The 72,089-nt window shown below is 39.1% G+C and overlaps 1 protein-coding gene across 1 annotated transcript; it reads left to right on the top strand.

Moving 5' to 3' along the window:
• The first annotated feature begins 25,003 nt into the window (after positions 1 to 25,003).
• Positions 25,004 to 62,382, top strand: slc2a12.L (solute carrier family 2 (facilitated glucose transporter), member 12 L homeolog). Its single transcript, NM_001096426.1, is given in 5 exon segments — positions 25,004 to 25,179; positions 43,859 to 45,199; positions 47,418 to 47,540; positions 51,721 to 51,853; positions 61,864 to 62,382. Coding segments are annotated over 5 exon segments (1,767 nt in total). The 5' UTR covers positions 25,004 to 25,094; the 3' UTR covers positions 61,949 to 62,382.
• The last annotated feature ends 9,707 nt before the right edge of the window (positions 62,383 to 72,089 follow it).

The raw sequence follows: 72,089 nt of genomic DNA, 5'->3' as shown, positions 1-72,089 counted from the left end.
ATTTGTAAAGCGCTGTTAAGGAGCCGCAGCACTGTACAGTGCATAAAAGTACAGTATATATATAAAAGTATACATGGGGGAGACAAATCACATAAGCAAAGAGCTTAAGTGCTATGTGGTAAGAGACATTGTGGGAAGGAGGTCCCTGCCCCGTAGGGCTTACTACCAGAGTAACTACCCTAGGCATCTGTTGGATTCACTACTGAAGTCTAAAATACTTAAAGGAAAACTATACTTTAATATCCCACATAATTTGATATAAACTATATGTTGCTCAAGTATTCATTTTGGGGGTATAGTTTTCATTTTGGGGGTATAGCGACTAAACAAGGGCTGCCCCCCGGTGTCGTATGATTCATGGTGCACACAAACATACCAAAAAACCATACTTGTTAAGTCACATGAGCCAATTAACAGACAGAGTTCTGTCTTTTGCTTCTACACTTCTTCCTGTTACAGTTAGAGTTGTACTTCTGGTCATGTGATCTCTAAAGCAGCACAGAGACCATCACAAAATGGTGTTCAAGGCAAAAGATGTAAAAGGTCAATATTTACTTAAATATGTATTCCAATTTAATAAGATTCTTTAATATGCCACTTAATTTGATATAAACTATATGTTGCTCAAGTATTCATTTTGGGGGTATAGTTTTCATTTTGGGGGTATAGCGATGAGTGCAAAAGGTGGAATTACCAAAACCAATTAGGACCGCTCCGAACTCACCACCCTTTGGCTGCTCCTCCTGATACCTCGGGTGCTCAGTCCGCAGCGTCCCCATTGCCACCATTTACTAAACGAACAGAAGGACGGCACTCCGGGTAAAAGCAGGTATTTATTGCAAGGTTCTGCAGAGGTACGTGGCGTTACACATTTCGGGAGTACACTCCCTTAATCATAGGCTTACAAAATGAATCCTATATGTGGATTATATACCATTGGTCTATAGCGACCCCTATTGGTCATCATCATTACTACTGCTAAAACATTCTTTATTTGTTCCAATAAAAGTAGAAATTCACTGTTAAAATGAAAACATAAAAACATATAAACATACGGAGGGGGTATGTGCCTTGGATATTCTGTATAGATAATTAATGAAGTATTGACTTCAATATTATTTCAAATACTTTATATTATATTTTTTATTTCCTATTTGTTATTCTCAGTGTATGGATCTCGTCTCATTGTTATTACTACCATGTATAAAATAACCTCGTTCCAGGGGATAGTAGTATTTTCTATGTAAGATCTCACTTAAACGTGGATGGATAGACCCTGTATAAATATGTCAAATCACAGAATATGTGTGGATACGCTCAAGCATCCGGATGAACTATCCTATGCTCATTTTTATATCTAATCCTTGTATGTTAAAATTATATAGCGCACATTTGACATTTATCAATATAAGTATGCAATATAATATCTTGTATTAAGGCCCTTTGGTGTTCTCGTTTCAAGCTTCAGGATCCAAAATGCCTCTCTTAAATTTATCGAATGTAGTGGGTCACCTCCTCTAAGGGCTGTCTTGACCTGTTCGATAACTTTGAAGGCCAGATCTTGGGTACCCTTCAAAGAACATAGGGCAAAGTGTTTGCCCACAGGGGACCCCTCGTCTTTTTTATCAATTGCCCTAATGTGCTCTCTAACTCTTTCTTTAAGGCAACGTGTTGTGCGTCCCACATATTGTTTTCCACAACATTTGCATTCCAATAAATAAATTACTCTATTGGTATTGCAATTGTAAAAGCCATAGTTTTGGAATGTTCTACCCGTAGCATTGGACTTTAAATCAGGCCCTGTGGAAATAACCGTGCACGTCTTGCACAGTATTATCCCACATCTATAAGTTCCTTTGATCGAAAGCCAGGTGCCACTAGGATTACTTCTGCCTTTAGTAACTAGGCTAGGTGCTAGAATCCTTCCTAACGTAGGGGCCTTTTTTGAGACGCATCTGATGTCTGTTAGCTTCAGTGTCTCAGCTAGCCTAACGTCATTATATAGGACTGGGAGGTGTTTCCTAATACTACAGATCCTACTATATTCTTAATTATACTCAGTTGTAAAATGGATTTGATTTCTTTCCTTAGCAACCAATGCCTCCCCCTTAGAGTCAAGGAGTGGGCCAATACTATTTCTCTTGGGCAGTTTTCGTGCTTTATCATAAAATGTCCTTATGATCTCCTTGGAGTAGCCCCGCCTACGTAATCTTTCGCTCAATAATCTCGATTCTGACTACAGTTCCTTCTATATCAAACAAACTGACTGTAAGGGATGCTCCTTATGGTATGCTTAGGATGGCAACTACTGGCCTTTAATATGGTGTTACCTGCTGTTGGTTTCCTAAAAATGTTGGAGTCAATACTCCCCATCTGGCAATTGCCTCTTAAATTGAGATCCAAGAAATTGATCTCCAAGTGATTGTGCTCCAGTGAAAAAATTAAATTGTGCGTGTTTTTGTTTAAATAGTTATGAAATTCTTCAATCAACTCCTGTGGGCCTCCCCATATAAACAGGAGGTCATCTATATAGCGGCCATACCATGCTATGTAATGACAAAAGGGGTTCTCACTTCCATAGACACTGGACCACTCCCACCACCCAATGTAGAGGTTGGCGTAGGAAGGGGCAAAGGATGCCCCCATAGCAGTCCCCCGTCTCTGGAGGTAGAACCCCCATCAAAATAGAAAAAATTATGTGTTAACAAATATTCTAAAACTAAAATTGTGAAGTGAATGAAATCTCCTGTGTATTGTTGTGTATCTGTCAGAATTTCAGTGATGGCTGTTATGCCCAATTTGTGGGGTATCATAGAATACAATGACTTTACATCCATTGTGACCCTATATAGGTGTCCAACCATTTTACAGTGGATAATCTATCTAACAAATGACCTGAATCTCTAATGAAGGAATCCAATTGAGGTACCAATCTGAAAGGCCCTCATTAACAGACCTTATGCTGGCCACAATGGGCCTACCCTCGAGGATGATAGTGATTTATGTATTTTGGGGAGGTAGTGGAAGATCGGGACAATTGGCTGTGTTCTCACCAAATATTCTTTATCCCGAGGATCCACCACCCCCAACGACACCCCATAGGAGACCAATTGTTCAATAATCACCATATACTCACTTTGCGGATTAGATGGCCATTTTCAGTAGGTGTCGGGGTCATTAAATTGTCTTTCTGCTTCAGATGTATAATCTGTAGTGTTCATGACCACAACGCACCCTCCCTTATCCGCCTGTCTAATTGTAATGGCTGCATTGTCTCTCAGGGATTTTATGGCTATTCTTTCCTCACTGGAAATATTTTCTAAGGTTCTCTTGGGCCTATTCTGGCTCAACCTAGTTAAATCCCCTTCAACGAGGTCCTGAAAAGTGTCCATAGCGGGGTGCCAGGATTGCAGAGGGTAGAAGCTAGATGGCATTTTTTTGGACAACACAATATGACCTATAGTTTCACTTTGATTATGGGGCTCTGCTGTACTTTCCATTTGTAAATGACTTAGGTCTATTAGACAGCAATGTTCCTGAAAGGAATTAAGTGACCCCTCATGGTCCACCCCTGCAGGAACTCTGTAGTCCTCCCTTTGTTGGCTGTACTCACTGTCTGTCCCTATTCCACATGGCCCATAATGCCTACGTAGGGTTAATGTTCGTACAAACTTGTTAACATCTAATAGGGTGTTAAACAGGCTAAAGTGGTGTGTGGGTGCAAATGACAAACCATTGCTCAGGACTCTCACTTGGGATGGAGTTAGAGCCACTGAAGATATATTCACCACACTTAATGAGTCCTGTTCTTCTTTTTTGGATTTGTCCTCAACCGATAATGTCCCCCTCCGAAATCGTCCTCCTCCTCTTCTTCTTGTCTTCTTTCCGCCTGGTGATTTTTTCTGGACCATTCCTTCTTGTTCATTTTTTTGCGTTTCAGAAAAGTGTCCTGGCCATAGTAGTTTTTTGTCTTCCTTGATGTCTCCGATGTATCGAAATCTCCCAGATCGGCTTCAGTTGGATTAATCCTGGTGGTGCATAGGGAAATAGGTTCTGCGTCCTCAATACAAAAGGAAGTTTCCTCCCCTGAATCGCTAAAAGCGCTTGAAAAGGACACAGATTTGTTATGATTATATTTATTCTGCTTATTTCTCAAGATAGACTTAGGTTTATTCCACATATACATATCATTGTCATAGTCCCTTTTATCCCTTTTCAGTTTACGTTTCTTACGGGTACTAACTGTGGATTCCAGTTTTGATAGATGTTCCTGCAGTTTCATATCCAATCTAACAAAATCTGGAGATTTCTCTAGGGCTGTTAGGTGTGTTTGTGATTCTTTAATCCCTTCTCTGATATTAGAGAGTTCTTGTCGTTTATAATCAATTATAAGACCCATCAAATCCATGGAGCACTTCGACAATATATCATTCCATTTACTGGCAAAATCCTGATTCCCCCTAGCAAATATAGGGTATTTTTTCAATCTGTGTCCCCTTGGTACCCATTTTAGGGAAATATATTTCTCAAGGGTTAAAATATCCCAGCATGTTAATAGCTCATATGACATCTGTTTCTCCAGGGTTTTAAACAGATTAGACACCATATTAGTCCCTTCATCATCCACCTCCATGTCCCCTAACATGATTTCACATCTATTAAATCTATGCTCACGATCCTCCAATGTTTACAAAGCACATAGTCCAACAAATTCCCCAGAATCCGCAGTCCTGCATCCTGCCATTCTTGGGTTAAAGAGTCTGCTAAGTTTATTATGCAGGGAAACAATTGTATTTTAACCTGTACTCAGGGAGCAGCTATTCAAATTAATGGCTTGTTACAATGTATATGGAGCTTAATTATGTAGTACAATGTTGCCTGGATGTTACATTTGAACTTGTTGCTAAAGGGCTGTCAATGAAAGTCCTACATTCTCCAGGACAGGCAAATAATATGTTGTATAAGGTAGCAGGATATGTATAAAGTCCTGCTGATTAACTTATAAAATGCACCAAAATTTAAACAATAGAAATGGCACATTACCGGATTTGCTGAGTGAGATCTCTGTCTGTCAGACTCCAGGCCCTTGCAGCGTGTGCCTGTGGAAGTCCACGTGTATCAGGTCTGTGCGGCATTTAAAAACCCGGCTCACTGTTGGGGCTAAGTGCCGTGCTGCGGTTTCAGTGCTGCGGCCTCAGTAATTTGCAAAATAGCCGTGTGTCACATGCAGCAAGCGGTCGGCGATAGAAGGCCTCCCTCCACTCCATACACTGCTCTCCCTACAGACAAAACACGGATCCGTCGACCAGCACGCCGGCACTAGATCCCCGACCCCAATGCGACCGCCAACCATGTCGGATCTGTCAACACAGCTTCTCCACTTCCAGGATAGCAGCGGCTGCAGGTAATCAGCTGTATGTAGTTATATACTGAACTCCTGAAATAAAGAATGTTTTAGCAGTAGTAATGATGATGACCAATAAGGGTCGCTATAAACCAATGGTATATAATCCACATGTAGGATTCATTTTGTAAGCCTATGATTAAGGGAGTGTACTCCCGAAATGCATAAGGCCATGTACCTCTGCAGAACCTTGCAATAAATACCTGCTTTTACCCGGAGTGCCGTCCTTCTGTTCATTTAGCAAAAAGGGTGGAAGACTTGGAAATAATATACATAGTAAGTAAGGTTGAAAAAAGACACATGTCCATCGAGTTCAACCTTTTTTTTTCTTCTTTTTTTTATTAACTACCTATCTGCCAGTTGATCCAGAGGAAGGCAAAAAAAACCCATCTGAAGCCTCTCCAATTTGCCTTAGAGGGGGAAAAATTCCTTCCTGACTCCAAAATGGCAATCGGACTAGTCCCTGGATCAACTTGGACTATGAGCTATTTCCCATAACCCTGTATTCCCTTACTTGCTAAAAAGCCATCCAACCCCTTCTTAAAGCTATTTAATGTATCAGCCTGTACAACTGATTCAGGGAGAGAATTCCACATCTTCCGAATATTTCGGCGGAACCTCTTTTCTTCTAATCGGAATGGGTGACCTCGTGTCAGCTGGAAAGACCTACTGGTAAATAAAGCATTAGAGAGATTATTATATGATCCCCTTATATATTTATACATAGTCATCATATCACCCCTTAAGCGCCTCTTCTCCAGCGTGAACATCCCCAATTTGGCCAGTCTTTCCTCATAGCTAAGATTTTCAATACCTTTTACCAGCTTAGTTGCCCTTCTCTGTACCCTCTCTAATACAATAATGTCCTGTTTGAGTGATGGAGACCAAAACTGTACGGCATATTCTAGATGGGGCCTTACAAGTGCTCTATACAGTGGAAGAATGACCCCCTCCTCCCTTGACTCTATGCCCCTTTTAATACAGCTCAAGACCTTATTTGCCCTTGATGCTGCCGACTGGCATTGCTTGCTACAGCCAAGTTTATCATCTACAAGGACTCCAAGGTCCTTTTCCATAATGGATTTGCCTAGTGCAGTCCCATTAAGGGTATAAGTGGCTTGGATATTTTTACATCCCAGGTGCATGACTTTACATTTATCAACATTGAATCTCATTTGCCACTTAGCTGCCCAGATTGCCAGTTTGTCAAGATCATGTTGCAAGGATGCCGCATCCTGGATGGAATTAATTGGGCTGGATAATTTTGTGTCATCTGCAAACACTGATACATTACTTACAACACCCTCCCCTAAGTCATTAATGAACAAGTTAAATAAAAGTGGACCCAATACTGAGCCTGGGGAACCCCACTAAGAACCTTACTCCAAGTAGAGAATGTCCCATTAACAACCACCCTCTGTACCCGATCCTGTAGCCAGTTTCCTATCCACGTGCAAACCACTTCATTAAGCCCAACAGACCTTAGTTTAGAAAGCAGTCGTTTCTGGGGCACAGTATCAAACGCTTTGGCAAAATCCAAATAGATCACATCTACTGCCCCCCCACTATCCAGAATCTTACTTACCACATCATAAAATGCAATCAAATTCGTCTGACATGACTTATCCTTCATAACGCCATGCTGATTGTTACTCATAATGCCATTCATTAGGACAAAATTTTGAATGCGATCCCTTAACAAGCCTTCAAATAATTTGCCCACCACAGATGTCAAGCTTACTGGTCTATAATTGCCAGGCTGAGATCGTAATCCCTACATCAGCTTTTCTCCAATCCATAGGCACCATACCAGATGACAGTGAATCTGAGAAAATCAGAAATAAGGGCTGGTCTAAAACTGAACTAAGCTCTCTTAGAACCCAGGGGTGTATGCCATCAGGCCCTGGAGCCTTGTTTACATTAATTTGTATTAAAGCTTTTTGAATCATATCCTGAGTCAGCCACTGACTAGATTGAGCTGAACCATTCGTGCAGTTATAAAGTGAGCCTGTTAACCCAGACTCCTCTATTGTATACACTGAAGAAAAGAACTGATTTAACACATTTGCCTTATCTGTATCTGTTACAACCATACTGGTACCATTATGTAATGGAGCAACACTCTCAACCTGCATCTTTAACTATGCAAATAGTTAAAAAGGCTATCCTCACTAATTAATTAATAATACCAAGAAATAAGCCTTGGATCTTAGTCGGTAGGAAATCCTATTAGAGTCAAAAACAGAAGGTGTAAGTCCCAACAAAAGAAAAGAAAGTAAAAACGATATGTACTATGTGAGCCAATACGGAGCTCTGGATATATGTGGAAATGTGTGTTAAAACATTGGCCACTCTTCGCAAGTGATGATAGTATATACAAAAAATTACCAGTTAAACCCACAGGGAGCACACACAGGGAGCAAGGGGCAGACAGAGTATGGCACACGCAGGCAGAGTAGGACAGGCAGCGTATGGCACACACAGGGAGCATAGAGCAGGCAGAGTAAGGCACATACAGGGAGCATAGAGCAGACAGAGTAAGGCACATACCGGGAGCATAGAGCAGGCAGAGTTAGGCACATACAGGGAGCATAGAGCAGACAGAGTATGGCACATACACAGGGAGCATAGAGCAGGCAGAGTAAGGCACATACGGGGAGCATAGAGCAGGCAGAGTATGGCACACACACAGGGAGCATATGGCAGGCAGAACAGAGCAGGAGACAGGGAAACCTATCAGGACCACTCTAAGATGTTCTACATACAGTGACACAGTGCTGGTGCCCCTTCAGCAGTTTTTATGAGGTGTGAACAGGTGAACAACGTTAGCAGTTTCAGTCTGGGACTGAGGTATGAACAGTACAGGGCTTTAAACAATAGAGGTGTACAAGTGTGTGTGTGAACAATTCAGGGGTGATTACATGTGTTAACAATCCAGGGGATTACAGTCTGCATTTAAAGTGTAAACAATGCAGGGGCGTTTAGATGTATTCCCATAGAGCATGTACCCGTTAGAACAAGAGGGGGAGATATTGATAAGGCCCTTCTTAGGAGAGAGGCATACTGGATCCATGAGCTGGATTGCATGGCACCAAAAGGGTTAAATGGACAGTTGGTTCTAAACTGCTTTTTAACCCGAACCATGATTATGTGCAGAGACAGATTAAACAACCCTCAATGTTTTGAAACATAGAAGTTATAAATAGCAAATTAAGTTGCTGCTTGTTAACGATGAGATGTATATCTTTCATTATGGAAACTAAGTATCTGATCTGTATAAACTTGCTGGTTTGAAAGGGCCCTTACACACGGGCGGTTTTACCTGCGCTCCCCTGCATTGCACTTTCTTCCGTTCAGTCGCAGGGAAGTGAGGAGTAGACGCACTCAATTCTTGTCAAGGGAGCTGTACCCACACAGATGTATGTAAGCGCCAATCGCAGGTGGGACGCAGTTTGAGTACAGCCTCCTTCACAATAATTGCGTGCGTCTACTCCTGCACTTCCCTGCTGCTGAACAGAAGAAAGCACAACGCAGGGGAGGTAAACCACCCACGTGTAAGGGCCCTAAGAATGGACTTTTTTTGAATGGACACTTTTGTTTCACCAAAGTTGGATATGCTATTCACTTGCACAACAGCGACACCCTGTGGTGAGAAATATATTCTGCCTTTACGTTTATACAAAAGAAAAAAATACTGTTTGTTGTAAAGTTTTTTACTGCTTATGACATCATGTTTGGCGCCAATTCTAGGGGTAGTTACATATGCACTTATTCACTTGCAATTTGTCCTTGAGCAAGGCCCTAATGTGGGCCAAAACGTTGGATATGCATTAAAATAAAACACATTTAATTCACGATAAGATGGAGTGCGGGTCCTTCTATTAGATTGTATAATGAAACTTTGACCCTTGCACACGGAATCATCTTCAACCTGGTAAGAGTGCAGACACTGAACATAAAGTATATATATATATGTATGTATAAAACAAAGGAGAGTTGTGCTCACTACTAATTTTTAAACACATTAAGCAGGGGTGCAATGAGGTTGTGACCACAAAATTCATAGACAAATACAAGAAGTCCTCTGCACTCAACCCATTAACAATACCTTTAAAGCGATACTGACACATTCCTATAAAAATCATAGGAACGTGTCAGTATGAAATAAATGCTTCACACGGAATAATTCCCCGCAAAGCCCCCTGCAAAGCCGCCCCCAACCCGGTGAACCTGTGTGCAGCAGACCGGCTAACACTACTAATTGATCTTCCGATTTCCTGTAGTGACGTAGGGTTGGGAGCAGAGCGATTGATTCATAATTAGCCTATGGATGGATCGCACCACCCCCAGCCCAGTGTCACTGAAATGGCTCAGAAGATCATTTAGCAGTGTCGGAGGGTCGGTGAGTGCAGGTTTGCGGGGGCTGGGGGGGCTTTGAGGGGAAATATCCTGGATGCAGCATTTACTTTATATTGACACATTCCTATGATTTTTATAGGAATGTGTCATTATCGCTTTAAAGGAATTGTTCAGTGTAAAAATAAAAACTGGGTAAATAGATAGGCTGTGCAAAATAAAAAAATGTTTCTAATATAGTTAGTTTGCCAAAAATGTAATGTATAAAGGCTGGAGTGATTTGAGGTATAACATGTCAGTCAGAACACTACTTTTCAGGTTTACACTGACTGGTTACCAGGCAGTAACCAATCAGAGACTTGGGGGGGCACATGGGTCATATCTGTTGCTTTTGAATCTGAGCTGAACGCTGAGGATCAATTGCAAACTCACTGAACAGAAATGTACCGCGTGACTTTTGGCGCATGCGCAGTAGATCCGTACCGGCGAAATGGTCCTACTGCGCATGCGCCAAAATGCCGTTCAAAGCAGGAAGAAGATTGCGTGGAAGAAGATGTCGTCAGTGAACTCCCTGGACTGGACCTGCGCAGAAGGGTAAGTAACAAGTTAGGGGCATTTGCCCAGCGGGATGGGTAGGCCAGGGGGGGAGGAGGGAGGGTGGGCAACAAATGGGAGGGGGGGTGGGGGGGTTTGCTCCAACTAGGTTTCCTTCCCCTTTAAGCTACCAAAACCAGGGCTTGTTTGTCCATATATTGCAATATATTTAAGATAGCCAACTACATCAAAGTCATCCCTGGTATGGCCAGTCCTACACTCAACTTTAATCGGATTCATTAAGAATTCTATTAAGAATTGACAAAATTATTATTGTACTGCATGTATAACCGACATGATGTTTAGGTTCACACAAGAGAGAAAGGTCTGAATGGAGACCGAAACGGCACGTTAGATATACAAACAATAATCATTTTCCCGGGGTTGCTGGTCTCTTTTTGTATGTGTATATATACACAAATGCAAGGATTGACAGCACTCCAAGGAAAAACAGCAATGCAGTAGTTCAAAGGAAAGTGGAGATTTATTGGTGATCCAACGTTTCGGCTCCACACAGGGGCCTTCGTCAGGGAAACCTATCAGGACCACTCTAAAATGTACTACATACAGTGACACAGTGCTGGTGCCCCTTCAGCAGTTTGTATGAGGTGTGAAGAGCTGAACAACGTGGGCAGTTTCAGTCTGGGACTGAGGTATGAACAGTACAGGGCTTTGAACAAAAGAGGTGTTACACGTGTGTGAACAATTCAGGGGGGATAACATGTGTGAACAATACAGGGGATTACAGTCTGAATTTGAGGTGTAAACAATGCAGGGGCCAGTTAGTCTCAGTATTGATACCTTTTAAAGTTTATACATGGTAAGAGGACACAGCAGGCAGACTGCTGTTGGGTGTCACACAAGGAGGGGTCAGCCCACGGGCCGCAAATTGGACAGCCCTGATTTAGGGCGTTGTGTTGTCCATAGACAAGTATCTAGTAAAAATCCCACGCCAGGGCAAAGCAGTGAAATCAATGGTAGTGGCAAAAATTATCACAAAATTACTGTGGCCCCAGACTATATTGTACCTAAGTGTCAAAAGGAAAGAAGAAGAGAGGGAACAGCAAAATAGAAAATAGGTAGAGGTAGAAAACAAAAACAAAACCAGACAATCCGAAACAAAGACACCAGAACAAAGCAAGTTATGGCAAACAATCACCTAATGTGTAAAAGAGTTATTATAGATTGCCACTCCGATGTTCCCAAGGCTAAAAATATATAGTTTGTGCAGTGGACAGAAGTTGCCTCAAAACCTATATATATCCTGCTGGATACTGGGTGTGGTTCCCCACTGGAATGAGGGGGGGGGGCACGAGAGAATATCAGTGTATAATGTGAAGGGTAGCAGACATAACACCCATCTAAGTCTGTGTTTTTATATGTCTTAGCGAATTAAGGCACTTGCATATGTGTCGTAAGAATAGTGTGAACACAGGGCTGTCCATAATAGAGGAAGTCCATAAACTGTATGTGTTTCATTAAACACACTTTTTTTTTGTATAAGACAGGCTTGTCCAAAGTGCGGCCCGGAGGCCAATTGCGGCCCGTTTTCAAATTTACACCAGCCCTCAGCCTCCATCATGAAATTAATAATAATGAGGCCCCCCAGCAGAGTACAATCAGGAATCCCATAGCAGAAATATTAAGGCACTGTACTGCTGCCTATGTGCTGAAGGTGTTCGCAATAGACATGAACTGGCATGTAGAGACGCAATGTTTTCGCATACTTCTTTAGGGCTGAAGGTGTGAATAGACGTACTGATGTACCAGTACAGTAAACTAAAGAAGTATGGCATCACTGCGTGCCGTTACATGTCTATTTCTAACACCTTCAGCATACAGGCAGCAGTATAGACCAAGTGGCAGATCATTTCACTAATGTGCCCAAATATGACTGCTACGGTTACTCGATTCTTGTAATTTAATACTAATGGTTCAAAGAATGCCGGGCTGAATGGTTGGCCCCCACACATTTTCACCTCACCAAATCTGGCCCTCATTGCAAAAAGTTTGGGCACCCCTGGTATAAGACCTGCGGGTACAAACTCATTCCTACATCCATTTACTTTTGTGATACTGCATAGGCATTCCACCCAGGCATTCTTTACACTGCCATATGTGAGTGCCGGTATTTTATGGTTGTGTATATATATATATATATATATATATATATATATATATATATATATATATATAGTTATTTGCCAATATAAAAAATTTTGGTTGTCATTTTAGTAAGAGGATTTGCACAGCAAACATGTTTCTGCTTGTGGCCATAGTGATAGGCTTAACATCACCATGGTTAAATCAAATCATGCAGGCTCATGTTCACACTAAATTGGCACTCCCGGACACCACTAGTTGAGACATTGCTTTCTATTACTTTGTGTTGATAATTACATTGTTAATATATATATACAGCCAAGTGAAGCAGTTGTACATGTGATAAATATGTACAGTGGCTATGCATGCTCATCAATTGCTTCTTAAAAGTTTTGCTGCTTTCTGCTTCTCTTCAGATTGACCATGCAACCTGCTCCAACTTTTTTCTGTAAATCAGACATATTTAGCACTAGCCAAGTTATGAAGGTAATGGTTTTATAAATTGAGAGGTGTCCATACGTTAGCCATTTAAATGACCAAAGCAGGCAGATGCCATAGGTCTCATTTCAAAACTGGAAAGCAGTATGCACAAAACAAGTAGAATCCACCATTTTTTGGCACTTTGCATACTGCATTTCTGCTTAAAATAATTGCTGCAGGTCTTGAAGACTTGTGGCCGCCCACATAAATACAGCACTGTCTGCAATCAGAAGTACTCAGAGAGGCGGGGCAGGCATGTAGGCATCCTCCCTGCTGCCCCTACCCCTTACTTACAGGGATGATGTGCAAAGCACAGTGACAGAAGTGTCTTGTACATTAGTACTAACAGGGGGTGCTTTTTCTGCCCCTTCTGTGCTCATGAGACAAACAATGAACAATGCACTTACTGACATCAATAGCTTTTTAAACTTGACAGCTTTATCTGTAATCCTATTGGCTTGGCACAGTATGGTTGGTCAGTATGATCAATTTTGGCCAAACTGTCCAAATTAGGGTATCTATGGTCAACAATATTCCAAGACTCCTGCATGGACTAATGAACGATTCTATTAACTTGACACAGTGAGGAAAAAATACCAAGGTAAAGACAGTTGTAGAATGCTGTAAGCAAATAACATGCTGGTTGCTGCAGGTTACTGCACTGATGTAGTTTTGCCCAGTGTTGGTAAATGTGCCCATCTAGAGAGTTAAGGAATAACCCCTCCCTGCCAAGACTAGCCAAAGTCTTAAGAGTACAGGAGAATTAGCAAAATCACAACACTAGCAAGTACCAACTACTTTTAATTTCTGAACTATTCCAAGAATGTTAGAAAAGCCAGAGAATGATAATCTGCTTTGAGCAGCTGGATGTAAACATACTTAATATAGTGATGTTTGGCAAATTGTTTCCTCATTTCCTACATAAATTTAGCTAACAGTGACCAGAGAAACCCAGATTAACAGGATTTACCCTGTTTGAGCAAGTTATTTTATTCTACTTTACTGTATCCTGGTTCTTTGTGTGATCAGCCACCTGATGTGAAAATGATACATTCTCCCAGGCAGTTGAAAGCCAGAACACATCTCTGGATTTCTGGAAATGTAAACCTTAAAAAATGGCTCTTTTGTAATTTCCTTTTTTTTTTCATTTCAAAACTATAACGCTGTTTTTAAGCTACTAATATAATGAATTGCGTAACAACAGTGCCACCTGCTAGTCAGAACATGTCCAGAAGGCAGAAAGAGCTAATGGGGCAAATTCACTAACCGTTGAAAATTCCCAGCGCTGGCTTCGCGCACATCGCAACACTTCACCAGGCGTAAATTCGCCTGGACAACACTAATTCACGAAGATCCGAAGTTGCACACAGGGTAACAATCGCTGGCAAAATTACGCCAGCGAAATTACGATCAGCAGTTCGAAGTTAAGCTAGCGATGGCTAATTAGCATACGGCGTGCAGTTAAAGTACAATGGCCGTATATGCTGCAGCAAATACATTACACTACACAAGGCCAGGGAACCTTAATAAAATTATATAAAGTTGTTATAATGCCCTACACATGTGCCCACAGTATAGTTTAGGTGCCATATGTTAGCAAATATAGGGGGAAAGGAGGGTACCCCCAAAAAAAATTTACGATCTTTTTCACCCTTTAAATAGGAAAAAACATCAGCGTTTTTTGGGACTTAGAAAATCTTCAACTTTTTTTTGAGGAAGTCCTATCTACTCTATTGCACTTCGCCTGGTCTGAGGTGGCGAAGGCAAGTCTGGCGATAGAGGTAACGTTCATTAATATCAAAAACTTGAATTTGCGTAGTAACACTACTGAAAATTTGCCTGGCGTTAGAGGGCGAAGTTGCGCCAGAGTTTATCTCCTTGGCGAAATTATGCCAGCGAATTTATGCCAGCTACCATTAGTAAATTGGCGAAGTGCCGAAATTACGTCACACCGGCGAATTTTAGCCAAAGTTAGCCACTTCGCCCGTTTAGTAAATTTCCCCCAATGTTGCTTTGCTAGGTAGACAAAACTAACCAGCAGGTGGTGCTTTTGTTACAAAGTTCTTTAGATTCAGTCTAAAACAGCTTAATGAAACAGAAAACACAATAAACTAACAAAGTGCTTAGAAAGGCACTCTGAGCAATTTTACACAGATTTTTTTTACAAGGTTTACATTTCCTTTAATTAACGTTGTTTGATATAAGACTTTCCTGTTATATTTTAAGGAGAGTTGAGAAAGGATCCCAGTGGGGTCCGAAACTTTGCCTGCCTAACATTTTAGAGGGGTATATAAATTCTTCACCTTTGATGCAACCGCTAGTGTGCCGCTTAGGTTTTTCCTGTTATATTTTAAGGAAACCGAAAAAAATGGTGCCATTTATCTGCCTGGTTGAGCAAACTTGGTAATATCTAACACAGTGTCTTCATTCAGCATCTAACCTCTGCCCGCCTGTGTTGCCGCTAATATTTTTTAGATTACTGTATATGCAGAGACAAATCTCTTGTGTGTGCTTTTTAAAAGCTATGCAGTGAAGTGAGTGGGTCTGGGCAAGTAGTAAATCATGTGCACTCCAAATTGGTTTATGGGTACTCTTCTTTTAACTCCAGATCACAGCTTAGGGTGAACACACCGCCCATTATTTATTGATGGATTTTGCCCAGTGTGTTGCCCAATTAAAAAATGAGTGAGATGCAGAACAAGGATGCTGTTATGCCTGACAGGACGTTTGGCAATCTATGTCCCTTTTGGAGAGTATGAAAGTATAGTGGTGATTAGCAACAGTACCCTATCCTCTGTAAAACTATTTTTAGCTCTACAAAATCACTGTATTTATTTGTTTATAAAAGGGACCTATCATTAAAACAAAAATATTATATAAGCTTCATAACAGGGAAATACAAAACTTTCTATATATAATCTGTTACAAATTGTGTAACATTTTTAAAATACTCTCATGTAAAGTTGTACTGTGTTAGCCAGTAAAAATGTTACAGGGCAACCCTTTTGAAAAAAAAATAACAAAGTGGTATAAAGGTGATACCTTTATTGGCTAACTAATATAATCATAGCAAGCTTTCAGAACATTTTAGTCCCCTTTTCAAGTTGATTACAATGAAGCTGTGGTGTTCTCTGGTATATATCTGTATCCAAAATTCAGCTCATAGGCAAAATGACCAACAAAAGGAATATCAATCTGTGTATAAGGTGTCAAAGTAATTTACGAGGGGATCTGCAAGAGACAAGCAGATAAGGTGCAAGATAGTGTGGGTCAAAGAGGCTGAATATAAATAAGGGCTAAATTAATGAAGTTTGGAATAAAAGGAATTCAATATGACCTCTCAGTGCAGATCCACACATACAATCCACAACTAAGGACCCTCAGAAAAATCTACAGGGTACACGTCATAAGGACAAGAGGATCAAAAGCATATTGCCAGAACCACCACTCCCAGCCTCCCAACCTAAAAACACTAATAACAAGAAGTGCCTTATTGCACCCCACTAAAAATGGTACATACCCCTGTGGAAAACCTGCACACACAACCTGACTTCAGACAAAATTCCGGACACATAAGAGGAGTACAGCATCCATGGCCACTAGAACTGTTCTTCTTCTAATGTAGTGTACTTGATACAATGCACTAAATGCATAACAGGGGGACTGTATATAGAAGAGACTGTGCAAAGTCTGAGAAAGAGAAATACACAAAGGAGTACAAACTAATGGAATCTTTCAGTTCTTTGGAGAAGGGTCTAAACCTGGGCCTTGAATTTATGGCTAATTATGTGGACTTATGTGGAAAGGACTGGGCCAGGTCAGAAATACCAACATGCGTGGATCTGGACTGAGAGATCATATGGAATTCCTTTTATTCAACACACTCCATTAATTCAGGCCTAATTTATATTCAGCCTCTTTGACCGATCCTATCTTGTACCTTATCTGCTTGTCTCTTGCAGATCCCCTCATAAATGACTTTGACACCTTACACACAGATTGATATTCTGTTTGTTGGTCATTTGTCCTGTGAGCTGAATGTAGGATATATACAGTATACCAGAGAACACCTCAGATTCATTGTAATCAGTTTGAAAAAGGAACTAAAATGTTCTGAAAGCTTGCTATGATTATATTATTTAGCCAATAATGGTATCACCTTTGTTATTTTTTATTTCAAAAGGGTTGCCCTGTAAAGTAATCTCATTACTTGTTATTCCCCTCTCAGCAATATTTTTCTATACATGCAGGCTTTGGCTAATCACACCCAGGGTGGATTCTTTATTTGTGTTTTTCTGCCAGCGGGGAACCCCCAGGACTGCCTTACAAAGCTCCCACTGACTTTAATAGGAGCCACGAGGAAGGGACGGTGTAAACAGTGTATAAAGTACTCACACTTTCACTTTCACATGCTTTCCATTGAAGTCAGTTTGAGCTGCAAAATGCTGTTACGGACGCTTCTCCACAAAGTGTCAAATTAGACTATGTGTTGAAGTTGCTTCTTTATATTGGGCTGTTAGCTCAAATACAAATACAATCAAGGTAGTTGTATTTTGATGACAGGGTTCTTTTGAGCAATATGCTTTCCTAGCATATCACACAACAGTATCTCTGAGATAAGTGCATATCTAATGCATGGAGCTAACATTTAGGGTAAGGACACATTGGACGATTTGTCGCCAACGTTTTAAAAAAGTAAATCGCGTCGACAAGACGATCATCTTTTTTGAACAGACGATTCACAGCGACTATTGGCACAGAGCGATTTGTATCCCATTACTCTGTGCGGTACGTGCTCCACCCAAACCGGAAACGGTTTGTGCTTCCCGCTGTAACCTGGTGTCTTTACGTTCTTGCGTTCTTGCGTCATTGCGTTCGCATTGTAATTTGAATACAATTGCTGCTACTTATCTGTATGTGTGTGCGTGTCTAGGAGATTTCAGTGCTTTTCTAAGTACATGCTATTTCTGATAAATCGCTCGGAAAAGGGTCTCAGTGCGTTTTGGAGCTACAGGCGATTCACAAACGCGCTGTGGGCACAGGAGCTGGCGTCTTTCATTTGGTTTTGTTCAGAGACAAAACGAGCGATATGTCTCCGCGATTTGCTTTTTAAAAACGTTGGCGACAAATCGTCCAGTGTGTCCTTACCCTTAGGCAAGTACACTTATCAAAAAGAAAGACTTACACTCGCACACCCTGGCCGTCCAGACTTCAGCGACTCCCAGGTGCTCGATGCTAGAGGGAATGGGCAACCTCAGAAACAACGTAGGAACAAGACACACCGGCACAGCATGGGTGAGTTCAGCAGGTTAAACCTTGCTCGTTTATTGCGGATGCAACGAGTACACTTATCAGACAGACTATTTACTAGTACAATAAAATGATAAGCAGAAGCAAAGATACGTTTACATTGTCTAATTTGCTCACCATACAAAAAAAACACTGAAACATGAGACACTTGCAAAATAGAAATGTCCTAACTGGACTGACCATTCCGAAACCTATTTACTGCTGAATATCTGCATAAAAAACATTATCTCCTGAAGTGTCTTGTTGTGCACCAGCATAACATTTGATTAATAATTGGTTAAAATTCTTTTCTAATTTGATGTGCAATTTTACTCACTTCTATCTGTCATTTGGGGGCTGATTTATTATCAGTTTATAGGTTAAAAATACAAAAAATGTGAATTCTTTATCTTGCACGTTTACATGTTTTTATTTTTACGTTGGTAAGCAAGGCCAGGTCAACAGAGCGTGAGAGGCAACTACCTTCTGTTAAAATATCTAATGATCTTTGCCAAGGTATTCCCAGGTGTTAAGCCCCAGCACACTTAAATAAAGCTAACTACTGGAGGCTGTGCTGAGTTTACCTATTCTGATGATTACCTTCATGAGAGACCAAGGTGCTATGGTAAATTACCGTGTCACACGTGCACCCACTTCACTCTATCCTCTTGTAATCAAACTCTAAAAAAAGGGATTGGCCATGTCCTAACACTGCTTTCCCATGGAATGTTGGTTCTTTAACCCAGGTTCCAAAAAAAAAACTTTAGAAAAACACTGCCAAAGTAGACCATAGGACACATATCCCCTAACCCTCTTTCATCAACAGGTACATCAAGCCTGCTTCTGCACAGCATCTGTAAAAGCATAAACAAAATAGCAGATACAGAAGGGCAGAGACCAGAACAGCCTTGATAAGTCTCACTCTTTCCACTGAGCAAAATTTCCAGTTCTTCCAGCTCTGAATGTTTTGCATCAACAGCATCCAACTTTCCTTTCCAATTAAGCCCAGTGCTGTCTTTACTCCCAAACTGCACTCCAAAGTCCAACCAAAGCTTAAAGGTATTCTGTCATAATTTTTATGATGTAGTTTTTATTTCCAAATTACACTGTTTACATTGCAAATAATTCAATCTACCATGTAAAATTTAATTCCTGAACCAGAAAGTGTATTTTTTTTAGTTGTAATATTGGTGTGTAGGCAGCCCTGCAGCCACATCCCGATCACTGGACCAGTGAGGTCCAGTGATCGGGATGTGGGCTCAGAGATGTTGATTCATAGTGTTTGTAGAGATTCCCGAGATCAAGATGAAACATGCAGATGGGAGTGGCGCCATTGAAATTTATTGACTCTCTACTATGTTTGAGCGATGAAATGCGAAGGCAGCTGACGTCATTCCCAAGCGTCCCGAAAGTGTAACATTGTGTGTGGAAGCAACGTGGGTCAGATCCAAGCCGCAATACCAATTCTAAATTTGGAAGTAGCATGGACATTCGAGGAAGAGAGGGGATTTGATGCGCCTGTTTTAAAACGTCACAAATGTGAGTGTGATCTGTGAAATTTTATATATGTGTAAGAAAAGGTTTTACACTATATATCTGCGCTCTACATCTCGAATAGTATGAAGCAACATCTAACAGTAGGTAAATCTAAAAACTACTGGACTTGCTGAGTAATCAATGAAGACGTTTCACTACTCATCCGAGCAGCTTCTTCAGTTCAACTGACTGGTGTGGGAAGTTCTTGGCATATAAACTCTTCCACCAATCCAATCACAATGGCACATTGTAACTCTTCAAAGAGGTGATATCTGAAGAAATTCACAGAGGTGTAAATTCTGTGTAGTTACTGTGATAGGATTATTCAATGTGTCATGCAACTCCTAGAAAGAGGTGTTACTTGTGAGAGTTGCATGAATGGGTGTGAAGTGTTCCGAAACCGCCGGGGTACAGATGTTAGAACAGCATTGTATGTTTTTTTCAAACCTAGCAACACACTGAGACAAAAACTGGTACACCCAAAGGATCCAAACCCTAAAGAAAAACAAAGCAATGTGGTATACGGAGTCCAGTGTAGCGAGGAGTGCACAGATCTATACATTGGGGAGACAAAACAACTGCTCACCAAGTGAATGGCTCAGCATAGGAGGGCGAACTCTACAGGGCAAGACTCAGCTGTCTTTCTACACCTAAAAGACAAGGGACACTCCTTTGAAGATAGCAAGGTCCAAATATTGGATAAAGAAGACCGCTGGTTTGAATTAGGCGTGAAAGAGGCGATTCATGTCAAGGTGGAGAAACCATCCCTGAACAGAGGCCGGGGCCTTTGACACCACCTGTATGCTACATATAATGCTGTTCTAACATCTGTACCCTGGCGGTTTCGGAACACTTCACACATCTATTCATGCAACTCTCACAAGTAACACCTCTTTCTAGGAGTTGCATGACACATTGGATAATCCTATCACAGTAACTACACAGAATCTACACCTCTGTGAATTTCTTCAAATAGCACCTCTTTGAAGAGTTACAATGTGCCATTGTGATTGGATTAGTGGAAGAGTTTATATGACGAGAACTTCCCACACCAGTCAGTTGAACTGAAGAAGCTGCTCGGATGAGTAGTGAAATGTCTTCATTGATTACTCAGCAAGTCCAGTTGTTTTTAGATTTACCTATACTAGATATACCATGAACTGGATGAATGAAAATCTTCATAGTCATACTAACAGTCCCATCTTGCTCTTTTTGATGAGTGCATTTTAAAGTTAAACGTTTATAAGTACCTACCTTAAAGCACACACGTGGTGAATGTAAGGAGTAACCCTATAGTAAGATTGATATCGAACAATCGATAATCTACTACACTTAGATTTCCCTTTATACTGCATTCTTGTTCCCCAAGCTTTTTTAGCGCTGACTCACATGGACTTTGATATTGCGAATTTCTACCTGAGGAGAAACGGGAATATTGAGTCTGAACAAAAGGGGAACCCCAGAAACTGTGGTTGTCAGTTTCCCTGGTGTCCCCAGTCATGTGACTTGTGCTCTGATAAAGTCACTCTTTACTGCTGTACTGCACCCCCTCTACCCCCCCCCCCAGCAGCCTAACAACAGAACAATGGAAGGTAACCAGATAGTAGCTCCCTAACACAAGATAACAGCTCCCTGGTAGATCTAAGAACAGAACTTAATATTAAAATCCATGTCCCACTGCAACACATTCAGTTACACTGAGTAGGAGAAACAACAGCCTGTCAGAAAGCAGTTCCATCCTAAAGCGCTGGCTCATTCTGAAAGCACATGACCAGGCAAAATGATTTGAGATGGCTGCCTTAAAGCACACACGTGAATGTAAGGAGTAACCTGACACCCTATAGTAAGATTGGGAAATTGTGGAACAACAACAATCGATAATCTACTACACTTAAATGTCCCTTTATGCTGCATTCTTGTTCCCAGTGCTTTTTTAGTGTTGACTCATATGGAGTGTGATATTGTGAATATGTCTAGCCCAAAAATTAATTAAATGAATTCAAAATTAAATATAAAAAAAATCTGCTGTTTTGAGAAACGGATTTCAAGCAGAATTCTGCTGGAGCAGCACTTTTTACTGATTCATTTTGAAAAATATTTTTTCCCATGACAGTATCCCTTTAAGAGTCAAGTGGGAAAGGAGCATATTTTCTGTAGAAAAGAAAATAGAAAAGAAAAACCTGCCTAGACTCATCCCCTTTGTTGCTCTTATATGTGGCCTGGGAAGAAACCAGGAGGATTGGGTGAACGCCAATCCAGTGCAGAACTCCAATGCTGAAAATACCAACAGAAAAGGAAAAAGTTCACACCCCTTCACATGAGTGTCTTCTGTGGTACAATAATCAGCCTTTAATTAAGGGTTCTATATTCAAAACTCACTAGGTTTTTGTACCACAACAGACACCCATGTTTTAACAAAAAAATAAAGGACTGCTTTGCATGGTTCAAAAATCTCCTGTACAATAGCTGCTCCACCCATTTGTTGTGCAAAATTGTTTACAAGACAATAAAGTGCCTGAGCAAAGGATTTATCGAAAATAGCACTTTTGTGAGTTAGTTTCCTATTCGTGCTCAAGAAGGCAGTCAGCCTTCAGCTCTGGACATGCTTGGGATCTGTCCCTTCGACAGCAACACCAAGGAGGACATTCTCATTTGCATCTTAAAGGATATTCTTGCATCAGAAAGTGTTGGAGCCCCTTCTGCTGGACCCAGTTTTCTCTAAAAACTATTTAAATACAAGTAATGCAAAGCTTCTCTAATGACCAGCTAAATAGGATTTGCTTCCCATTCTTGGAATATTAATTTTTTTTAGTTAAGAAGGTAATAATTAAACATTGTAAGGCTTATATTTTATCACAGATGGCTCTGCTGTGTGACTGCAGTGAGTGTTATTGGGTGTTGAACATACTTAAAGGGACCCTAATGATACTGAAATTGTACATAATTTACAGAATGCACAGGCAATGGCACATGGGGAGATTTCTGGTGCTTAAACATGGCAATTTTACGTCGGACAAGCTTCTTTGGCACCTGCTTGAAATGCAAGTGCCATTTGTAAATGTGCATTCCCATGCAACCTTCTAACAAGAGCTTTCAAAACCATAGCTGGCAGTGGTGTGTGGAGGATTTGGGATGCTTTGCCCTGGTTTCCTGAGCTGCTTAAAATTGTGAGCTTCAGAACTCCTTAAATTGTCTGGTCTTCCCTTGCCCTTAGGGTGAAAACCGACAACAGCTCGCTGAACCTGTGTTTAACACTATATACGATTCCTCCAATACAAGTATTATTAGTCAAACAAGTCAGTGTAATTATTTCATATATATATGTCACTAAACAAGTTAGTAATTGTATGTCTAAGTTTTATGTTTACTCCCTTTGCCCCATGTATGCATGATATTATCGACCGACCCGTTAGTGAAAACCTTCCCCATTCCAATTAGACCATCCATATGTTTAAGGATTGCAATAATAGATTATGTGAGGTACCATGGCACAATAACTTTGTCACCGTTTAAAAGTTTTAAGACTTTTCTATGAAGATTTTTCTTCATCCAGGTCATGATATACAGTATCTAGTAGAATTAAGCAACGCGACTTGACTTTCTGAGTTTTCTAAACATTTTCACCACCCAATGCTTTAGTCTTAGAGAAGTTACTTTACACTTTAATTTCACTAGATACTTTATTAGGCCGTATAATAAAAGATACAAAGCTCCCTAACAGAGTGAAACATGCAAATAATATTTATCAAAGTGGATCGACGAGCTAGTAATACTAATTTACTTATGCATGTGCAGAGTGCAAAGTGCAATTTTGAATGCAAGTAACCTTGTTACCCACAAGGTAACATTTCCCCCATAATTCCAAGATAATTATGCAGAGTGCTAACTGTAATAGTACCCAATGCTGCAAAACAAACACATTTATATGTGAGTGTGGTAGCAAATGCTTCTGACTTCAGATTTTCAGAGTGGGATTGTGTCACTTTCAGGTCAATAGATGCAGCAAACGTATGCCAAAAGAATACACACTAAAGTCATGTTAACACACAGTGCTGCCACACACATGCTCAACTGCGTTGGGAGAAACTCTTCGCAGGGCAGCAATTACACTTGGATTATGGGAAAACATACTGCGTTGTGGGTTACAAACATTGAACATTGCAAATTGCTCTTATGTAAGCAAATGAGCCTTAAAGCTACCCCCCTCCCTGGGGGTTGCTCCCTTGTGAGTATTTTAGCAGCCTGATAAGTAAAAATTATACTTTTAAAAATGATACATGATGCTAAAGTTATTAATAGGGGAGATAGAGAATACTGTATGTGAAGGCCACTCTCCCCCCCCCCCCATGCTTTGTTAACTGATTGAACTCAGAATACCCAACCAGACAGTATGCAAAAACATCTTTTTTTGCCTATATTTTATATTACATAGTGAACTAAATTAAGTGAGTAATTGTTTTTTTTTTACTTGAAGATAATTTGTAATATAACGTGTTTTAATAAACATAGTCTTTTTAATTATTAATAAAACATTTAGCTGTTTTTTATGTAAAAAAAACATTATTTTCGAACCATGACAGACACTTTAATGCTGTGCTTTCGCAGCCAATTCCTTGTTATCATTAGAGAACTTCTGCTGGGCTGAGCATACCAAAGCAGCCAATGAAAAAGCCTTATACAAAACAGGCACGTTATGGAAAAATAACCAGTGCATTTTTACTGGCTACAGCCTGTGGGGAAAAATTTATATTTCCATCTTCCCATTAACAATTTAGAGTATGGACAATCCTGAGAAAATAAAGATGATGGTTAATTTTTTGTATTAACTCAACACTTTATAAGTGTCAACAGTGCAACGTTTATACTTTTTATTTTGATCTGGCCTAACTGCACTGACCTGTTTACTAACACCCTAAAGCAAAAAGTCTGTTTAGGAGTCGTATCAGCTTTCCTCAGTGTTTTTCAGATTTGGGCAGGTGCACATCACCAAAAAAGTGTGGCTTTTGTCGCAAAAGAATGTGTAAGAGAAAGCGATTGAAATGCCTAATGTTACAGGCTGTTGTGACGACAAAAAAAAAATCCTTTTAGAACATGCCCCTCCCCTGTCAGTGCTGATAGGTTGCTATGAATAGTTAGCTGCAGACTGTCACTGAAGGGCAAAGTATTTGGAAATGGAAACAAAGTTGTTCACACTAGCACTTAACTGGCTGTAGCCCTGTAACAAACAATGCTGGAGGGATCCACTCCCTGACTGTCTCAGTAAAGAATAGTGCATCTTTCCCATAGACATACAGCTGTTTCCTTCTAGCCACCGGCACTGCTATCAAGGAGAATGCTTGCACACAGCACTGCACAGGACCTCATTCTGCAGCAGAGAAGCAGTGATGACCATCCCCAGACAAATCCAAGGCAAACAGGTAAAAGAAGGTGTGCTTTTTCACTCTGGGGTGGCAAGAGGTGCAAATGAAAGAGAGAGAATGAGCTGATAAATGATGGACATGGCATTTATTATTTGAAAACCTATTATCTAGAAAGCTCTAGAATACCAATTGCCATTTGCTATAGATTTCTGTAATAATTAGAAATTGCATTGCACTAAACACTTTCCATTTTACCTTTCACCTGTCTTTTGTTATGTTATAGAATGTGCCATTCTCTGCAACTTCATTCAATCACCTTTGTTTGTTTGACCCCAGCTGCTAAAACCTTTTGCTCTGTGAGGTACTTCTTATTACTTATCGTTCAATTCAGGCCTTCTGATTGTCTCTCAGTCAAACTGCTGCATGGTTGCTAGGGTAAATTGGACAACCAAATAACTTCTAACCAGAGCACTGCTAAAACACACACACACAAAAACATTTCTGTGTAATGTGCAATGCTGATGGAGCAAATACACTATACAGGTATGGGATCTGTTATCCAGAATGCTCGGGACCTGGGGTTTTCCTGGATAATAGATCTTTCCATAATTAAATAATAGATGCAAATAATTGAAACATTAAATAAACCCAATAGACTTGTTTTGCCTCCAATTATGATTAATTATATTTCAGTTTGGATCAATAACAAGGTACTGTTGTATTATTAGAGAAAAATGGAGTCTATGTTGGAGCTTTCTGGCTAATGGGTTTCCAGATAATGCATCATATACCTGTATTCCACTTAAGAGTCTAGAAAAAAAACCTGTATATTCAACATTGTATTGTTTATAGTGTGGCTTCTAAATGTATAATTGTTTCATAAAATGGGACAAAATAATTCATACGTTGCTGTGTTGAGTGTTGGTTATCATCAAACAGATAAAATTCATCCCAAAAAGCATTGGGAGAAGTGTGTTTATATTTTTAGTTTTGATAGCATTTGTTCAGGGCAAGGAAAAAGATCCTATGTGCCAAATGTTTTCACTCAAATTAGTCTGCCACAGACGCACAAAAAAGACACAGCGTAACTTCACATTCTTTGTTTTTATAAAATATTGGTCTATTGACCCCACTCCACCCTGCATGTGAGTCAGAATGCTCATGGGTGGAGTAGAATAGGTTTGTGGCAAAGGGCTCAAAGAATTAAGGATATCCTATAACCACTCCGTTTTTGACTTTTCGGTAGTTCAGCAAAAAAAAGTTGCTTAGAAAATCATTATTAAAATGCAGAAATACACATATAATGCAACATCTGTGCAAATATTGATTGGACTAGCAAATGTTTACTGAAATGGTTAGTTAAGGCACACTTTGAAGACTCCCATAGATGCACCAATAATATTGTATGAAACAAATTTTCATACGATATTCGGTATGTGTAGAAGACTTGGATATCGGTTGGCTCGTCAATCGGACTGGCCAGAAAATTTTAATTGGGCGCCTTTGAAGGTACCCGAACATCAACCACTGTTAGTGCTGAATCTTCAGATACAGTTTAAATTCTACTGTGTCTATCTGTTTATCTGATGATTCAGCTCTAACACATCTGTAATGAAAACAAACAATGGTCACACAGGAAAGATTGTAATTGTTACACCTATGGCCACCTTAAGGCTTTAAGTATATTTGCAAATTGCACAACTAGATTGAGTTGCTGTTTGTTCCTTCTAAACAGGAGCTCAGATGTATGTAACTATCTTAGGAAAAGATGTGTGTAAATTTACCAAGCTAGCTTAAACTCACATTAAAAATTCTAATCTGCATGAGGTCTAAAGCCTTTATTGCAACATCTAATCAAACTAAATGTAGGCCATCAAGAAAAATTGTATTTATTTTTATTTAGGCTAAAATATGGTTTTTAACATGCAAAAGATTCAATATGGACTTGTGCTGGAATGGAATCCATTGTGAATCAGTTATACTTGTGTTCCATCTCAACATGAAGGACAATCTGAATTCAGACCAATAGATGTCTATTTTTATTGCCTTTTTTACAGATTGATTGGTGAAAGAAGATTCTTAAATCTTTTTTAACATACTGTGGGGGGAATGTAATAAAAGTTGGTAACAGAAAAATATTCGCAATTTTGAAAAGTTATGCCTCTTTGCGAACAAATTTGCTTTTGTGCGAATTTAATATAGCTTTAGCGACCTCTTCCGACAGTGGAAGAAGGTTTGCGAATTTTATAGTTAGCGCCAGTGCGCAGTGAATGTAATAAAACTTCTTCCTGAAAAAGTTGTTACGTTTGCTCAAAAAGATTACAACACCTTAAAGGTGTGTAATTAAATGTGCTATTAAAATTTGCAACGTAATAACAGTTTAAGGAAGAGTATCACATTGCAAAATGAGACTTTTGTTCTTATTTGTGCTAATTGTTTTGCTCTTTGCGACTTTTATTACATTCCCCCATGTATGTCCAAACATTTAATAACAAATGGGAATGTAGGGAAGGAGAGCAAACAGTAGGGATGAGGGGTAGTTATAAATCTTATTTCAATTTCCAAATTAGATATATATATTGGGTTTTTATATAATTATTGGCAACAAATCATAGACTCTAATGCCAACGACGACAACCTACTGAACTTGTCAAGCTTGTCATTCATGTCCCCACTAAGTATTTGTGTGGTATACAGACACCTGTTAGACAATCTAGTAGACCACATTTACCATTTTAGTTTTTCAATGACTTTAATAAATAATAATGGAGGCATATGTGTTATGCACTTTTTACCCTGCCCCACTATCAACAAATGAACCCTCTGACCTGACCGGTTACGGGTCAAGCTAAAGTATGTGAATGTGTGACGAGTGATTGCAATAGGGTCAACAATGTGTACAGTAAAATGTAACACAGACAAAAGGCAGAATGATTGGTTTACACACAGCTTGATCAGTTTGAGATTGATATGCAGTGGAAATTAATTTTATTTCTTCTTCTCGTGTTGTGCAATGGCATGTACCATCCCCAAAGCATATGTAGTACATTAGTAGTACATTAGTATGAGAAATTCCTAGAATTTCCCTTAATACAGCAACAAATCTACATCCTGCAGCAATGGGGCCTTGCTTGAAATTTAGAATTAAAGGTTCAAATGTAAAATTAGTTCAAAAGAGCACTGTCCAGATCATACAGCTTATATTCACTCTTACCATATTAAATAGGCACAGTAGAAAGTCATACTCATATACTATATGCAACAGAAAAGCTAGTATTGTGTTAAATGAATTCAGGCCCGGATTTGTTGAAAGGCCACCTAGGCCCGGGCCTAGGGGCGGCAGGATTTTAGGGGGGCGGCATGCTGCCCAACCACACCCACATTGGTTCAAACACACTGGGAATGTGCTGGAGATACAATAATTTTTTAAATTCCCATTGATGAAAATTTCCCCTCGAATAAAGGGGAGGGGACAGGGGGCGATGAACGGCAGTGGGCCTAGGGGCACCCATTATGTAAATCCGGCCCTGAATGAATTGTGTATTTCTTGATTAAACTACGACAGAGAATTTTCTTTCCCCTGTCAAACCCTGAAAAACTCTCATATGATTGCAATAAACATGCAGGAAGTTTTGGCTGACATAACAGTAATGTTGCAATGTTCCAATGTTATGTTGCTTGCACAGACATGATCTGAATAGAAGACTCATAAGGAGGAAGCCTTGGCAGTGCTTTAGAACAAGTTGGCACTTCATAAATACACATTGATAATAAAAATACCTGCAACCTCATCACAAACTTCTTTCAAATACTGCAAGGGTTTTAGGAAAACAAGTGCTATGGACTGGTGTAGTCAAAATTTAACTCTTTGGCCACAAACAAAAAAGGGTTGTTTGGATCAAAAAAAGTAGCAGCAAATCTGATTAAAAAACACCTTGCCAACTGTTACAGATTGATTATGCTTTGGGGTTGTGTGGCAGACAGTGGCACAGAAAACATTGTACGTGTAGCCAACCAAGAAGCTGACGTTGAAAAGGGCATGACAATGATCCTAAATATACCTTAAAACCACTATGAGTCACTTGTTCTCACAGTTCCCAGACTTAAATATAATAGACCACTGCTGTCCAACTATGCTCCATGTGTGAGCCACCCTATGCTGCCTGTGTGTGACATACTCTTCCTTGCCAATGCTCATTGTATGTGCCATACTCTGCTACCCTATGCTGCCTGTGTGTGACATACTTTGCCTGCCCTACTCTGCCTGTGGGTGGGGAATCTAGTGGGGGTTTGTTAGCATTGGGAAATACTTGTTAGGGGTCAAGGTGTATAATCATGTGCTGGGGGTTGCTGTGTTATCCACAGGTGAGGATAAGGCATATGGATTTAAAGGAGAAGGAATAGTTAAAACGAAGTAAGCCTTATCAGAAAGGCCCACTTAATATACCAGAAAAACCCCTCAAAGTAGTGCTGCTCTGAGTCCTCTGTCAAAAAGAAACACAGCATTTCTTTCCTTCTATTGTGTACACATGGGCTTCTGTATCAGACTTCCTGCCTTCAGCTCCTCCTTGCCCCGGGCGTGAGCATGCTCAATTTGCTCATCTCCATCCCCCTCACCTCCCTGCTGTAGTCTGAGCCAGAGCTATGAGTGAGCAGGGAGCGACTCAGACAGGAAATGATGTCACACCAAGCTATTACTGCAGCTGCTATCCTAAAAAAAAGAAAGCTTCTTGAGATTTTTCTCAGGTATGGAAAACATTCTACAGAATAAATATAGCATTCTAGCTTACACTATTGCAGCCAATCTATTGGCAATAAAATGCCTCTGTAGCTTTCCTTCTCGTTTAAGGGTATGTCTCAGTGGGTAGATCTGAAACATGCAAGATGGCCCAAGAAGACCTTAGAAGTAGAAATTATGTGCAGAGAGGAGTGGACAAAGTCCCTAAAGCAAGAATTAAATGAGTGGATACAAAAGGTGTTTACAAGCTGTGATCAGTGCCAGAGGAGGTTTTACAAAACAATGGCCTTCAAGGTGTTGGCAGCTCCATGATTCACCTGCATAAATAAACACATTGCACATGATTCATCTGAACACACTGACAGGGCACAATGGTTCTTCTCACCAAAACTTGCAAATACGAGTGGCTTTAGACATAAGTATCTTTAATGAATCGCACATAATGACTACAAAAGGCACATGACCACAACAGTGGTTGCACTTATTAAATGAGACCATGTACTTTTTTCAAAGGAGGAGGCAGCAGCACCAATGTATCACAAGCCTCACTGAAACTTTTTTATTACAATAAGTAATGTACCCCGTTGTAAAATATGACAATATATGGAGTCACCTTAGATGTTCCATAATCTGTATAAAAATATGGTTTTGGAACTCCTCAGTGACTTATAATGTGCTTATACTTTACAATAGGGGGTACATTGTTCACAATATAATATAAACAAGACTGAGGTGTACAGGGACCACTTAGGGCTGCCCCTTAAGGTCCCACCTTCCCACCTGTGGAAGCCACCACTCCCTCTGTGTGCCACCCCACCACATACCCCTGCAAGTGAAAACTTGTGCTGCAAACCATTCCTCTCATGCTTGGTGGGCCTAGGCTACTTGTTTCTACAGTTGCTCCTTGCACTTACGCATTTTGGTGTAAAGTACCAATGTGCCCCACCATTCTGTTCTGATGAATCTCTTACAGTGTGTCTATTGAAGTAGGAGAGCCCTTGAATTACCACCGCCGGCACACCAAGCAAATCATCATCTTTCCTCAGCCTACATTTTATATACAGGTAGAGGAAAGCAGATCTGCTGTCATCCACTCCTCCCATTGATAGCAATTGCCTAGTCTGAATGGAGCTACACTAACTGGATTCCAGAGTGGAAAATGTGAACGTTTGCATTTTCACTCTAAAATCTGCTCAGTTTAGCCATGGCTGTCAATACATTTGTTTACAAATTGTAGCACTGGAATGTCAAACATTTAGGATTGCACTAAAGTGAAGAGGTTACAAATGCATGCTGACTAGCAGGTTCCCTAAAAAAAGTTTTTCCTAACCTGGTCTTTAGGACATCACAGTTCTACCTGTATTTATTATAAATCCTTCGCCTAACCTGGTGTGAAGATAATCTGCTCTGTTCCACTCCAGGGGTATTTCTAAAGGGCCAATATATTCCACAGATCTGCTGAACAGATCTGGAAAGTTGACTGTGGATGCCAGTAATAATAAAGAACTGCAATGCTATTGCTTAACTATCACACGCTCACAGCATGCTGTAAAGGGCCTGGATTTTAGAACAGGATGAACCCTGTTAGAAACAAGGATATTGTAATCAGGTGTTTTTTTTTCTGGCAAGGACTTTTAGAACTTTCTTGTTTGGGAATACTTCCAAAAATAAATAATTCAAATAAGAGTTTTAGATGTGGAAGACACATCTATTTTGTGTTACAAGTGACATGTAAATTCCTGAAGGAAGGTGTTATAGCAGTTTATACTAAAATTGTGATTTTAATAGTAAATTGGCAACTCCATGCCTTCCTTAAACATCCCACGCCAAGTGTTAAATTTATCAACATTTTGAGAAGGCTTTTTTTCCACAAAAACGCAATTGAGAATATATTTGGGTTTGATTTTTTCAAACTTGAATCTTTAAAATTTATCAAATGAATAAATCATGAAAATTTGTATTAGAAACCTTTCCACTTAAAACCTTTTGAGATCCGATATAAGTTAAAAGCAAATGTATCTGAAGGATTCAGACAAAATTGTAGAACATCATTTAAATACATTGGTTGTGTGTTTAACCCAATTTTTTTCTTAAATATACTAGCAAAAAAATAAATCAATAAAAGAGCATTTCATTACAGAAAAGAAGTCACACGTCTTGTTGCAATTTTTTTCAGCTGCAAAGCGCAAACTGGAAAGTTGATAGATGGGCCTCTAAGATTGAGGCAGAATGTATAATATGAGGTTTAAGAGGTGTATTGTTCAAAAGCAATACTGAGAACTAGTTTCCACTTCACTGCCGGGTGTTAAAGAGGGTGTAAAACCAAAATAAACTATAATCTAGACATTTTCCAATGTACATTAATTTGAGAGTTCCAGTTATTTTATTATTATTTGGAGATGGAATTGATAATGAAAGCAGTATCTGTATGTTGGTTGCTGTTCTCTATACTCACTGCTGGTTCAGAGTATTGAAACAATGTAGCAGAAGCCAGCTCTTGCCCACAATGTCTTCTATGCTTCTTCATAGGTCTGGCTTCGAAGCTGGTTTCTACTAACAGACAGAATCATAAGTGCAGAGTACAGCAAGGAAAACTGCTTTAAATTGCAATTTCATTTACAATTAATGTGACTGAAAATGTATGACAAAGGTATTTTGAAAAAAAAAATCAAAAATATCAAAATTCCTCAATTTTAATTTTTTTTAAATTGAAGTTCTCATATTTTAGTATTCTCACAATACTCCTATATGCCACATGGGATAAAATATATTATCTTACTAGTACCACGCCAAGCAACCTCCTACTATTTGTACCTTGGATTCTGTAAGCCCAATTTAAACTTTTCATATTGCTAGACAATACCTGTAAGTAGTGGGGATAATAGATCTTCTGTTTACACTTCTTTGTCTCTAACAGATTAGAGTATAACCTATTTTTATATTGCAACATTTGTCCAAATGTACAATGTTGTTACGGGACACAACTCTTAAAGGGATACTGTTAAGGGAAAACATGTTTTTTTCAAAATGCATCAATCAGTTAATAGCAAACGTCTGCACTGAAATCCATTGTTCAAAAGAGTAAACTATTTTTTTATATTTCATTTTGAAATCTGACATTGTTATTATTATTATTATTAACATGTATTTATATAGCGCCAACATATTGCGTAGCACTGTAAAGTAAATGTGATTATACAACTACATCACATGAATTACATATATAGAATATATGGAGTAACAAACATCACAATCAATACAGGTACAAAGAGGTGAGGAAGGCCCTATGCATAGGCATAAAGTCTAAAGGGAAGGGAGTAATACACAAGGTGTGGGAGTGGGCAAGATCGAAGTAAGTGGGTGAGAAATGTGGTGTTGTATGTGGTGTTGCGTTTGGTAGTTAAGCAGAGTGAGGGTAGGCTTCTCGAAAGAAGTGCGTTTTCAGAGATTTTTTGAAAGCAGAAAGGTTGGGAGAAAGTCGGACAGACCGTGGGAGAGCGTTCGAGAGGAGGGGTGCAGCCCTTGCAAAGTCTTGAATGCGAGCATGTGAGGAGGTAATGAGAGAAGAGTTGAGTAGCAGGTCAGTAGAGGAGCGTAGTAAGCGAGTGGGTGAGTAAATAGAGATGAGTTCAGAGATGTAGGGTGGAGCAGAGTTGTGAAGTGATTTGAAAGTCAGTGTCATTAATTTGAATTTGATTCTGAAAGGTAACGGAAGCCAGTGCAGGGATTGACAGAATGGCGAGGCAGAGGAGGAGCGGTTGCTGAGGTGTATGAGCCTCGCAGCAATGTTTATTATGGACTGGAGAGGTGACAGTCTCTGGAGGGGGAGGCCAATTAAAAGAGAGTTACAGTAGTCTAGACGCGATATGATGAGAGAGTGAATAAGAATTTTGCCAGCGTCTTGGGTGATAAATGATCGTATTTTGGATATGTTCCTTAGGTGGAAGTGACATGATTTAATAAGTGACTGGATATGAGGAGTGAAAGACAGGGCAGAATCTAGGATAACCCCAAGGCACCGGGCCTGGGGAGAGGGGGCGATAGTGGAATTGTTAACTATGATGGATACTTCGGGGATGCTACTGGTGTTAGTTGGAGGAAAGAGAACCATTTCAGTTTTAGAGAGGTTTAATTTAAGGTAGCGTTGCGACATCCAGGTAGAGATAGCGGACAGGCAGGAGGAGACGTGAGTTAGGAGTTCTGGGTTGAGATCAGGAGATGAGAGATAGATCTGAGTATCGTCAGCATAGAGGTGGTAGTGGAAACCATACGAATTCATTAATTTGCCAAGGGAGGAAGTATAGAGGGAGAATAGTAATGGTCCCAGGACAGAGCCTTGAGGAACTCCAACAGAAAGAGGTAGGAGAGAAGATGATACTCCATTGTAGGAGACACTGAAGGAACGATTGGTGATGTAAGAAGAGAACCAGGACAGGGCTGTGTCACGAAGGCCAAACGACTGGAGGGACTGGAGGAGGAGAGGGTGATCTACAGTGTCAAATGCGGCTGAGAGATCAAGCATTATTAGTAGTGAGACATGGGGCTAGACATAGTTTCCAGTTTCCAAGGAACCCTCAGTCATGTGCCTTGTGCTCTGATAAACTTCAGTCACTCTTTACTGCTGTACTGCAAATTTGAGTGATATCATCCCATCCCTGTTACCCATTCCAGCAGCCTAACAACAGAACAATGGGAAGGTAACCACCCTAACACAAGATAACAGCTCCCTGGTAGAAATAAGAACAGCACTCAGTAGTAAACATCCAGGTCCCACTGTGACACCTTCACTTATATCGAGTAGGAGAAACAGCTGTTAGAAAGCAGTTCCATTGTGCAGCACTGGCTCTTTCTGAAAGCAAACTGAACAAATTGTTTAACCTGTATGTGCTACGTTTAGAAGCGTTTTATATGAGCTTACCGCTGAAAACGTTGGGCCCGGGTGCACACGCCCCAGACCTTCAGCAAGGGGAGTCAAACACCATAAACGTCAAAAGAGGCTGGCACAAGCCTGGACCCACGAAAAAGTAAAGCCAGAGTCAGGTTCTAAAAAAGTTAAAAAAGCTTACAATTATTTTCCATAATAAAGAACCAGGCCTGACACGTTTCGTGTCTGCCAAAGAAACTTACTCATAGGCTGAACATTGAACAATACATATACAGTATTTAAAAGAGAAATGGCCAATGGGAAATGAGTAGGCAGTGCTACCCTATGTGTCACTCAAAGAAGATATACAAATCCTAGGATGCAATGGAATGGACACACCTCCCAGTCCAGAACACTACATGGGTTATCTTAATTACAGAATACAGAGTATTAATTATATAATGTGAAATACAAAGTAAATTAATAAAAGGGAAAAGAGGAATGACTGCTATACATAGCAGGAAACATCAAAATCAAAGTTTAAACCAAGGGGCTGCCTTGTACCTAAGTGAAAGGTCCATTTGGTCTCAATTTTTAATAACTCTCAATATGTATATTCCCACCCCTTATATTTGAAACTGCTCTATCTATACCAGTAACTCTCAAAAAGGAGGATGTCCTATTATTACATTCATCAAAGTGTCTAGCCACTGGTGTTTGTGATTCCTTATTGTTAAGAATGTGTTCTTTAATTCTATCTTTTAAATGTCGACTTGTTTGGCCCACATATTGTTTCTAATAACAATTTCACTGTCATTTTCTAAGCTTTTTAGGGCCTGTTTTTCTTTATAGTTTAAATGATGTTTGTGTGTGTTTTTTCCTTGAGATTCTAAATTAGTATGTAATGCTATTACCGTATATACTCGAGTATAAGCCGACCCGAGTATAAGCCGAGGTACCTAATTTTACCTACGAAAACTGGGAAAACTTATTGATTCGAGTATAAGCCTAGACACAACTACAGCCCTGTCTCCCAGCAGCGCACATTCCGCCAAAGAGGACCCCCCAGCGATCAACCGGACTTCTTTGCAAAGTTGATGGTGACAGAGAATTGCCAAATGCATTACTGTGTGCATTGTCCCACTGTCCCACTACCTTGTGCAGAGGGCGCTGTGTGATATTCCAGTCACTGTTATTCTTTCATATAACCAACAGAGCGCGCTGTGTGATATTGCAGTCACTGTTATTCTCTCATATAACCAACAGAGGGCGCTGTGTGATATTGCAGTCACTGTTAATCTTTCATATAACCAACAGAGGGCGCACTGTTTTTCTTTCATATAACCAACAGAGGGTGCTGTGTGATATTGCAGTCACTGTTAATCTTTCATATAACCAACAGAGGGCGCACTGTTATTCTTTCATATAACCAACATATGGCGCTGTGTGATATTGCAGTCACTGTTATTCTTTTATATAACCAACAGAGGGCGCACTGTTATTCTTTCATATAACCAACAGAGGGTGCTGTGTGATATTTCTGTCACTGTTATTTTTTCATATAACCAACAGAGGGCGCACTGTTATTCTTTCATATAACCAACAGAGGGCGCTGTGTGATATTGCAGTCTCTCCCCAAGCGAACTGTTGGTATAGGAATGATTAAAAGTTACTGCAATCTCAGCTACTGCCCGCTGACTCGAGTATAAGCCGAGGTAGACTTTTTCAGCAAATTTTGGATGCTGAAAAACTCGGCTTATACTCGAGTTTCGACACTTTTTTGAAAAAGATTAACTACATGATGTGATTTGGATCTAAACCCCGTATTAGTTAATATGGCTCCAACCTTATTAAGTTCAGAGTTACTTTCTGAAAGCAAAATTACCAGGCAAAATGACTTGTGATGGCTGTCTACACTCCAATATTACAACTAAAAAAACACTTATTAGTTCAGGAATGAAATTTTATATGGTAGAGTGAAGTACTTCCAGTGAAAAGTGCAATTTAGAAATAAAAACTACGCCATAAAAAGCATGACAGAATCACTTTAAAGTAATCATACCCAAAATATAAATTATCTATATCTGAGAGACACAGGGGATGGGCATATTCTTCTTTCTCGGCATTTAAAGAAAAAAAATATATATATATAATATATATATATATATATATATATATAATTGTATGTGCATCTGTGTGCAAGCAGAAAAATGTCTATAGCTTTTAAAAATCAATTACATACAGTTCTTTCCTGTTGTATTCAAGGCATAAATAAAATCATCTCTTTAATTGACCCCAAAGATAATAATCAAAATATTTATATGCTGTATGTGTTAAGCACAAAGGAAATAACAAGGAATATGTTTACTAAGCAGTAGGTGAATGTTTTGTTGCATTTATCTGAGGTACAGGACCCCCAACAGAGAATTCTTGAGAGATCTCCTTCTATAAGCTTAGATATACAATTAGCACAAATGCATCTGTTAGAAAGACTGTGCCTTGACAACTGCTTCACCTGTTCCCACATGGTGGAATTTGTTAAATGTGCCATGCTGGGCGGTTATCTTGAGACCTGTTGAGCACCTGGTTTTTTAAATCAAACCACAGAAATCTGGTGCTTAAATTCCCTATTTATTTTCCATGCAGATATGCACTTGACTGTTCATGCCACAACCTGCACAGCTTGCGTTTGGTAAAATTCTTTTCAAATGTCAAAAATTAATGTCCCTGACTTACTACATTCAAAACTAAATATATACATATAATTACTATCCATATACAAAAGGAACCTCTAAACTACAAAGGGTTTATGTGTTAAAGGAGAACAAAAATGTTAATCAATGCGCAATACCAATTAGTTGGGCATCCCCAGTGATTATAATAGTTTACTTAAGGCCCAAGGGCCAGTGCAACGCCTCACTAATTACTATTCTAGTGAGCGTTTTCATCTTTCACAAGGATCCCCTGTGGCTGGTAAGGGCTATGTTCCTGCACAGTACAATCATAACTAGAATCAAAAGGCCCATATTCTGCTCTAGTGGATGTGCTCACAGCCCAGGGCCACAGTAAAGATCCCAGGCATTGGAAGAACATGGCCAAACCAGGGTCTCCTTTGAATATTTATATTGTCTGTTGGATTGTGGGAAACTCCACAGCAACTGTAAATATGTAAATATATAACAGTGGATTGCTGAGAAAATAGTGTGAGTCACAATACACAGAAAGATCTCCACCTCCAAATGATGGACAGGCAGAGTGTACGAATGATTAGAACTAGAGCTGTGCGTATACTGTATGGCCAGCTGTAGTGTATGAGGTCTTAATGTAATTAGAAACCACTTATCTGTTGATGCAAGGCTTAGCACAAGAACAACAAAACCAGATTGTCAAGGACTTTTAATATCTAAGTACAGGACTACTGATAAGGTTAATTGGTTTCTTACTCTGCTTAAATTACATATCCTATTGCTATTAGGTGAGCCAAGTAACTTTGTGAGGAGATATGATTTGCAAAGATCTTTAATTTCTGCAGATGTGGGATTTCAGCCAACACTATGGGGGTTATTTACTAAAACTTGAGTTTATCTCGACCAAACTCCCATCCACAAATTTAACTCATTTATCAATACTTCTTCTCGAAAAACTCAATTCAAAAATGGCACAACAAAATCGAGCGTCAATGCGAAACGTATGATTGCTGCTGCAAAAACTCGACTCGAGTCGAGATTTTTTATCAGATTTTTGGACAAAAACCCTGACTTTATTGGATTATCCAGCATAGATCCTGATGTCAAGAAACAACCTGAGAGACATCTACCATTGACTTCTATATTACCTAGACAGGTTTGCGATGGAGTATTTTCGGATTTAGCAAAAATGTAGTTTTCTTTTCCTGAAAAAAAATTAGTTTTCCCCTATAAAACGCTGACCAGATAAATTTGACATTTAATAAATGGGCCCCAAAGTACAAGTATAGGATCCTTTATCTGGAAACCACTTATCCAGATAGCTCCAAATTATGGAAAGGCCTTCTCACATATACTCCATCTTATCCATATAATCCAACTGTAATAATAATACAGTACTGTGTACTTGATCCAAACTAAGATATAATTAATCCTCATTGGAAGCAAAACCAGCCTATTGGGTTATTTTAATGCATACATGATTTTCTAGTAGAAATAAGGTATCAAGATCCAAATTACCAAAAGATCTGTTCTGTGTTTGATATAGTTGAATGCTCAGTGATAAACAGCTTTTCTGTTTGTCCCTTGTGCCAGCCCAGCATAAATACTCATGGTTTATTTAGCAGCCAGACTTACATAACTACTTTTCAGCTGACAATAGTGTTTCTCCAATGAATTACCATTGTGAATTTATAATTTGATGTGTACTCTCCAGACATGTCAGGTGTGAGAGTTTGATTTATATTTCCAGAAAAACCTGCGTTTTATATGACATGTACATGTCACTGTACACTTCACCTCACTCATTCGGTTTTGATTTGTGGTTACTGCAGATGTTCCCTCCCACAAGTCTAATTGTTTGTACTGAAACAGTGGTTCCTTAGCTACTTGGATATTGGAAAATGTGGTTATTGTATAATGATGAAAATAAGGGTAGCATAATTATCATATGATTTAAAAAACATATTTTGGCTACATAAATGGCACACTGCGCATATTTTGAGGAACAAAGCTATTTTATATAATCCACAACAAAATATATAGCTGTACCACGCTTTACCATGTTCCATATGTTCAGCACCGACTGTAGAGTAGAATTGCTGGTAGGGAATTTAAAAGAACAGTAACACCAAAAAATTAAAGTGTTTTAATGGAATTGCAATATAATGTACTGTTGTGCTGCACTAGTAAAAGCTGTGTGTTTTCTTCAGAGACACACCTGTAGTTTATATAAACAAGTTGCTGTGTGGTCATGGGGGCAGCCATTCAAGCACAGGACACACAGTACATCTGCTGTGTATCCTGTGCCTTTTCTCCTTTTCAACTTTGAATAGTTGCCCCCATGGCTACACAGCAGTTTGATTACATAAAGTATTTTAGAGTTTCTGAAGCAAACACACACGTTTTACCAGTGCAGCACAACAGTACATTATATTTTCATTACTTTAATACACTTTAATTTTTTGGTGTTACTGTTCCTTTAAGTCACTGTTGCTAGAGAAGCACACCATTCTTGGATCACCAGTGTATGTCTGAGTTTTTGAGAATTTACAATTTTGAAATGGTCACAGGGTATAATTCTAATAACTGTGACAGGACACAATGAAAGTAGGTCATGTTAAAAGTATCTTAAATTGAGTTTTTTAGCATGGCTAAAAGGGTGGTGGTCAAACGAGTGGGATGATCACTAGGGCTTCATTTGCATTTAAGGCATGCTGTATAGAAAACAACCATGCAGTAGATGTGCCCCAAACTCCTCTCTGTCCCAAATCCCAGTGTTTATGCCAGATAGAGAAAATTATTATGCATACAGTGTTCTAAAAAATCTAGCCACAACCGCTCTGTTAGACTCTGAAGTCACGAAAGGTCACGATGTGCCAGCCGAAATACAGGGAGCCTGAATTCATTCCATTGTGAAAATGAAAACAGCAAATATAATATTACTGGTATAGCTTTAAAGGTGTGGTTCACTTTCAAGTTAACTTTTAGTATATCATAGAGTGGTCAATTCTAAGCAATTTTCTTCATTATTTATTCTAATTGTTTGCCTTCTTCTTCTAACTCTTTTATGCTTTCAAATGAGGGTCACTGACCCCATCTAAGAAACCAAATGCTCTGTTAAGGCTACACATTTATTGTTATTGTTACTTTTTCTTACTTGTCTTTCTATTCAGGCCCTGTCCTATTCATATTTAAATCAATGCATGGTTGCTAGGGTTATTTGAACTCTAGCAACCAGATTACTGAAATTGCAAACTGTAGAGCTGCTGAATAAAAAGCTAAATAACTCAAGAACTACAAATAATAAAAAAAATGAAAACCAATTGCAAATTGTCTCAGAATATCATGTTTTACATTATTCTAAAAGTTAGTTTGAAGGTGAACAACCCCTTTTAATGTCTGGATAGAGCAGGCTTTCAGGGACATTTTCTAATAGCTATATTTTGTGCAGTTTCTGCTATAGAGATATTTGGTTTTCCTATCATCTTAAAGCTACTGTGCTTTTCTATTTTGATGGCTTCCTTTTTTTTGATAACACAATATTCGAGGGTTCTAAGGACAACATTATACATTTTGTCTATGAAACTGTTCTGGGTTATTTCTTATTATACACCTGAAGCCCAAGACTGAAGGCCAGTTAAGGTGATATGTGGGGTGAATATGTATTTGCTGCCACATATATTCTTGTAACTATGACTGAAAGACGTTTCAATATTTTCTTATATTTCATATATGTACCATTTTTTAAGGGCGACCCTTAAAAGGGCTCAAATTGAAAAGGTTTGACAACCACTGCCCTAAAAGCTAAGCAATAGATTTTATTTAAGGGTTGTGACCAGTGTCATAACAACTGAAAGAACCACATAAGAAAATGAAACTCATGGCTCATCCTTTTTGGTCTCCACCTAGTATAAAGCTTTGAACCCTAACTGGGGAGTAGAGAACATGCAAAAAAGGTAGAGTATAGTAACTTTTGTCACAGCACTCACAGTAGATTAGACAAGCCAGCATAGTGAGAGCAGCTTTTATTTCACTTAGGATAAGTAGTGTGGGGTAAAAACTCCCCAGGTGACACCTAAGTGTAGAAACCACAGTCTGGGTATCTTCTCCCCCGAGAGGCTTTCAATGGGGGGATCCATTTCACTGATGAGACTTTTCCTTCACAATATCTATCTCTTGTCGCTAATGGTGTATGATTCTTTGTAAAACTGCTTAACCCTCAGGTTACTGTGGGTTAATAAACCATCTGTTTGATTAAGAATGACTGGCGCCAAATTCTTTCATCATATCTGTTGAAGGTTACAGTTCAGTAGAATTAAACCTTTCCTCCAGCTCCTTGCAAGGTCCCAAATGATATCAAGGGGTGCAGTGTAACAGTGGTAACAGTGTTCTACTGATTAGCAGCTGCTGAAAAAGAAGGGAGATCATTTAAACTCCCTTTACATAGTGATCCTCTAAACACAGTTAATTTCCAATTTGCCTAGTCAATTAGCATTATAAATGTACATTAAAACCAGAACTAGTCTGCAGAATTGCTGATTTTCTAAAGTCTGTATTTTTAAGGGCTTTGTCACATATGTCTGCCTGCTAGCACCCCATGTGTAAGGTATCCACCTGACACTGTAAACATGGGGCAGATTTTTGGCCAGAAAATTCAGTCCATATTGGTATTTCTCTGCTGTTGAAGAAAATATTATGTCAAATAGCCTTTATAGAGAATGATCTTCTGTGGCGGCTAACAGAAACAGATTAGGTCTAAACCAAAATTACCTGCTAACAAGTGTGTAGGGGGTGTTTGTTAATAATTTATGGTAGAAATGCATAGAAAATTCAAGTTAAAGAACCTCCTTGCTTTTTCTGACTTCGTTTTATCCAAATTCTAGGATCCAATGATCATAAATGATCCCCTAAAATCAGGTATGCTCTGGACAACTGAATGCAACAAATTACGTTCAGAGATGATGCAACTTTTTTTTTTCTTTATCTCGATTTCGAATATGCAAAGAACTCACAATCCTGAAAATTAAAGGGCCAGATAAGTGATAAGTGTGCATGAAGAACAGAAAAGATGATGTGGTATCTGAAGGATACCGACTGTGGACTATATGAAATGCTGATATGTTGGGTGTTACCTGTTTTATTAAAACCTAAAAATACCAAACAATTCAGTAACTGCATGTACTCCTTGTACGCCAAAAGCAAACACCCTAACAACAACATCTACTTTCTCAGTGTAATTAAAAGTGTACCATGTGCACCAAGAGCATAATTAAAGGGTTTGTTCACTTTCCAAACACTTTGCATTTTTGCATTGCATCTTTACATTCTTCCTGTTTTTGCAAAATGTAATTTTAAAGATTAATAATGTACTTGTCTCTGTCAGTTTAGTAATCCAGGTGCAGATTCTGAATGGTTACAATTTGCTTCATTTAGGGGGTTGTTTATTAAGGTCTGAGTTGTGTTTTCCAAGAAAATTCAAGTTTTCTTTGGGTTAAAAAATGCTTACATTTACTTAGATTATGGAGCCCAACCTGCATTAAGGTTCTTACCATGTCAAGTCTATCCTCAAAATAAATATAAAAGCAAACAGCTAAAGTAGATATGGCTGGTTTATAGTAATCTAATATAGTAAACAACCTGTCTCAGCAAGTGAGAAAAACATTTCCTGGCTTGCACATTAACCATTTTACCATTTTTATTAAATACAAACTGTGTCTAATTCTCCAAATCCTCAGCCACATGATGTGAATTTTAGCTTAGAAGATGCAGGCCAGATTCTGGCTATTTGGACTTTTAGCCCTCCATATGCTATTGTGTGTTTTAAAGGCTTCTTTCCAGCATATTCACATTTAAGTGAGCTGTTATATTGCATGTATTGATTTTCTTCCTAGAAACACACACACATATATATATATATATATATACAGTATATATATATATATATATATATACACACATACATCCATCCAAAGAAGATTGCTGGTTATATATATCCTGAAGACGGCTCAAGCTATGGAGCCGAAACGTTGATAATAAATTTTGATATTTGATTTTTCACACTAAGTCCTGGTTGATGCGGTTTTTTGTCAGTGAACTATGTGATTGTTGTAAACCAGCACACGGGCATTGGATCGTTTGCCGTGTGCACCAGCTACACAGTATATATATATATATATATATATATATACTTAAAAACATGGAGGAACACACCCCAACTTGCCCGGGTGCTGGTAAATAAGGTATATAAAGTAACATAGTACCGCACTCAAAGTATATATATATATATGTTATATTATATATATATATATATATATATATAGCAAGTGAGGGACCTTTAACCTGTTTATAAGAATAAACGTATGATCTATGCACACAATAGACCTTACCCATATACTCTGACATTAAACTAAATATATTTATAAATGTATTTTATTTTATTTTTTTCAGGATGGGGGGCTTTTATTATTCTTTCATCAGTCATTGCTGCCATAAGTGGACTGCTTGTAGGCTATGAGCTGGGAATCATTTCCGGCGCCCTTCTTCAGCTCCAGAGTTTATTAGAACTGACCTGTCAACAGCAAGAAATAGTTGTGAGCGCATTATTGATTGGAGCACTTGTAGCATCCCTTGTTGGGGGATGCCTTATAGACTTGTATGGCCGGAGAACAACAATCATATTCACTTCCATTTTACTTGTCTTTGCAAATCTTCTCCCGGTTGTGGTTGTTTCCTATGGAAGCCTCATTGCTGGACGCATTTTCATTGGAGTCTCCATTTCTTTATCTGCCATTGCAACCTGTGTTTATATTGCAGAGCTTTCCCCCCAGGATAAAAGAGGTATGCTAGTGTCTTTAAATGAACTCATGATTGTTGTCGGCATCCTTTTAGCTTATATTTGCAATTATTTATTTGCATCTGTTAACAATGGCTGGAAATATATGTTTGGCCTGATAACTCCATTAGCAGCATTGCAAGCAGTTGCAATGTTTTTTCTCCCACGGAGCCCTCGATTTCTAATCATGAAAGGATATGACGATGCTGCTGGAAAAGTGCTTCAAAAATTAAGGGCAACTACAGACATAAACGAAGAACTAACTGCCATCAAGTCTTCCATAAAAGCTGAGTACCAGTACAAATTTTTGGACCTATTTTGTTCCAGAGACAATATGAGAGCTCGTCTGTTAATAGGCTTAACGCTAAGTTTTTTTGTCCAAATTACAGGGCAGCCAAACATTTTATTTTATGCATCTACTGTACTAAAATCAGTGGGATTTCAAAGCACAGAGGCTGCCAGCTTGGCATCCACTGGCATTGGTGTTGTCAAGGTTGTCAGCACAATACCAGCAATATTTTTGGTGGATAAAATTGGAAGCAAAACTTTTCTCTGTATTGGATCTGCAGTAATGGCTGTGTCATTAGTATCAGTTGGCTTAGTAAGCCTACAATTAGATGTGAACTATAACAATATTTGTAAAGTCCACACAGTGCAAAATCATTCACTTCAGGATTCCTTTATTTATGGGCCAGTGGCTTTAGGTAAACATAACGAGTCTCTGTTTGAAGAAACAGGCACATGGTTGGAATCAACCAAAGCATCTTACCTTAGCACATCACAAAATGGGACCAAGCTGTTGCATGTTTCTGCTCCGGAGGATAGTTCATTTGGATTCACGGTTAAAGAACCCAAGGTCAAGTCACAGTCTGATGAGATTCCTGAATATATGAAGTGGTTGTGCTTGTCAAGTCTACTTGCCTTTGTAGCTGCATTTTCTATAGGTCTTGGACCAAGTAAGTATTCTGTGCTTAGTCAAAATGTATAGCTCAATAATCTTAATCTTTTAATTTGTTTGCAGTAGGGATAAAATTGAAGCCATAATTATTTGGATTCAACCAAATAACTAATCCTCCACAATGGATTAAGACAAATCCCAAAAGATATCTGAACCCTAATTTGCATATTTAAATCTAAAAAAAAGAAAATTCATAAATGATCAAAAAATGAATTTGCGTAAAAGTAATTTGACTTTAGAGGTTTGGATTCAGTTTGTATGCTTGTCCTAAATAATAGTACGGACAGAGGAATACAGTCCAGTATAAAATTGTAAAATATGTCTGTTCACTCAGTAAGACATTACAGAGATAGAACTATTTATTTTTCATACTGGAACAATTTGTTTCAGCATTAAAAATATCCTTTCTCTTCCCATGTGATGTGCATCAGGAGCAAGGATATAAATGGGTCATAGTGTGGTGGCCCTTAAGTACCAGGACTGGGCTAGAATAGATAATGTTATATAATGTGCTACAAAATGTAGAATGGAGTAAATCAGGCAAGGAACAGTTAGACAGAAAGTTTTTGGATAAGAGATATCAGTGGGTATGGATGGTGGCTCTGAGGGAGGTGGGAGTCTGGGACACAGACACCGGTTAATAGGAGCTTGCTATAGGCTCTATGGGATAGAATAAGGGTATGGAATAATGTTTTAGCAGTTACTTGTAAAAGTAAGAGTTATATCTTGGCAATATTGCAAAGGAAAAGGCAGATTTGGCAGTGGCCTTGTAATTTCATAATTATGCAAAGCATTTGAGAGAAAGCAATAGCAATAAAACAGTAAGGTGTGATTAAAAGTGGAGAAGTAATTATTCCTGTGCTAGGTTACTACTTATTTTTAAAAATAAATTATGTCAACAATTATTATTTGATAGGTTTCCCTCACACCCATGAAGCATTAGTCTTGCACCACATTTGCTCCACCTTTCAACATTGTTTTTCTTACATACAGCTGGCCATTAGAAAAAACCTGAGGGTCAGGGGCAAGGGTACTTGGGAAAATTCAGATGAGTTCAATTCACATGTACATAGGTGTCTAGTCTAGAATGTTTTTATGTTACAGGTAAACTTTCTGTACAAAATGGATTTACAGTATGGATGTACAGTATTTTATGGAGCAATGGAAAGCCTTGGTATATAAATGCTCATAAAAGTTGAGGCATGGAAAGAGTCAAAGTTAGCTGTTTCTTGCCCTGTGGCACTCAGCATATCTGAATACATGATATCTTAAGTATTGGTCCCTTCTTGTAGTGTGCTAGCATGCATCAGAGCCTAATGTGCAGAAAAAGTGAAGAAACTGAGCAGCATATCAAACTACTAAAATCTATAGGGATTTACTTTACCTTTCTTTGTGGTTCTTGTTGCATGTAACATTGACAACTCTCAGCAAGTCTCACTAATGCAAGGAGTATTTATGGGCACAAGTACCTTTTATGAATGGCATGTGCATGCAAAGTTTTGACATTTTTCAGTTGCATTTGTTAATGAGTCCTTATCGCTTTTATATATATATTTGTCAGGTTAATAGATATAGGTATGGGAACTGTTATCCAGAATGCTTGAGAGCTGGTGTTTTCTGCATAACAGATTTCACATGACATAACAAATCTGTAATTTGCATCTTCATACTTTGTCTACTATAAAATCAGGTAAACATTAAATAAATCCAATAGGCTGGTTTTCCTTCCAGTGAGGGTTAACTATAGCTTGGATCAAGTACAAAGTACTGTTTTATTATTACAGACAAAGGGAATTGTTTTAAAAAATGTGGATTATTTGGATAAAATGGAGTCTATAGCAGAATTTGGAGATTTCTGGAAAACATGTTTCTGGATAATGGATCCTATACTGTACTAAAAAGTGCCATACAACTGATGCAAAATAACCTACTTGCAACAGTGTAATAGACTGGGCTAATGATTATGATAACATAAGTATATAATTATTAAAGACAACACTTTTCTGTGTCCCGACTTCTTGGTAGTACATGAATATTAATGTAAAGAATAGTGATAATTTGAAAAAAAAAACTAGCTTAAGTTTCATTAAGCATATAAATATAAATAAAATAATGGCTATATATTTAAAATATTATGAGAACATTGTGCTTTCAACATTGATTTGAGAACTGGAGCAGGGTGGCCAGTTATGAACCATTTTCTTTGTTTCCTACAGTGGCTTGGCTGGTGCAAAGTGAAATCTTCCCGGCAGGAATCAAAGGTCGAGCCTTTGCAATAACAAGCAGCATGAACTGGGGCATGAATCTTCTCATTTCCCTAACTTTTCTCACACTAACTGGTAAGGGCTCTCATTTTCCATACTTAAAAAGAACATTGTGTGATTTCTGCTCAGTTGTAAAAAACCAATTGTATGGTTCTAATTACGTGTTCCATTACTATGAAATATTGATGGTCTTAATGGACTTCTTTATTGTTTACTAAATAAAGTGCTGAAATCTATGAGCACTAATAAATATTGCATTGCTGCAATGCCCTATGTTATGCAATGAAGGCATTTTAATAGAAATTAACCCGTGGTGCCATTTCAATCTGCCTTCATATTGTATAACGATGGTAAGTGACCATTGGAGAACGTGCACTGTCAAAAGAAGACAATTAATTGTCGTGCGGACTACTTGCTTTCAAATCATGGCTTTATTACCAGATACGCTGGTTAGGGTTACTTACAATCATAGTGTGCGTGAAGAAAATAATATCTTAATACTCTTAGCAGGAATGCACAATGATTGTAGTTTTTAAATCAAACAACATGTGGGGCTAAAGCCCAAGGCTTATCTTACACTTGTTAGCTTTGGGAATCACTGCAAGAAGCACAGAGGCAAATATAAATGTTGCTCTTGGCCAGTAAAAATAAATTTGCCATTTTCATAGAGATTCTCCTAAGACAGGTTTTATGTAGTTTTAGTTTAAGTTTGAGGTCCAATATTTGTTCAACTTCCTCTTACCTGAAATGAATGATTCAGGTATGAAAATGCTTCTGTAATAATTAAGTATGGCAAATAAGATCTAATTTGCTTACTGAGTACACAAGGATTTCCTGTTAGGCGGGTTTGTATTATAAGGATACACACATTTTTAATAAATTCATCTGTGTTTTCTCAGGACCCAATATCCTTTTCCTTAAAAGAATAGATATTTGTACTATTTGTATTTTGTAGTAAAGTCTTTTCAACACCACGACCATTCACTAGAAGAATTTTGTAAACTAAAAACTTCCCTTTCTAGGTGTTAGGGAGGACACTAGCATAATTATTGAAAACATGTCCATCATACACCTATATGGTAATTATGTAATTATACATGAGTAGAAGTTGCTTTATTGCTTGTATCTGAAAAGCTCCTTAAACTTTAATGACAAAAACAAAACATTGATGTTCACTGGGTACTATTGTTGTGTAGGTATGATCGCCTTAATGCATATCATATCATTTGTATAACGGTTATGGAGAGAACAACACAGGCTGGCTAACTTACACAGTATATTTAAGGTTAGCAACTTCCAGTGGGCAAAGGTAAAGTTCAGCTCTTTGTACAAAGTTCTTTCCAAGAGGTATTGTTAATCCATATGTAGTTCTTACTTTTACAAATGGCCTGCTTCCACATAACTTGTCCCCATAGAATCCACATACAGGTGCCACATGCTTTAAATTTTGTCAGAATCCTCTCAATTGTGGCATCCACAGGGTGAATCTCATAGTAAGTAACATAGTAACATAGTAAGTAAGGTTGAAAAAAGACACACGTCCATCAAGTTCAACCTTCAATTTTTTTTAATCTGTCTTACTGCTAGTTGATCCAGAGGAAGGCAAAAAAAAAAACCATCTGAAGCCTCTACAATTTACCTCAAAAAAATTTCTTCCTGACTCCAAAATGACAATCGGACTAATCCCTGGATCAACTTGTACTATGAGCTATCTCCCATAACCCTGTATTCCCTCACTTGCTAAAAAGCCATCCAACTCTTTCTTAAAGCTATCTAATGTATCAGCCTGTACAAATGATTCAGGGAGAGAATTCCACATCTTCACAGCTCTCACTGTAAAAAACCCCTTCCGAATATTTAGGCGGAAACTCTTTTCTTCTAATCGGAATGGGTGATCTCATGTCAGCTGGAAAGACCTACTGGTAAATAAAGCATTAGAGAGATTATTATATGATCCCCTTATATATTTATACATAGTTATCATATCTCCCCTTAAGCGCCTCTTCTCCAGCGTGAACATTCCCAATTTGGCCAGTCTTTCCTCATAGCTAAGATTTTCCATACCTTTTACCTGCTTAGTTGCCCTTCTCTGTACCCTCTCTAATACAATAATGTCCTGTTTGAGTGACGGAGACCAAAACTGTACGGCATATTCTAGATCGGGCCTTACAAGTGCTCTATACAGTGGAAGAATGACCCCCTCCTCCAGTGACTCTATGCCCCGTTTAATACAGCTCAAGACCTTATTTGCCCTTGATGCTGCTGACTGGCATTGCTTGCTACAGCCAAATTTATCATCTATCAATTTCCATAATGGATTTGCCTAGTGCAGTCCCATTAAGGATATAAGTGGCTTGGATATTTTTACATCCCAGTTGCATGACTTTACATTTATCAACATTGAATCTTTTTTGCCACTTAGCTGCCCAGATTGCCAGTTTGTCAAGATCGTGCTGCATGGATGCCACATCTTGGATGGAATTAATTGGGCTGGAATGAACAAGTTAAATAAAAGTGGACCCAATACCGAGCCCTGAGGGACCCCACTAAATACCTTACTCCAAGTAGAGAATGTACCATTAACAACCACCCTCTATACCCGAGCCAGTTTCCTATCCATGTGCAAACGACTTCATTAAGCCCAACAGACCTTAGTTTAGAAAGCAGTTTGTGGGGCACAGTATCAAACACTTTGGCAAAATGCAAATAGATCACATCTACTGCCCCCCACTGTCCAGAATCTTACTTACCTCATCATAAAAAGCAATCAAATTTGTCTGACATGACCTATCCTTCATAAAGCCATGCTGATTGCTGCTCATAATGCCATTCACTAGGACACAATTTTGAATGTGATCCCTTAACAAGCCTTCAAATAATTTGCCCGCCACAGATGTCAAACTTACTGGCCTATAATTGCCAGGCTGAGATTTGTAATCCCTTTTTAAATATTGGAATAACTTCAACTTTTCTCCAATCCATAGGCACCATACCAGATGAAATTGAATCAGACTTAGGGCTGGTCTAAAACTGAACTAAGCTCTCTTAGAACCCAGGGGGTGTATGCCATCAGGCACTGGAGCCTTGTTTACATAATTTTTTATTAAAGATTTATGAATCATATCCTGAGTCAGCCACTGACTAGATTGAGCTGAGCCATTAGAGTAGCTATGAAGTGAGCCTGGGAACTCAGACTCCTCTATTGTATACACTAAAGAAAAGAACTGATGACATTTGCCTTTTCTGTATCTGTTACAACCATACTGGTACCATTATTTAATGGAGCAACACTCTCACGCTGCATCTTTTTACTATTAATATATTTAAAAAAAAATTTAGGGTTAGTTTTCACCTCCACCGCAATTATCTCTTCATTTCCTTTGCCTTCTGGATTGCTGATTTACAACATTTATTACAGTAAAGGCAGCTTTGAGATGTGGAACCAATGCATTGGTCACCTCCTTGCATCTTGCAGCCTGGCAGCATATCCACCATTCTGCTTTGTGTTGGAGCTCCATGCCTTTCTTTTTGGCCAAGTTTAGCACAGGCAATTTCCTCCCCTTTAAAAAATGTCTAGCCTTCTCCTGCTTCCTAGGCCACTTTATAAACTCTCAGGCTTAAATCTCAAGGCCCCCCCAAGTCCTACTCTTCTCCTATTTATCCTCTGCAGCTCCCAGCAACTCAGAATCATTTCTAACCCCAGTTATTTTCTAATGATATCACTGATGGGTTAGAGCACCAAGCAGGGCTAAGTAGCAGTAGGAGATGGCATAACCAGTGCATAGTTAAAGGGTAAATACTTTCTGCCCCTAAATAGGCATGGCTAATTTGTTGCAGAATGTTATTGTAAAGGAATTTTGGCAGCAACATGTTTGTAAGGTTTATTGCTAGGAGGAGCAAGGAAGCTGGGCTATTTATACGGCTTTTGTGCCAGCAACACGAGGAAGTAATTATTTCAAGTCTGTATTCAGAACTATTAATTGTGATATAATATATAATAAACTACAAAATGTTTCAATATTTCATGTTATAAAATCAAACACATTCTAAGCATAGTGTATCAAAATAACTTTGGAATTTAATCTCTAGCTACCAATTTGCATTATATATTGTATATTATATGAGAGTAATAAGGAATAAGCAATAAGTCTTCATAAAACTGCTTAAGAAGTGCCTACAGTGTTTTCTCAAGGTCTTCGTGCAAGTAGAATATTATCATGTACTGACATTGTAATAATGTTTGCTTTGTAAACAGAGATGATTGGGCTGCCTTGGATGCTTTTTGGCTACGCGTTGATGAGTATTGCATCACTGGTGTTTGTTATAATGTTTGTTCCAAACACTAAGGGACGCCCTCTAGAAGAAATATCAAAGGAATTAGCAAATAGGTAGGTCCTTTTTTTTTAATGAACACTATCACATAAATTAATTCAATGTAATGCATTGTTTCTACAATGTTAATCAATATTTTGTTGTTATGTGCACTAATAAAAGCAGTATAAAATGTGATTTAAGGTATTGTCCTTGTTGCCATGCTCTCAGTAACCACTAGTTTCTCAGTGCTACTGTCTTTATCCACCCTTCTTTCCACCCTCTATCCACCCTTTCTTTCAACCCCTGTATTTGGTTTTATGCATTGACCTGAATGTTTAAATATTGTAATGTATGAAAGATTTATAACAAACGAAGAGGATATGAAAACCGCTCAGACTCGCCGCAGATTAGGTAAATTCAAAAGCCGGCAATATAATATGTACGTCCGGGTGCAGGAACTTCGGCGTCCCACGCCATATACAAACAGGAATATGGAAGAAGGTAGATTCCGCACACCAGATCATCAGTAAAAAATCACCATCTTTATTCAACCATGTTAAAACACACGCTGCTTGACGCGTTTCGGGCTCAGCTGCCCTTAATCATAAGCATAAGAAAAGGTAGCAAGGGTAACAGTTTAAATAGCTAATCGCTATAGTGACCTCCAATGGTCAGGAACAGGTATTAGGTTACAAAAATTTCATTGGTTACAAAAATTTAAAATGTATCTATCGTAATATATAAAGATACAAGTCAATTACAATTAAGACCAAAAAAATATATTATATATAAAGTTGTCACAAATCAATTTAGACAATTGGTACATTATGAATAGCTACTTAGTTCATTCAAATGAAATGTGAAATATCAAATCTAGTGTTTAACCCATCTGGATTGCGTGTGTGTAGAGTTAGAATCCAAAAAGCTTCACGATTATTTAAAGAAAGGAGTGGATCACCTCCCCTTATGGGGGTAAATACTTTTTCAATTATTTTAACTCCTAAATCCTGAACGCCATGTTTGCTACAGGATTTGAAATGCTTGCCAATAGGGGATTTAATATCACCCTTTTCTATTGCAAGTAAATGTTCTCTTATTCTATCTTTAAGGGGACGAATTGTACGTCCAACATACTGTTTCATACAGCGTTTACATTCAAGTAGGTACACAACCCTGCTACTACAGCAATTATTATATGTACGGTTGTTGTATATTTTTCCTGTAACATTTGATTTAAAATCTGTACTAATCGAAATAACAGAACATGTTTTGCAGGGAAATTTCCCACATTTGTAAGTGCCCTTTGTCGCCAGCCAAGTGTTAGATGGAAAAGAACTTCGACTGGAAACCATGCTCGGCGAAAGTTTGGTTCCCAAAGTAGGAGACCGTCTTGAAATTGTTTTTAGTTCACTATCTTGCAAAATTTTTTTCATTATTGGATCATTATATAGAACTGGGATATGTTTACGTACTATTTTACAAATATCATTAAACTCCATACTATATTGTGTACTAAAATAGATAGTGGTCTTATCATTATTATTAGATGGCGTGGTATTTCTACCATCATGCCTTCTTTCTTTATTTTTATGTAAAAGATTGTGTCTCTCCCTAGTTCTAGCTCGTTGATAAGCCGATTCCACCAAATCCGGAGAGTAACCTCTGTCTATAAGTTTATTTTTTAAAGTGACAGATTGTTCATCATAAAACTCCAATGAAGAGCAGTTTCGTCTGAAACGCAAAAATTGACTAAATGGAATGCTTGTCTTAGTATGATGAGGGTGACAACTATCCGCCCTCAGAAGGGTATTACCCGCTGTAGGTTTGATGTAAACTTTAGAATCAATTTTGCCTGTATCAGGTGAGCCAATTAACAAAGTATCCAGAAATTCAATGTCAGTGGGATTTTTGTTCAAAGTAAATGTCAAATTAAAGGAATTGGTATTCAGATAGTCCAAAAACATTATAAGTTCGGTAGGGGTTCCACGCCAAATAAATATTAGATCGTCTATATAGCGACCGTACCATACAATACAGTCGCTAAAAGGGTTACTATCTCCAAAGACGTTAATTTTTTCCCACCAACCCATGTAAAGATTAGCATAGGAAGGTGAGAAAGCAGCACCCATTGCTGCTCCACGTCTTTGGAGGTAGTATGATCCATCAAAGTAGAAATAATTATGAGTTAAGAGAAATTCTAAAACCAAATTCAAAAAAGTAATGCAATCCTGAGAATATAATTCCGAATTAATAAGCATATAATTGATGCATTCTAAATTCATTATTGGATCATTATATAGAACTGGGATATGTTTACGTACTATTTTACAAATATCATTAAACTCCATACTATATTGTGTACTAAAATAGATAGTGGTCTTATCATTATTATTAGATGGCGTGGTATTTCTACCATCATGCCTTCTTTCTTTATTTTTATGTAAAAGATTGTGTCTCTCCCTAGTTCTAGCTCGTTGATAAGCCGATTCCACCAAATCCGGAGAGTAACCTCTGTCTATAAGTTTATTTTTTAAAGTGACAGATTGTTCATCATAAAACTCCAATGAAGAGCAGTTTCGTCTGAAACGCAAAAATTGACTAAATGGAATGCTTGTCTTAGTATGATGAGGGTGACAACTATCCGCCCTCAGAAGGGTATTACCCGCTGTAGGTTTGATGTAAACTTTTTTTTACTGATGATCTGGTGTGCGGAATCTACCTTCTTCCATATTCCTATGAAAGATTTAGACTGAAGTTTCCTAAATTGTCAGGCTGGCCACACAAGGAGACCTAAGATAGAGTATGGAGGACCCAGTCTGAAAGTCAGTAACACTAACATTTGGCGATAAAAATATTTGTTGTTGGAAATTACTGGGAATATATATATATAGATAGATATTACCCGCTGTAGGTTTGATGTAAACTATTTTTTACTGATGATCTGGTGTGCGGAATCTACCTTCTTCCATATTCCTATGAAAGATTTAGACTGAAGTTTCCTAAATTTTCAGGCTGGCCACACAAGGAGACCTAAGATAGAGTATGGAGGACCCAGTCTGAAAGTCAGTAACACTAACATTTGGCGATAAAAATATTTGTTGTTGGAAATTACTGGGAATATATATATATAGATAGATAGATAGATAGATAGATAGATAGATGTAAAGGAGGGTTTAAACCATGGGAGAGCTGCCAACTTTTGACTTAAGGAGCAAAGAAAAGTAAGTACTCCTCAAGCAGTTGTGCTGGACAAATGCATTACCCATTCCTAAATATTTTTTTTAAAAATGTCATCTGGGCAATGGTCTGCTACTGCACAGACAGTTTAGCAGCTCAGGGGTGCTTCGCCAATGAGGCAAGTTGAGGCTGTCGCTGCTGCTTCTGGTACTTTAAGAGCGAATTTCCAGGAGAGGTGAGGCAGCAGCAACTGCAGCGGAGGGTCCTGGATCGCCCCTGTAGCATCTCACAAACTGGCTACATATTGGTTGAAGTTCCACCTAGCTGACAATTGGTAACATGAACAAAAACAGGTGATAGGTGACACTTTAAAGTAGCATGCCCAAACTGTAACATTATACTAATTAAATGATGTAAGGGTCAAGGGTTACAAACAAAATGCCTTTCCTGTGCTCTCTCTTGCCTTTTCATTTTTAAGAGACAAGCCAACATTTTGAATTATGGCATGGTAACATTTGCACAAGGATCCTATAATTCCCCAGTTACAGGACCAAAATTTGAAAAATGAGCTGGTGATAGTTTGTGAGAGGGAGATATAATGCCCCCCCCCCATTCACTTGTATAGGATTTTAGGTAATTTCTATAATAATATCAAAACACAGTGACCTTTATTTCACTGTGTTCTAAAAATCCCAATAGGCACATAAGCTGACACATTTGTTGGTGGTGAACTGTATTTTCTTTTTGATACCTATACCACCATGCATCTGTTCTGGAAAACCCTCAGTATCCTCATCAATATGTTCAAGGAGTCAAAAATTAACATTCTGCCTATTGAGCAGGCTGGCCCTAGTCAGAAAACTTGCAGCACAGCTTTGAAAAATCAGATCAGCATCACTGCACTAGATTAATTTCAACATTGCATCTATTGTATATGACGGGAGTTGAAGGCTGAGTCATTGCTAGATATGCTTTGGGAATTTGTTTGACTTGTAGAATGGAGGCATTGCAAACTGATATTTTTTAGATTATAGTGTACTCTGTGATGATACAGAATAAATCCTAAGGGACAAACTGTACCCAAAGGGTATAGTACTAACAACTTATAGAACTAATGGGGTTAGCCATAGCTTAAAAATTACTGTAGGTACCAGTGAAATGTTTAGTACATCAATTTACAGTATGTATATCTTCATCCATACATTTTACCTCATTTTCTACTATAGTTGAATTTTTAATTTAAACCAATAGTGTACTGGTTGGGATAATATGAGGTACAGTTTTGGCTGGCATCCCCACCTCTTGTACCTGCACCTCTGCTTGAGGCCAGCTAGGTTCTGTATGTCATGTAATGTCAAATCTAAGTGGGGAAAGGACAAAGTCTAAGAGTACCTTATTGAACAAAAAGCCAGATGGAAAGAATATGATATTCCTTTTCTAGCATCTATAAAAACTGTAAATGTGTAAAAATGGCTAATATCTCGAATGATAGAGGAGCAATTTTTTTTAAAGCTTACAAAGGTGTAAGTAAAGAGGTGGCAATGCAATAACCGGGCGATGTTGTTGAATGTGCTCTAGCCAAAAGTGGCATAAAATTTGCTCCTCTATAGGATGCAAATATGATCTAGAATGGGCAAAAATCATGCTGTAAGTGCAGAAAAGATAAAAAGGTACATCAAGGACAAATAGTTTAGTGTGCCTTTAAGGAGAATTCATGAACACTATATAATGAGCTCCAACAATCTACATAGTGGTATTGTGTCTCAGGCAGGTCGACTAAGGGCAATGGCACACTGGACAATTTGGGCATTCTGCCAGCCATAGAATTGATGTATGTACCATTGCCTTAATAAAGATTTGTCACTTGTAACTTGCACTCAAGAACCAAAGACAAGGGAGTATATAAGTTAGTCATTCTTCTGTTGCACATTTCTTTATATTTTTATTTACAGTAGGCACTTATTTTTGTCACAAAAAATTGTATTGATGGATGCCCTAGCCCAGTGTAATACACTTATTATTTTTGTCAATTTTGCTACTTAAAAATTCACAAAGGCAAAGCTGGAATCCCTATTAACACTTTTTGGTCATTTGAGGAAGCATTTAAATGTCACATTCTCTTGTAATGGGTGATATGACCTAAAGTACCAGTAGCCTGCCAAAGAGCATCAGGAAAGATGTGACACAAACTCAGAAAACAGGTGGACTTTTGTATATCAAATTAGATTAGAGCAGGGGTCCCCAACCTTTTTTACCCATGAGCCACATTCAAATGTAAAAAGAGTCTTGGATCACCACCAGCATGAAAAAAAAATCATCCCAGGGGGTGCCAAATAAGGGTTGTAATTGCCTATGTGGTAGCCCCTATGTGGACAGGCAGCCGGCAGGAGGCTCTACTTGACAGTATACTTAGTTTTTATGCAATTAAAACTTGCCTACAAGCCTGGCATTCAAAAATATGCACCTGCTCTGAGGCCACTGAGAGCAACAGCCAAGATGTTGGTGAGCAACATGTTGCTCGTGAGCCACTGGTAGGGGATCAATTGATTAGAGGATCACTATACTTATGGCGTGAATTTAAATATATATAAAGACACCACTTTCCTATTCACATTGCCCAACGTATGTCTATGTTTAATAGTTCCTGGGTTTGCTCTGTGTCTGATCTTGTGTTCCTGAACTTTGCTTGTCTTCTGACCATTCCTGTTTTGCTGCCTGTACCGACCGCTGCCTAATTATTGACCATTCTTTTGGATCCTGTTTGTGTACTACACTAGTGTTTGTTTTGACCCTGGCCTCTGTCCCTGACTATGCCCTGACTCTTGAATTAGTTTTGCTCTGTCTGATTGGTATCCACCCGTCCCTCTGTTATAGTCCTGAGGATTGCCTAACGTAGTTTTAATGGTTCCTGTGTGTGCTCTGTGTCTGATCTTGTTCCTGACCCCTGCCTGTCTTCTGACCATTCCTATTTTGCTGGCTGTACCAACCTCTGCCTGTTTATTGACCATTCTTTGGGGATTCTGTATCTGAACTGCGCTACTGATAGTTTTGACCCAGGCCTGTGACCGAGACTACGTCCCTGAAATAGTTCTGCTCTGATTGATCGACCCGGCCTGTCCCTCGACCACATTTCTTGTTCCTCATTCTTGTTGAACATGATTGGTTCGCTTGTCTGCCCAGAACTCTCTCCTTGGTCCTCTCACTATAAGACTTGGTGACATCCGAGTAGTGGAGGGCTCTTCCAAAAGCAAAAGGCGGTTGTTATAGAGCGGAGACAGGGACCTTGGGGTTTGTTCTGGGCTTGGGATACCTTACATAACAATCACTTTCAATAGGCATGAGTAGTAAATTTCTCAGATCTCTAGACATAACATTTCAGACCAGGATTCCAGCCCTTTCCTGGTTGCTTCAGCACTGTTTGACCCCCCCTCCCCCATTTCTTTCTCGCTCTCTCGGTGAACATGTGCCAGGCAAGTATGTATTACAGTTTACTCCCTGTCATATGTGGAAACGTAAATATACAGAAAAGAAATGTTCTATGCACTAAGCTGAACTTAATTTAGTGTTTTGGGAAAATAAATACAAGAGAAATACACTGTAACACTGGAAGATTATATTGTCTAGATTCTTTTCAAAATTACTCATAAAGAAGAGTCTTACTGATGTTTTTTTTTATTGGTGTGCAGGAGTTAGTAAATTACTTTTTGTTCTTTAATATTGTAGTTCCAGTTAATATGCCATGGAGGCTTGGACTTCAGGCAGTAGTTAAAATTTCTGTACAGCATCAACAGGCCCTAACACCATGGGCCTATGTCAGGTGCTTTAGGTTATACAGCGGCATGTTTACTAACATTGGATATAATCTGGAGAGATTTCTGGAGACGTTGCCTATAGCAACCAATCAGATCTTTGCTTTTGTTTTCTAACGTGTAGGTGACTGTTTAAAACTTATTGGTTGCCATGGGCAACATCTCCAGGAATCTCTCCAGATATTTATATCCAATGTTAGTAAACATGCCCCACAGTATCTTCAAGTTACAATTGCATACAGTACATATAGTTTAGACAGAGACATCTCATGAACACCAAAGCAAGTGTTTCACACCTATCACTGGCAGCATTTCCCCTTCTTTTCAGTGAGAAGCAGCTGCAAGAGAGTACGGGTGGCTGTGTAACAGAACCCTAAAGCAAAGTAAACTGTGTCATGTTAGAAAAATGTATCATTTCATCCACATTGACTTTCCCATTGCTATTTTTGTTTTTGTTTTCTGAATTTTTCTTCACAGTATAAAAATAATTTTGTGACAAATACAATAACACTGGAAGAATATAACTCATAAATTATTACACAAATGATTGCACTGAGCAGATGCCGCCCTTTGCCGGATGCATGTTCCTGTGCCTGAGGAACAAAATATGACCTCACTAATTTATATCACTGAACCTCAGACAAGTCTAGTTTAAAAAAATAAAAGGTGCTGTTTTTCTTGAAAGAGAGGTTTTTACATGGTCCATTGCTTAATATTGCAAGGTAAAGTACACATTAATGCGGCCTAATCACCTGCAAACTAATCTTACTTATCAGCCTCTCAAGTGCATAGTGTGCTGAAAAGTCAGTAGACAGACACATTGTCATGCTTCATAATACATGTTGGTGTAACTAACAACTGCATCTTTTGTTCTGCATTGTCTTGAATAAAAAATGAAATATTAGCTCCACATTATTTGTATTCACAATACAAAGAGAGAGGATTACCTGGTCTTGTATTTAAGCCATAAGGATGGCAAGGATAAAATATAGTGGGGCAGAGATTGGGATTAAGGGGGAGGGGAGTTTGACAATTGGCCCCTACACTATAAAGAGTAAATTGTGATCATTTATTTGGTTCAAACTTTTTTTATCCATTATTGCAGGCTGTATTAGGGGATGGATACATTATTATTTATATTTTAAGTCCAGACAAATTAACCACCTCAGTCTGTCGTCTTGTTAGAAACAGGCTTACTATGCCATGTGGTGACCTATGGAGTACGGAGGATGAGGTACTCTGCCCATTGCCCAGTTAGTAATAATAATATAATAATAAGTCTGTTTAATATCCAGGTGTCCCATATTCCAATGGATAGCTCTATCTGGTTACCCAACTCAATCAAATACATTTTTCCTTGAGGAAGAGACAGCACTTGGTAACTTTAGGCTGACTTTTTACTTTCTTCCTGAAATTCAGCTCTTTAAGTGTAAAAAGCAAAACTTTGCCTTCTACATTAGCTATCCCACTTCCACCTTGCTCAGTCCAAGATCAGGAGAGGAAATCATAGGTGAGTTGGGTCGGCGTCACTTGTGCCTTTAGTATCAGAAAATCAAGCATGCACAATGTTTCATAAAGGAGTTTTTGCGATGAAGAGGTAACTTGCAGTTGGTGTTCTTTGTCTCTATCTTTGACATCTGTTGTGTGAAATCAGCCACTGACATATTTATTATAGGTATGGGACCTGTTATCCAGAATGCTGGGGACCTGGGGCTTTCCAGATGAGGTTTTTTTAATGACTTAAAAGTCATTTAAATATTAAACCCAATAGGATTGTTTTGCTTCCAATAAGGATTAATTAATCTAAGCTTGGATCAAGTGCAAGGGTACTGTTTTATTATTACAGAGAAAAAGGAAAAATGTTTGCAAATTTCAAATCATTTGCTAAAAATGGAGCAAATGGGAGATGGCCTTCCCATAATTCAGAGCTTTACGGATAACGGATCTCATGCCTGCCTGGGGTTATTAGGCCAGGACAGAAAAGGCACTTGCTCTGGGCCCATAGAGGGTTTATTTAGTGGCAGGGGTATAACAATAAGGAGAGCAGAAGCGACACAGGTGTGGAAGGCCTACTCGTGTTCCCAAATGATGTGCAATTTAAAAACTATGTTGGTATAACAGAAAACAAGTTTGCTTTTTAAGGTTTAATAGGCCCCAAAATACTTCTATCTATGCCGTGTATAAGTTGTCTCCGTAAGGAAAAAGCAGTGAAACTAAGCAGCAACCACGTACTTTGTGCCTCTAAGGAAAAGATGTTTACAAACCTGTTTTTTTGTTTTGACATATGAACAGTGATTCTGAAAAGCAGTACAGTTAACGCCCAGTGGTAACGCCCAACTGATAAAGAGAGGCAATCATGTCATGCCTTTGTCATGCCTAATATCCCCAGGCAGCAGATAAAATCTCATCAGAGTAAACTGTGCACTTAAAACAAATTCAGTCAGATGTTATGTTACAGTTTAAATGTGATCGGATCCTAGTGACATAGACATAAACATGCATGCGTCTTGCACCTTCTGAATCAGGATTCTGCTGCAAAGTATAAACAGATCCCTACATCTACAAAGAGTAAAAAGAAAATTGACTCTTGATGAGACAGACAAGCTGGCTTTATCCAACCAAACTGCCTGAAAATCCGAGGTGTGAACAAAGTATGTAGTTGCTGAAGTGATAATGATATAATAGGGCTACCCTCAGAATTCAAGAAACATGACTCTATTACACCCAAACCTCATCCGTCAGCAAGCCCAACCCATTTTCTGGCAGTTTGAGCCCACAACTGGACTGGGCCACTGACAGATGAATGTTTTGCTAGAGTGAAATATAACCATAAGTATGTACTGCACATAGAAGTTGGAGTTAGCTTAGAGCACTATTTCTAATACTTTTGAGGTCTGCTTAAAAGTAATAGTTATTTCAAATTCCAGGACCCTATTGACTCAGAGAATCATGGCCCAATCCTGTTGGCTACCTCCAAACCCTTCCTCTGATGTTCATTGCGTCTGAAGGAGGATCTGAGGATAATATTTTTCTTGCTGTATAATGCTTCTGAATATGCACCACTTTTGTTAAATTCTACTGCTGTTTTTTTTTTACAGGAGCTACATGTGTAATGCTGTTTGCCACAGACGTCGTAGTAAAAAGAAACTGACACCGGTGGCGCTGATACAGAGCCCTGCCTAGTTCTTTTTCAGAAATCTTCTACCTTGAGAACTTCAAAGGGCTTTAATAGATTTAAAAGCCATATGCTGTTTGCTTCCTACCAAGTATTGGTAATAAAAAGTTATACGTGTAGTTCCAGACCTGAAATGCTGCTAGTTTATCAATGGGGCACTAACGCAGAAAATTCTATATGTATTAATGTTTTAAATGATCATCTTGAATGTATATCCTTCCAGCCTAGAAACTGATGCGTATTTCCTTTGGCTTTATTGGTTGTCAGAAAACCTAGAAACTCTTCTAGTAAGAAAAATATATTCACAAGAGCAGCATGCATGCATTTGTGTCTTAACCAGCTGAATAACCTACCTCATTGTATTTACTGTATGTACAAGAAATACATAAAGAATGTATAGATCTGCAATAACTATTAAACTGCATAAGGTCAGTCAATTGGAGATCTCTAGCACAGCTTTGATTTAAGGGATTATAGAAGTGGTTGTGTGGTTGTGTGGTTGTGTGTGTGTGTGTGTGTGTAAGTTTGGGAACCTCTCTTAATTCTTTGGAGTTTTGTTTATCATTGGCTGAGCTTTCAAAGTAGTAACTTCCTTTTAATATAAACCATGCCTTATGGAAATAGTAGTATTTCAGCAGTGACATAAAGTTTATTGGATTAACAGAAAATATGCATGATAACAAAATTAGAAAGCGCTTTTGTTAAGACCAAATAACTAAATTTTTGTCATCAGTCCAAAGCATGTTGTTCCAAAATGACTGTGGCTTTTCTAAATGAGCTTTTGCATACAACAAGCGACTCTGTTTGTGGCGTTAGTTCAGAAAATGCTTCTTTCTCCTCACCCTGTCATACAGATGTTCTTTGTGCAAAATTGTGCTGAATTGTAGAACGAGGTACAGATACACCATCTGCAGCAAGATGTTCTTGCAGGTCTTTGGAGGTGATCTTTGGGTTGTCTGTAACCATTCTCACAATCCTCCATATATGCCGCTCCTATATTTTTTCTTGGCCTGCTAGACCTGGGTTTTACAGCAACTGTGCCTATGGCCTTCCATTATCTGATGACATTCCTTACAGTTGAAACTGATCTGAGATAGCTTTTTGTAGCCTTCCCCTAAAACATGATACTGAACAATCTTTGTTTTTAGATCTTTTGAAAGTTGCTTTGAGGATCCCATGCTGTCACTCTTCAGAGTCAAACAGAAGCACAACTTGCAATTAGCCATCTTAAATACCCTTTCTCAAGATTGGACACAACTGTTCGAAGTTTTACGAGCTAATCCAACCAATTTGGCGTTGCCAGTAATCAGTGTTGAGCAGTTACATGCATTCAAATTAGCAAATTTACAAGGGTACCCAAATTTTTGTACAGCCAGTTTTTCACATTTGATTTAATTTTATACAACTGAATACTGCTTCACTAAACATCTTTGTTCAGAAAACACCCCAATACTCAGATGTTCCTGGGAAATGAAAGACATACCACTGTTATCTTTTTTTGTTGAAAGTGGAGTAAATTATTATGCAGGCTGAAAGGGGTTCCCAAACTTTTTCATATAACTGTATGTATATATATATATATTTTTTTTTTTTTACTTCTCATCAAGGCATGCTTTAAAAGACATTAGGGATGCACTGGATGATTCGGAAAATATAATGATTTTTGCAGCTGAACTAAATGCATCCTAACCCTTAGGGGCATATTTATCAAGGGTCGAATTTCTAAATGAAAAAACTTTGAAATTCGAATTCAAAAAGACCAACCGAAATTAAGTCAAAGTTTTTTTTTGGTCGAAGAGGTCCGTTTTCGATGAAATAGGTTCATATTCGGCCACATTCGAAACGTATGAGTCGAAGGAATAGCGCATTCGATCAAATTCAATTTGAAGTTTTTCCCAAAAAATTTACTCCAAATAGGTTCTAGGAGGTCCCCCATAGGCTAAAACAACAATTCGGCAGGTTTTAGATGGCAAAAGGTCGAAGTCGAATTTTTAAAGAGACAGTACATTAAATTTGGATATGCTCATTTTTTTCAAATTCAAATCAAATTTGGACTATTCCATAGTCGAAGTACAATCGAATTTTTTTAATTCGAAAATTCACCTCGACCTTTGATAATTCTGCCCCTTAAAGTCATGTGACTTTAGTGCTCAGGAACACTAAATACAACACATTTTTGTTCAGTTTATGCATGTTAAATGTGTTCTTTTTTCAAATTGCCAAATAGGCTTTGGATTCAGTTTGGTAGTCCAATGAATATTTTGTGGAGGATTCATTACTTGGGTGCATCCCTAAATTACATATATGCATGCCTGGATATTTGCATACATATTCCATTTATTGCACCTTATTGAACCTAACGTTATATGTCTCTGTTTGCTGCCCTTTGGTGAGATCAATTATTGAACTTGGTCAAACTACATGATATTACTCCTTCTTATAAACATCCCTCTCTAAAGGGCACATTTGGGAAAAGGGTTCCGAGATTTTATAACAAAGGTATGGTTTGAGACATGAATAATTTTATTAGATCTCTATAAGGCAACTATTTTAATCTGTGGTTTCTTTTAATTATTTCTATTTCTATTATAAAATTGTGGGTGTATGTAGTTCACTGATTTTTCTTTTGAATAAATTCCAACTGATTCTTTTTGGTTTTCTTGGCTCATTCTTGCCTCTCTAGAAATGGAACTCACCAGTACCACCATCTGGTACAGAACTAATGAAGCAATCCAATGGACATGATTCTAAATGTGGTATAATATCATGTAAAGCAAGGCACTCACAGGACTTTAAAATGGATAAAGTTTATTTATTATTCCAATGTATCGGTCTTCCTTGAGACCTTTGTCAATATATGTATATATATGTATATATATATATATGTATATATATATATATATATATATATATATATATATTATATATATATATATATATATATATATATATATATATATATATATATATATATATATATGTACATAAGGTCTTAGGAGCCTTTTTATCTGGATATTTTTGATATGAGCAAAATTAGATGTACTGGTCCACAAACAGAAGCCAGTTAAATGTTATTTGTAGACTCGAGTGAAGCCCTTCCTTTATCTGATCACATTGTTGTGAATAGTTTTTCATACCAAACAATTAGCTAGAGTGGAACCCCACTTTTAAATCCCCTGAAATTTTGCTTTCCTGGATATGATGTTGTTTCTTTGCTTTCCGGCGCAGTGTTTATTTCTTCCTGGATTCTCCAAAATATTATACAATTTTTTTGACCCTGGGAAAACTTAAAAAAAAGAGTGGTTGCACTGTATTTTAGTTTGCATGAAAACCAGTATAATATGACGATTGCAGTTCATATCAGCAGAAGATATTTATTACAATAATTCTTTCTCTCTGAAACTGCAGCAATTTATGAACAGTATTTACACCATTTTAACTAAAAAAAAAACAGTGTAAAAAAGTTGCAAAGTTTAGTGTGTCTAGTATTAAGTTATAGCATCTAAACCAATGTTAGCTTTCAAGCAGATAACCATTGAGTACTACTTGCTGCTTTGGTTGCTATTGGGCAAATTTTACCTCCAGTTAGTTTTGCTAGTCAACTGCGTTGCAAGTGTCTGTCTCCCTGGAGTCAAGGCTGTAAGTGGAAAAAACATGCACAGTCTGTGTTTGATGCGATTTGTGCTCCATCCTGCTCTGCACTTCTATACCATTTTCCGTTCTCAAAAATGTTTCAGCACAGAGACCTGGGGTCGCCCATAAATACAGGGCTGCCTGCATTGGAACTACATTAACGAGGGGCAATCTGAGGCATGTAGGCATGTTTTCTACCTGTCCCTTAACTTTTGCTTGTAGTACAAGCTGATTTAGAGATTTGATAAGTAACATCATATATTGCAAAGACAGAACATAGGGATAACACACAAAAGGCCCTTTAAAACATTTATTTAGCTCTCTCACTGCTCCCTAGTGCTCATGCTACCAACTGCTAGTGGTTTACATGGCTTAATTGGACAATTTACTTTATTTCAAGTAGTACGCCACACAGAATGACTTTTTTTTCTACTTTTTACCATTTCAATTATATGTTTGAAATACAATTTGATACATTAATTGATACATTACATGGGAAAAAGTTTCAGTCCCCAAAAGTCCATAACGGAGGACATGTACCGCATTAGCTGCTGATTGGTGATGAGAGAAAGATTTTATTTCATTTTAGAAAAACAATACAAAAGTAAAAACTGAAAAGTCATTGTTTTATTTACTATTTGCAAATAAAGTTTTGTAATTTTGAGATGACCCCTTCAAAGCACCTATGGGTGTGCAGCCTAATGTCTTTCTGTACAGTATATTTACTTTTTTTATTTGTGCCTCTATATGCCTCTGTCATTTGAAAGAAGAAATGGCTTAGTTGTTAAAGGAGGGAAGGAGCTTGCTCAATTCCAGGACATATGCATAGTTTTTACCCTGGTTTCGGGTCTAAATACTACCCTATTACTTCAGGCATACTCTAAATCACAATGCTAATCAGGTCAAACATTCTGTTTCAAGAGCAGAAAGTTGTAGACTATGCCATTGGCTGATATCCAATGGTAATTTGCAATACAGATAAGATTAGAATTTCTTACCTGTAAATTGTTTTTTCTTCAGGTCTCCTCAGGCAGCACATACCAAGAGAGAGATGGCCCCTCCTCCTAGGAAAGGAAACAAGAACAAAACACACCCCCCCTTCGGGTAACCCCTGTGTTAGTTAACAAGAGACATAGGCTGCTTAGCACAAAAATTTATTCAAGGTGCTGCCTGAGGGGACCTGAAGAAAAATTTACAGGTATGAAATTCTAATCTTTCTTCAGGTCTCCTGGCAGCACCTACCAAGAGATTTTGAAAAGATCAAGGGGAGACAAGCTGCCTGCAACACTTTCTGACCAAAAGCAGCCTCTCTTAAAGAATAAACGTCCAGCTTGTAATGCTTGGAGAACATATGCATCAAAGTCCACATTGCAGCTTTACAAATTTGTTCTGCTGATGCAACTGCTCTAGTCAAATGTGGTTTAATCCTGGCAGGAGGAGACAGACTTCTAGATTCATAAGCCAAAACAATAGCCTGCTTAAGCCACCTTGAAATGATAGGTTTAGAAGTAGTTAATCCTTTAGATGGGCCTAAAAAATTAAGGAAGAGGCTATTCGATTTCCTGAACTGTACCGAACTAGACAGGTAGAACACCAAACATCGTCTGACATCTAGTTTATATGAAGCTTGCGTTCTTTATCCCCCACTGGATGTGGGTAAAAGGAAGGAAGAACAATCTCCTGGGAAGAATGAAAAGTCGAAGCCACTTTAGGAATAAAGGTAGATGGAAGTCTCATCACCACTCTATCTGGAAACATCTGAAGATAAGGTTCCTCAATAGAAAGACTCTGTATTTCACAGCCTTTAGCATCCGTAACTTAATATGAATAGAAGATAATGTTCAAAAGGATCTTCAGATAGAACCGACAAGAGAAGGTTCAAATCCCAAGGTGGACAAATATCTCTAACAGTTGGTTTCAATCTGCTTGTTGCTTTAATGAACTGCCTAACAAGATTATTTTCACCTAGTGAAATACCTTTCACTGCCCCTAGAGCTGCCAACTCTGAGAGTAGCTGGCTTCAGTCCCATATGAAATCCATCCGAAAGGAACTATAGAATTTGGTGAACCGAGGCCTTATTTGGATCAATAGAGTGATATCCGCACCAGAAAGAAAATCATCTCCAGATTCTAGAATAGATTTTATTAGTTCCTGCTTTTCTGCTGTGAATCATAACTGCAACAACTTGATAACTCCTGCTGAGTTAGCGACTGCCATTCAGGATCCATGCTGACAGAGCCAGTCTGCTGGGGTCCGGATGGTGCACTGGCCCCTGGTGAAGCAGAGTCTTGCTGGAGCCCAAGAGTAATTGATCCATCATGGCATCTACTGCTGCTGGACTGTATTGTAGAGACAGGGAATAAAATCTGTTCAGTCTGGCATTTTCCCTTGTAGCCATGAGATCTGTAGTCGGAAGACCCCACCACTGAATCAGAAGTTGAAACACTGACGTACTGAGAGACCATTCCTCCGGCATAACTGGTCTGTGAGTCTGCTCTGATATTGTCTGAGCCCTATATATATATTGTAGAAGCTGGGGGGCATATATTGTAGATGACCGATATATATCCCCATTCTTTAGGTTTTAAAATTACCTCTTTAAAAGATACCATGGGGTTAACCAGCCAGAGGTGGGCTGGACATCCAAGGGGTGTTTAATGGAGGTGAGCAGCAGGTGAAAGGTGTGGGAGTTTTTTCTCAGGTGTGGAAACTCACTGCTGTGTTAAACAGAAAAGTTTAGTTTTCATGTGTGGCTACTCACTGTGGAGTTGGAGAAAGTTCTTTTCTAAAAGACTAGGGAGTTCACTCCCGGCAGACTGGACACTGCAAGTTTTCTTGGCAAGTACATGGCTCTTTTGTTGGGACTTATTTTGTTGCTGAACTGAAGCTGTTTTGATTTTTATGCCACTACTTGTCTGTGAGAGATTTATTTGAACTGAAGAAAATAAAGTAAATGTTTCCCTTAACGTGGAGTGGCCTGCATGTTTGCTGAAAAAACCCCGTTGTGATCCCCCAAACATCACAACTGGTGCTCGGATGCGGGCAGGCACTACCGAAGGATAAAGGCATTTTTTTTTTCTCTGACTGACATTTAAAGAGCCAGTAACCCATTTTGCTAAGATGGAGGAACTGTTGCAGCAACTGGCTCGAGCTACAGTTCAGCTACAGCAGAGCATGGTCGCGCAGCAGCAGGCTACAGATGCTCAGCAAAAGAGTCTGGAGGCCCAGCTATCGGCCATGGTGTCTCAACAGCACTCCACAGATGCTCAGTTGCTTGCTTTGCGAGAGTCTGTCACTTTACAGGCCACCGCCTTACACAATGCTACCATTGCCCAAGCCAGGGCATTGGCTGAGGCTGTACAGGACGTGCTCCAGGACGGGAGACCGTTGCCGTGGCTCAGGGGAACCAGGTAACCACCCGGGCAACTAATTTTCTCCAAAAGTTGAGTCCCACGGATGATGTGGAGGCCTTTCTTACCACGTTTGAGAGGACTGCAGAGCGAGAAGGGTGGCCCCGAGATAAATGGGCTGGCCTAATAGCTCCATTTCTGTCTGGCGATCCACAGAAGGCGTATTATGATCTTAACCCAGATGACGCCATGAATTATGATCGGCTAAAGGCAGAGATCCTGGCCCGCCTAGGGGTAACCACTGCAGTCAGAGCCCAAAGGGTACACAGGTGGAAATATCAAACCAACCTACCACCTAGGTCACAGATGCATGACCTTATCCATTTGGCCACCAAGTGGCTGCAACCCGAGGATCTGAATGTGGAGCGAGTTGTGACAGATCGGTACCTCCCTGTTGACCTTCAGCGTTGGGTGAGTCATGGGGACCCCAAAACAGCGGATCAGCTGGTCGAGATGGTTGAGAGGTACATGGCTACCGAGGAACTACCTGCTCCCACCCGTCTGCGACTGTTCGCCGTTTCACGTCTGGAGAAATCTACACCGGCTAGGAAAAGTTCCCCGCAGAGTCCTAGGCTTAGTGTGAAAGAAAGTGGAGAAGTGCCATCACCGGCCCAACAAGGGGCACCCACAGATACCTCTTCACCCTGGAAAGGGGGGGGGTGCAGTGTTGGAAGTGCCAAGCCTGGGGGCACACTAGAGCACAGTGCCCATGGAAAGACGAGACCATGGAGTGTGGGGCTCTCACCCAGCTTTCTTGTTATGCACAGAAAGTTTACACTGCTGCCCCGACTTGTTTGAGGGGCAATTTGAGTGTGATGTTTACATCAATCAGGTTCCTGTCAAGGCTCTCCTAGATTCGGGGAGTATGGTAACCCTGGTACTAGACAGTGTTATTGGAGAATTCGAACCAGCAGCCACTCCGGGTAATTTGTATCCATGGGGATATCCGGTCCTACCTGCTAGTCCCAGTGACCATCACTATTGCCGGTGAATCCATTGTGCATGAAGTTGAGGTGGTGAGTAAACTGTTGCACCCCGCTATTTTGGGACGTGACTTTCCAAAGTTCTGGGACTTGTGGGAAAGTGTGGGGAAGGAAACCACTGACTTGAGGGTGGGATTGGGTCCCCAAAACCCAAGGGATGTGATAATTGATATACCCAGTGATATTGAAAATGATGTGATGTATGATTTTCAAAATGATGATGTGTCATTGCCCCAAACTCAGGAGAAAAGTAATAAGGCAATGGAGGATCCCAGTCAGAAGACCGAGCTGTCCTCTGAGGGGGGGGGGATTTCTCTCCATTACAGGTAATGCTAGGGTAGGATGATAAGAATGATTCATCAAATCCCGTATCTCCTGATCTGGATGTGTCAAGGGAAGCCTTTAGCATAGCCCAGATGCAGGATCCCACCTTAGTTAATGCTAGAGAACAGGTGGTGGTGTTAAATGGTGTTCCCCAAGAACCAGGTGCAGATAACCGATGGCCGCACTTTGCTGTAAATAGTGATCTGCTTTATAGAGTCACCAAGGTCCGTGAGGAGGTTGTTGAACAACGGTTAGTTCCCCGGCCATACAGATGAAATGGTACTTGACCTGGCACATAATGATGCCCTGGGTGGACACTTGGGGGCAGAGAAGACCGAAGCAAGAATCACAAACCGGTTTTACTGGCCAGGTTTAAAGTCCGAAATAAAAACCTACTGTGCGTCCTATCACACCTGCCAGTTAACAGCCCCGGCTTCTCATTTTCGTAGCCCCTTGGTGCCCTTACCCATTATCGAAGTACCATTTGAACGTATAGCCATGGACTTGGTAGGTCCCCATGTAAAATCTGCCCGAGGGCATCAGTATATCTTGGTAATCCTGGATTACGCCACCCGATACCCGGAAGCTATTCCCTTAAGGAATGCCACATCTAAAGCCATTGCCCGTGAGCTGTTCCTAATGTTTTCAAAGACAGGTTTCCCAAAGGAGATACTCACTGACCAGGGTACCCCATTCATGTCAAAGGTTATGGCCGGTGTGTGTAACTTGTTCCAGATAAAGCAGTTACATACATCTGTCTACCATCAGACAGATGGCTTGGTTGAATGTTTTAATAAGACCTTAAAAACAATGCTTAAGCGGGTGGTGCATAAACATGGTAAGGATTGGGATTGTTTATTACCTGCTCTTTTATTCGCAATTCGAGAGGTGCCTCAGGCGTCCACAGGTTTCTCCCCCTTTGAGTTGGTGTACGGGCGCAGGCCCCGGGGACTGCTTGATATTGTAAAGGAGGCTTGGGAGAGTGAAGCTACTCCCCACAAAAGTGTTTTGGAATATGTCTCTCAAATGAGGGAAAGAATTGCAGGAGTGATGCCCCTGGTTAAGGAACACATGCAAAGTGCCCAAGAGGCTCAGCGCCGGGTATACAACCGGTCCGCTAAAGTGAGGCAATTCCAGGTGGGAGATAGAGTAGCAGTGTTGATTCCCACTGTAGAGAGCAAATTCTTGGCCAGGTGGCAGGGCCCATTTGAAATTGTAGAAAAAGTGGGTGAGGTGAACTATAAGGTTCACCAACCTGGTAAGAGAAAGCCCTACCAAATCTATCACATAAATTTGTTAAAGCCTTGGAGGGATAGAGAACCAGTTTCGGCACTGGCTAGTGGGAAACTTGAGTCTCAGGTTGGTGCTGACAGTGTCCGTGTGGCAACAGCATTGTCAAAAGCTCAGACCCAGCAAGTCAGGGAGTTTCTGCAGAGAAACAAAGATATTTTTTCTGATTTGCCTGGGATCACTAATGTCATAGAGCATTACGTAATTACAGAGCCGGGAGTAAAAAAAGTAAAGCCTTACCGTATTCGAGAGGCTCGCCGGAAGGCTGTCTCAGAGGAGGTAAAAAAAATGTTGGAATTAGGAGTTATTGAGGAGTCACAGAGTGAATGGTCGAGTCCTATTGTGTTGGTACCAAAGCCCAACGGTACTCTGCGATTCTGCAAAAACTCAACGAAATTTCCAAATTTGATGCCTATCCCATGCCCGGGTAGACGAACTTATAGAGAGGTTGGGTCCTGCCCGGTATATCACCACTTTGGACCTCACGAAAGGGTATTGGCAAATACCC

The sequence above is a fragment of the Xenopus laevis genome, chromosome 5L (assembly GCF_017654675.1).
Source record: "Xenopus laevis strain J_2021 chromosome 5L, Xenopus_laevis_v10.1, whole genome shotgun sequence".
In the NCBI taxonomy this organism is placed as follows: Eukaryota; Metazoa; Chordata; class Amphibia; order Anura; family Pipidae; genus Xenopus; species Xenopus laevis.
Note: the sequence above shows the minus strand (reverse complement) of the source record. Positions and strands in the feature narration are given on the sequence as shown.